The sequence below is a fragment of the Papio anubis genome, chromosome 13, assembly GCF_008728515.1.
Source record: "Papio anubis isolate 15944 chromosome 13, Panubis1.0, whole genome shotgun sequence".
Lineage (NCBI taxonomy): Eukaryota > Metazoa > Chordata > Mammalia > Primates > Cercopithecidae > Papio > Papio anubis.
In genome coordinates, this window is record NC_044988.1 from 51,246,228 (window position 1) to 51,318,316 (window position 72,089).

Genomic DNA, 72,089 nt, shown 5'->3' on the forward strand with positions numbered 1-72,089 from the left:
ACACACTCTGCCCAAATATTGCTATGCTATTTTGGTAATGGCACTAGTAATGTTCTCCACTGAATAGTAAAATATTTCAGAGTCTCTATGAGCTTAATATTTCAAGCCTTTAAAAACTAAAGGAAAAAGAAATAACTGTAAATAGTTTTATTAATACAACGACATGAACACGTTTTGTAATTATGATTAAGTGTTTTAGAAAATGTTTCATGGGAGATGAGTACCTTGAATATGAGATGACTACCTTGAATACCTATGTTCCGGGTTTGATCAGGTTTTTATAAAACCTTAAAAAGCATATAACTATGTTTTATTGTAGTGGATTAACTGTCAAGGAAATCACTTGATATGCTTTGATGTTTTATATAGACCACTATACTGTCTCTTGGGCAGCAATACTAACAACAGAAAATATGCAGAAAAAGAGATTTGTTAAGAATACATATATGCTTCTTGAATTAATCGGGTTTTAAAATGATGCTCCAAGCATACCATTTTCAATACTCTGCAGTGTGTTCTGTTGACATTTGCTAAAATTTTGTCATGTATATTTTTTCATTTTATAAAAATAAGTGAATATTCAACTTTTCCTTATTTATATTATTTTTGTGAGAAGTGAGAGCCTTTATGGTGAGACTGTATCACTTCTTGTATTATATTTCACTCACTGAACATAATTTTTCTCATCTAAATAATGAAGATTAGAGTTAATAAAAATGCTCAATATTATGTCAAAAATAAGCTATATGTATGTATATATGTAAAACATTAGTTTCTTCCATCTTTCCTCTACATGATAAAATATAACAAACCAGTTTTTGCACTATAATCTTCCTGCACCATAATCTACATTATCTCCCAAAGAGCAAGTCTTTGTTTTTGTGCAGATAGGCATTTGCATTTTTTAGACATTTGATTATAACCAGTACTCTCTTTATTCTTTATTCTTACTATATAACATTAGGTGCTTCTACAGACATGTTCACTTCCTTTGAACTTAATCAGAGAAGGGGTAATTTTATCAATCAAAGGGTACATCTTAATTTTCTGATTTGTACATCGCAAATTGATCTATCAAAAACAAGTTTTAAATTTGGCAAAGAAGAAGAAGGAATTATTGTTGCAGATGCTGAGAAACTATATTTTAGAACGTAATCTTCTGTCCTAAAAAAGATGCAAATATTGTGACTCTATAAATACGTCTTTCACATGCCAGGCGTGGCTTATGCCTGTAATCCTAGCATTTTGGGAGGCCAAGGCGGGCGGATCATTTGAAATCAGGAGTTTGAGACCAGCTAGACCAACATGATGAAACCGCACCTTTATTAAATATAAAAAAAATTAAAAAAAACTAATTTTCTTTATAAATTTACCTTTTTTATATAGTTGTTATAAATAGATGCAACAATACAATGTTTAGTCTCTTACGTTTGACTTCTTTCATGTAGCACATTTCTGAGTTTTACCCATGACGCAGCAAGTGTTAGTATTTGCTTCATTTTTATCACTAAATAATATTCCATTGTACAGATATACCACATATTGTTTATCCATTTATCAGTTGATAGGCATTAGATTCTTTCCAGTTTTTGTTTTTCAATATTCCACTTGGTAGAACTCTCTTAGCGTACAGAATTTTTACATCTTATTTCTGTCTTCCTTTCTTCCTTCCTACCTTCCTGCCTCCTTTCCTTCCTTTCTATATTATAGCTTTCCAACACAAATTATGAAATCAGCACCAATAAATATCTAAGTCATCGATGTTGCTAATTGGATCCAAACGGGTTATCCACTATTTGTAATAAGTAAAACTTTACGTCCTTGGAGTTTATTATAACAAATAAAGAAGGGAAATAAATGCTACCGGGAAAAAAAAAATAGTAATAGAATCCAGAAAGCTAAGTTTATTAAATATTCATTTGCTTATGAAAATAATTTAACTAACAATTATTAGCCTTAAACAGATTAAGCTAATTTTGAGGGCTAAATATCTACCACATATGTATGAACATTTTTATTTTGACAATTTTGATTCTATACAAAGCAACACACAATGTATTATTGAACAATGTCAAATTTCTAAACTGCAATATCATATAACATGTTTCACAGAAAATGCCATAAAACTAAATTGCATCATTTCTTAAGTAAAGACAGATGAAGACTAATTGCTTTAGAAGGGCTATGAAGGCCAACATAGATAATATAATTGGATTTCTAATTAATTTAATTTGTTTTACAATTACCATAGATAAATTGCTATTACCACAATTCTTTTTTTGTTGTTAAAAATTTACAGTGACATAATTTATCTCTAATAAATGAGAGATAAAGTAATTGACTTTTATAAAATACATTTCTATCTATTCCCCCTAGAGACATGTATAAAAACAAGTGAAGTTTTAGATACTCTTGTACAAATTTGCTTGGGTTATGTAGAATTTTAGTGAACTTTCAGGGAATTCCAGATGAAGATCATAGGTCAGTATCCTTATCAGGATAGACAGTACTCATGCTCTTTTTCTAATTCAGAAAGTTGATACTAATATTTATAATCGTTGTCAGAGATTGAGGGAAATTTGTTTGGGTGAGAGGGTGTGGCCTTAACAGGAGGCTGAGAAATGATTGTAGTGATCAGAAATGAGATCTACAGAATCCCTATGCAACAGTCAATCGATTGGCAGAGAGAGAACAATTGCTGTTAGGATGTATTAGTTATATAACTCACGACTGCTGAACACTGTGATTTTAATTCATTAAAAGAATTTAAGTTCGATTAATTTTCTACAGAGTTATCTTAGCACTTATAGGGCTTTTAAGATTAGATGTTCAATTTTCTAATTTATTATAATAAAGATTTGACTTTTCTGGGTATTTTGGCTTTTTAGTCAAAAACACAGATGATAAATGTGTCAAATAGCCATTTTTGGTATCAATTGTATAAAGGCCAATAATGAGAAACATCTTACAAATGCTCTTTAAAAAAACACCTCTGAATCTCACGTATTCTCTTTGCAATTAGAAATTTTTGTCTAACACTTTAGTACCTAAAGAGAGTTAAAGGGTTTATGAAGAATTTAAAAGAGTGAAGAGTGAAACATTCATTATTTCAACAACCTTAGACATTTGAAAATATTTCAGGAGCCTAAAGCTGATGTAATTACTATTAGAGATCTATAAAAAGAAACTACAGCTGTTTAAAAATGTGAATGTCAGTAAAAATGCCTCTGAGTGCTTAAACTATTTCAATTTTCAGTCTACAAAACAGAGATAATATTTGCCACCCACGTATCTCAGAGGAATGACAGGAAGAAAGTGTTTTGTGCTTTTGTCATATTTAGCCTTCATTCTAATCATCCTATTAACTTGCTTCTTAGTCATTACAGAGACATCCCTGACAAAGCGACATGCCATTGTTAAAACACATTCCTTTAACTCTCATACTGAACCTCTTTGCTCCCGGGAAGAATTTGTGCCCAAGGATGGTGCTTGACATTTGATTTAAAGGGACTTTTATTTAGGTTTCTGCTACCAAGTATTTGAGCCATTTTAACTATTTTACTCACACATACTCTGAATCAGGCAACTAACAATAAAGTAAATTTTCTTTAAGAACTTAAATACTTACAGAAGAAATTTCTGTAATGCATCTATTCAGAACCTTTACTCTGAGCTAAAAGATAAACATCATTCAACAACCATAGATATAATACATAAGTTATATATACTAAATTTACTATTCAGGTATTACCTAGGAAGAAATCTAAGTATCATAAAGAACACTTATTTTTTACTCAACTACACTTTATTTCCTAAAAATTAATGTGTATTGTAAATTAATTTTAACTTTAGGTAGAAAATGGTTTAGTGCTGTTTCAGATGTTGATGTAAAAGATAATTTTGCTTTAATGCAAGATAATATTGCTCATTTTTGCTTTGGCAGAAAATACCACTTGTCTCAAAATGTCCAATTTCTTTTCTTCTCATATATACAGGCAGGCTAAAATTCTCAGATTCCTGTGCAGTTGAGTTTTGCCATATGACTGGGTTCCAACCAAAGAAATATGAGTAGAAGGTGGTATAAGCATCATTTTTGACCCAAGGGCTTTAAGAAGCAGGTATGTCCACTATTATTTCTTTCTCTTCCACTGCTCGTATATGAACACACCTGTAAGAGATGCTAAAACCACAGATAGTTGACTAGCTAGTTGAATCAGACTCAGGCTAGGAAAACTCATGTTGAATGGTGTAATATGAGTATGAAATAAACCTCTATTTTGTTTTAGACATAATACACATTTGGTGCTAATTGTAATGCAGCTTAGTCTAATATAACAGTGTAATGTTTCTTTTTTATTTGGACTTTAAGATAATTGAATAATGAATGCAAACTTAGCATTGATATTCACTTATTAATATTACTGTTACTTCAATAAACATAAGACAATGATTATTACTAATGACAATGTAGCAAAATCTGAGTCATGAAGACAGCAAACATAAAGGCACATAAGTTTAACCATCAAGTTAGTAACATTCTTATAATGTGGGCAGGAGCATATCCATGGTTCTCCTTATTTTATAAACAGAAATCAAGTATAAAGTATGTGGTTGCTTGTAAGTCTTTGAAAGGAATGAGATTTTATCCAGCTTCTTAGAAATAAGCACATGAGCACAGACTTGATTCTCTGAAGCTCTCACAGATGATAAAAAATAAATGTTTCTCATTCTAAAACTCTGGAACTTTGTATTAGATCATAATCCCTCTTTTAATTAATATGCAAATATATTGCAGCACTATGATATATGTTTTCATATGCACCATCTCATTTGATAGTCCATAACAGCTCATATGACACATCAATGTACCCTGTTTTCAAGAAATACCCAATGAAAATCAGATAATTATATCAATAACCTTAATTCACAGCACGGGAAAGCATCAGAAAAAAAAGATTTGGTGGGAGATCTCCTCGCTTTACGCTGACAATTCTTTCTATATTAATATTTTGGCTGTAGCTTGGAATCATAAACCCTCTGGAATAGAAGAATTGTGTTTCCAGCATATTAAGTGTATCTCTTGAAGAAAACAAAAAGAAAGGTAAAATTTATTTTAATCTTTTTAAACATTAGTCCCTGGTTTTATAATTAATAACACATCTACAAAGATTTTTTATTTTTTATTTTTAAACAAGCAAAAATGTGAATCCTGGGATAGAAACAAGTACCAGAATCAGAATGTTTCTTGTGATAATCTACCAAGACTGATAACATTGAGATTCCATTTTGACAGTCGTACAAATTGTGGGAAATAATAATTCCTGGAGCCAGCCTGGAAAGAGAATAGCAGACTCCCACATAAATCTGGGGCCTTGAAAGTGCTACTCTTCTGAGAAAATGTTAGTGAAAGAAAAGTTGAATTTCCCAACGTAGTACATGGTAGGATAAAAAAAATCTATTGAGAATTTATAAACATAAATGGTTGTCCACAAAGTTGTGTTGCCTAAATTCATCCAAACTTTTTAGTTATAAAACACCAAGCAGATAGCTTTCTTTAAAGCCATCCTGGGATTGTATTGCTTCCAGGCAACCAGCAAAGAAAATACAAACCATTTCTGGAGAAATGTAAGTTTTCTTATATAATAACTTAACAGATAAAGTCCAATGAATGTGAATTCATAGCAAAGTAAGAAAATGCCATCAATTCTTACTATTTGCAGTAGTTACGCTGCATAAAGTTGCTGTGAACACTGGATTAGCAAATATTGAACCATTGCTCCTAAGGGAAATGTGGGGTTAGGTTCCTACGAGCTTGTGGTCATAATGTTTTCATTAACTGATAAATACATAATTTTTATTATGTATGTTTCTGTTTAAAGACACCTTAACTAATACATATTGCTAGTTCATTAACATTGAACTCATAGCCAGTAAGATGCCTTTTCTCCAGAAGGCACACTAAAACTTTCATTTGTTTAGAAGCACTAAAAAACACTTTAGCACTATGCTTGTGGGCCATTTTAAAATGTAAAAAAGCACCTAAATGTGAAAAATATGTCCCTAAATAGACCGCAAAAAAAGGTCACTTGTTTTATAGTAGGAGATCTGAAACAAGAGGCAAACTTCACTTTGTTTGACCTCAGCTGGGACTCTATCAGCTGACTCAAAATTTTTTTGCTACATTGTGTATATACACGTATGACCGCAGAAGTGCCATGAGTATTGATTTTAGGGTTACAAATATATTTTAGCAAGTAGATAAATTCACAATTACAGGACCCATGAAAAATGAAGATCAACTGTACCACCTAGCCCGGTATGCCTGAGCTAATAAAAAAATAAGCAAAGAGCAGAACCGGCTATGTAAAAACTTTTTGTATTAGAATTATCTAAAAAACATACAATAAATACATTTCATATTCTAAAAGAAATAAGAATTCTTGAATGAGCATAGATTAGGGAGCTGTAAACATGACCAAGCAGATTTCCTAAAGAACCACTGTAGAAATGAGAAAATATGAAGGTTTTTTAAAAGAAAAGATAAATCAAATGGCAGAGTAGTCAAAATTAAAAAGAGCATCAACAAACTGAAATTGTTGTCTGAGGAAATTATCTAGGGTTAGCCAGAAAAAAAAGGAAAAACATGAGAGAGAGGTTAAAACATATAGATTATAGAGTGAGAAAGATTAACATTTGTCTACTCAAAGTTTAGGATAATAGAAAGAAAGAAAGAAAATCAAAAACAAGATATGAATAGCTGAGATTTTTTTCCAGGATTGTTGTAAGACATTAACCACAATCCCAGAAAACCCAATGTGTTTGCATCAGAGTAAATAAAAATAAATCTATACCTAGACACATCACAGTGAACTGACAGACATGAAAGATAAAGAGAACCTACATTGTATACATATTATATTGATAATTGATTTCTTTTTAGCCTAATAGAATAATATCTTACATGTGTTGAGGAAAGATTACTGTCAACATTAGAATCCTATGCCCAGTATATCTCAAAGAATATGAACAAAATTAAGACATTTTATTGAAATACGAAAACTTCTACTTTTGAGTATCTAATAAGTTACATATTCATTAATAACAATTATTAAAAATAAGTTTAAGGCAGAAGAAAAATGATCTCAGATTGAACTTATAAGATGCAAAGGGAAATAGTAAGCAATGATACTGATAAACATTTTGGTGAATCTAAACAAACTGATTGCATAAGACTATAATAATAATATTTTTCATAATTATTATGTGTGAGTGAAAAATTAAAATACCTGACAACAGTGTCATTAAATGGACAAAGGGACAGTCAGCTTTAAAAATTCTAATGTCTTTGTAATTTTATAGGCACTCTGTGGAAAGTAAAGATATAAAATATCTTTATTTAGTATCGAGTTAAGTATACATGGAAAATTACCTAAGGTAAACCCCGAATAACTATAATAGAGAAGATGTCTTCAAAAGTGCAATTTAAAAATTCAAGAGAAGGCAACAAAGAAAAAACAATGACATAAGCCAAAAGCCCAGAATAGAATAGTAGAAATTTGTGCAGATATATTAGTTGCAATGATGGGCCTAAGCTCTCCAATGCAAAAGGTATTTTTCAGACAGTTTAAAAAGGAAATCTGCCAACATACTCTTTACATTAGGTACACTTGAAATATAAAGACCCAAAAATAGATTTTTAAAATAAAATTTGGTATAGCTGTATTAATTTTAGACAAAGAGAACTTAAAATCTATTACTAGATAAGCACAAAACTCATTTCATTGGGTTTTATAAATATTTAAACTTGAATTCATATCTAACATGGCTTGAAAACATATGCAAAATCAATTATAAATGGGCAATTCTTCTTTTATTCACAGAGATGTTAAAACACTATATTCAGTAATTGATAGATCAGACTGACAAAAGGATGATAGGTGTATGAGTGTTCATTTTATAACCTTTTCCTTTATTGAAAGCAGAAGTTTAAGAGCATATTTACTAACAAAAATCTCTGAAATATTAACATATGCAGCACATTTCATTAAAAAGCTAGCTGCCAACAATGCAGATATAGTGTCTGGTTGAAACTATGTTCTTCCTTCTACTTGGAATACTTTATCTTTTCCTCTTCACCTAGCTAAGTTTTACTCATCTGAGTTCTCAGTTGCCTCAGAGAAGCCTTTTTGAGCTCTTGGACTTGGTTTAGTACCCAAGTACTTGCTTTCATTACACCTTGTAATACTCCAATAATGACACTCAGTGAACTTGTAGTTGTTTAATGTATTTTTCCCTGATAAATCAAAAACATGAAGCCAGAAGCACATCATTGTTTTTCTCTCTTCAGTTCTAACACAATGCTAACCTCACCATCTAGTGATGGATTATTAATTGCATATGTAAAGAAGGGAAGAAAAGGAGGGATGTATTCTCTATTAGCTTTGCTGCGTGGGGACTCCAGAGAATATCCTCGCATTACTTGGAGACCTGTGGGGATTCTAGTGTATTGGAAGAGTAGGAGTGTTGCTGGAAATGAGGATGCCTAATGCTCCTTCAGGAAGCCGACACCAGAGAGAAGAAATGATGCCTGCCATATAATCACAGGACTTACTCAAGAGCCACTATGGGATGCCACTTACAGACTTCCATAAATGATTGGGTTAAGGGAGGCCACGTTGCAGGGGCCAGAGTCCCTGAAATAAATACGAGTATATAAAATAGTAAAAAATAACGGTTATTACTGTCCCATTCATCCAAATTCTTAAACCCAGGCTGATATGGCATAAGCAAACGTAGACTACAATATAAAACACAACAGTGATTTATAATACTCGGGGCATAAGGTATTTGCCATCCAGATTACTACGATTTTTTTTTTATTCATGACATGAAAAGAGCCTTTGTATATACAGAAACTAACTTCAGAATTGGCTATGTCACAAGTAGTTAGAAAGTAAGGCCACAAACAAAAAATTGCTGAACTTAATAAAAACACAGAAACTACAGAAGATGGGGAGAGGCACATCTGCTCCAGAAGGAATTTTCAATGAACAGCAGGAAAAGGAAAAAAGCTTTACCCTGAAGATTTTTAAGCCTGGCAGAGAATAAACACAACCATTACCCAAGTTCACAGCTGTAACCTTGGGGAGCTGAACTGGAACATGGAACAGTTGCCACCTGCACAGCTGAAGAAAGACTAATAGCAGGAACTTAACATCAGATCGGTGATTTCTTGGCTGCAGAAAAGGTGGCATCTTTCATAAAGCAAGCTGTTTTCCTGCTTTTAGTGACTCCAATTCTACTGAAGATTGTTGTTTTATAATGGAGAAAAACCCTTGCTGGCAACATTGCCTATATACTGATCTGTCATAAAAGACTCTAACAGATGCTTGTGCCCAGTCTCCCCTGTGACAGAACATTCATTGTGGGTAATGTTTGCGGCACATTCTGCCCACGAGAAGCTACCAGTGATGCATTTCTCCCAGACAACAAGCATTTTGTGCCAAATATCCAGCACTTCTCTGAAGATTGTTAATCTACCACCTTTCATAAAGTAAAATTCACATGCAACAGTTTACAGAATAAGGAAGAAAAATGGGAAAATAAATTGTACATTCCTTGTCCTTGGCAAGCAACCAGATTGCAGTATTGCAATTAGAATTTTCCCCAATATTAATTTTTTTTAAGAAAGCAGATAGTTGTCTTGTAGAAGTTCCCATATTCTATTCTTGAAAACTTATTTCCTCATGATTAAGTTATGATTATACATTTTTGGTAAGAAACTATTGGTGAACTGTCTTGTATTGCATTGTGTCATGAGACATGTGACATCAGGTTACCCCACTATTGTTGAGGTCACCTTTAATCACTTAAAGTGGGGAGTGCGAGATTTACATATCTCTTCATTGTAAAGATACATTTCTCTTTATAATAAGTAGGTAGGAGGAAGGGTGCCGTGAAAGGCACAATTTAAACAATTGAGTGTTGGGGTTGAGACTGAGGCAGAGAGACAAATTAGGCAATTGTTATAATAATCCATGCAAAAAATTATCAGAGTCTAAAAGAGTGGTGCCACGGTGGAATTGGGCAGAGAGAAAGAATTCCAGAGTTAAAGTGGCTGAATCAACAGGACCTGTAGAGTGACTAGATACATGGGATAAAGCAAGATTTAAAGAATGTGGAAAGGAGTGTAAGCTAAGTACTAGGTTGGGGGTTGCAAGATGAAAATAGCGGATTTCTTTTTGGATCTTCTGAGTATGAGATTCTCTGAGGAATTTCCAATGTAAATATCAGTTAGATATCTCAAAGTAAAGGTGACTAAAATTTAAGAGGTTACTGTATACACTGTATATTTGCTTAACTTCCTTCTCTATCTTTCCTGATGGATTCCATTTCATGTTAATGGGTGATAATATTTTAATAACAATGCATAAAAGTGATTTAGTCTGTGTTTGCAGCTCATGTTTATATGTATTTAGAAAGTTTATATTAAATAGCTATGAAGAGATCTCACCAATTTCTTTCCTTTGACGACCCATTGAACCAGCTCTATTTATTATAAAATTACCATTATAATGGAAATAGACTTTCAGTACCTAACGCTTCTTTTAAACTTTAAGTTCAGGGTTACACGGACAGGTTTATTACAGAGGTAAACTTGTGTCTTGGGGGTTAGTTGTACAGGTTATTTTATCACTCGGGTATTAAGCCTAGTACCCGTTAGTTATTTTTACTCATCCTCTCCCTCCTCCCAATCTCCACCCTCTGCTAAGCCCCAGTGTGTGTTATTCCCCCACTTTGAGTCCATGTATTCTCATCAATTAGCTCCCACATATGAGAACATGCAGTACTTGTTGTTTTGTTCCTGTGATGGTTTGCTAAGGATAATGGCCTCCAGCTCCATCTATGTTCCTGCAAAGGGCATGATCTCATTGTTTTTATGGCTGCATAATATTCCATGGTGTATATGTACCACAGATTCTTCATCCAGTCTATCACTGATGAGTTGATTCCATGCCTTTGCTATTGTGAATAGTGCTAAAATGAACATATGCGTTTATGTTACCTGACACTTTAAATGTTTGTTTGTGTTTCTGCCACTTCATTGTCTTCTTAGATAAATCTATGCATACATGTTTATCACATTTTACATAAATAGAAGAATGTGCTATTCTTATTGATATCTGTAATGCAAGAATCAACAACAAATGGACATGTTATCTATTGTCTTATATCTCTTATTCTGTGGATGTTTCACACAGTTAATTCTAACAAAATGGCAAAACTTCCAAAATATGTGATTCATTTAATGTAAACAAAGCTTGGAAAACACAACTGAGGAAAGAGGTTTGTTTTCTGATGACAGAAGTAGTTCAAACAAGGTGTTAATTATTATAAATTTTGGGACTTAAATTGCAGCCTAATCCATGAACTATTAAAACTCAGAACTTGTGTACTCAGTAACTTGAAATGGAATAAGGAGGGGTCCTTATGTCTTATTTGTACAATTTTCATCTCAATCATTTTATTCTAGTGTCCTGTGGTTTAATATTCACCTAATTTCAGAATTAAGTGTTCTGTGATGTTCAACAAATTTGTAATCTCGCTGAAGGTATAAATCTGGAATTTTACTGTTTCTAGAAAACAGTTTAATCACACTGTATATGTTGAAGTAGTCTAGAGTACATATTGACCACTTAACATTATCTTATTTAATAGTCATTACAGTTTTTTTGAGGTAAGCAGTGTAATCCTATATCAAAGACAAATAGAGACTTAGGAGGTCTCAATAATTTACTGTATAACCAGTCAATCAGTAAAAAACAAACAAAACGAAACAAACCTTGGTAGGTCTGCCTCACTCCCAAGGCTGGACTCTTCCCATTCTACCAGCTATCTTCAGTATGCCGTGCCTTAAGAAATTTACTTAACTATATCAAATGGGTCCTATGATATGTGTTTGGACACATATCCAATAGCCAACTCCCCTCAGAAATCTCCAAGACAGTCCTACTTGTAGGGTAATGTCATATTCAGTCCCTCACTAATAGTTAAACTCTTAGTCTTATGCTTTGTCATTAATGTTCCCCTGATTTTTACATTCTGCATTAGGCTAAGCATCAAAAGAATATGTAGAGTTTTTTAAAAAATAGATGTTCCTTTCTCACTCCTATTCTTTATCAGTAAGATATTTTTCTTATACTAAAACATATCACACTTGTTTTAATGTAAGGATAATGTCTTGAAGTATTCAGTAATAAAATTACTTAATTTCTCAAATTTTAGCGATATTTTCCTAAATTTGGGCAATATTTGTGCTTCAGGAAGATATACCCTGTTTGGCTCATTATCTGGATTGTATGTTCCTCTTTGTAGTTTTCATCTGTGAAATCTCCAGTTGCAGGGACTGTGCATACTTCTTGTAATCCCCAATGTCTGCTGCTACCATGGAGCCTATGAACTTCCGGTATCAGATGAGTCAGAGGCAGATTAAGACTGAAAGGTAGAGGGTCTTAAAACCAGTAGACTAAGATCATAAATTTGATCATTCATCCCCAAGTTTAAGCAACTATCTTAAGTAGCTGGCTTATGCTAGAGTCAATGGGTATAATGTATACCATATTTGGAGTTAATTATTAGTATTTATACAATCCTATAAGAAATAGGAAAGAATGAAAAGAAAAAGAAGACCATATCTATCAATAATTTATTGATGATCTGAACAGAAGTTGATAAAAACTCCACTGTCAGGTGGGAAGAGGTTTGTTAGGAAATTCAGAGAAATGCAGGGGCCTAGTTAAGATACTTGTGAAGGTATAATTTCTTTTGGCAAATACACAATTTATAAATGTCAGTTTCACTCTGTATTATCAAGAACATAATTAATATTTTTATTAATATTCATTTAAGTAACACCCTGTATCTCTGTATCTTAGTTAAGTTAGAAAAGTGACTTTTTCCTCACATAATCCAGAATAATTTCAGTTTGTAGATATTAGTAGCTACTAAATTATGTTCTTATTGTAAAATAATAATATATAAGGGGCATGCATGAGAAAAAGTAAAGGAAGAATAAGGAAGCCAGGATAAGAGTTTCTTAAGTTAATTCTCATCATTTTGGTTTGGAATGTAAATATAAATGCTTCAAAATCTGACAGCTACCCTCAGCTCTACGATTAGCCGCTCTGTTTTCCTGCTAAGTCGGCAGATGCTTGTGTCTCAAACATGAGGCTCCTACTTGTAAGAAGTGCCAGAAAAGAGAAAACACTAGGTTGTCCATGTTCCCTAGCTAAACAGAGCTTTCATTTTGCTTGTTCCCAGAATGAGGCAAACTGGGAAGAAACTACGGAATAATGGATTGGATTTATGGGCATACATTAGTGGTCTGTAAATCATTATAAATCACTTGTCTCTTCATAAAGCCAATATGTTATGTAGAAATGAGCTATGGACAGGGGTTATATAGGAATATCTTTCACATCACCCGCAGTAAGAAAGTCAAGCAGTTGATCTTTCACAGTGGCATGTAATTCTGGCTGAAAGAAATGAGGGCCTATTTTTTGCCTCAATATTTTCTTGCAAAGTAGGGACATACCATTCCAATTTGTTGCAGTAGGCAAAATTAAATTGGTAAGAGTTATTTCTTGGACTCTGTTTCTATTTTATCTGCCACTGAATCATTTAATTGTAGAAAGTTTATTTTATACTTAATCAGATTTTAGCTCCTAGATTATTGGGCTTTAAACTTTTAAGAGTTCTTATTTTTTCTCCTTATTAAAAACCTTGGCATGTTACCAGCACACTACATAAAAGAGGGCCACAGCAGCACTTGCTCTCCCTGGAAAATTTTATTTGAAGCAAGTGGTAGGCATAATAAAATGTTCCTACAAGCTTAGAAAAGTTTAAACAATACACAGAACAAGTTTATTGTAGGTTTGCTTCCTAGGTTCAAGTTATGGTACCCTCCAACTACAGGCATTCTCTCCACCTTTAAGCATTCATAAATTTCATGAGAAAAACTATACTTCAGTGACTATTGCTCAGTTACCATACAAATAGAGATGATAGGTGCTTTTTCTTCCCATCTGCCATTATGGAATTAGTTAATGAATGCTGTAATACCATAGCATTTAGCAAATTTGAAGGATTTTTTTTTTCATGTTTACTACAGTTCCCTGTTTTATTCTCCAAGTAGAATCTACTCAGTTACAACTCTTTTAATCCTATTCATTACTGACAATCAGATTTCGGGCTGGCATCATACTCAATGATGCTGTCCCTCTCATTGTTATTACAATGGAAAGCCTGTGGCTAGGTGATAGAGGGAGTCGCCTGTGAAATGTAACCCAGTACAGTACATTTTAGTTTGTTAGATGTGCTGCTTTGGTCTTTTGACAGTTGTTCTGGGAGTAAATAACATCTGCCATACAATTGGCTGGCAAAACTCATTTGTAGTATAATTAAACAGCCATCATTTTGTTAGAGCGTAAACATGAAGATAAATAGTCCATGAATTAGCAAGTGCAACATCGTTTGACAGCTCACAGCTAGACAGGCATAATATAGATTTTACATATATGCAGAGTGTCGTTGCCAAGACAGCTAACAAAATCAAAAGCACAATCAGTATCAAGAATTTTCAAACTGGAGGTGAGAGTGTTTGTACAGCCTTAGCAATCTCACTTTTGCCATATTTTGGCCTCTTCCTTGATCTAGCATGGTGACCAGTCCAGGTGGTCTTCTTCACCTTTAAGTTATATTTTAAAGGTTTTCATCTTTGGCAATTTCTTTTCTGGAATTGTCACCACCATTTCTTCGTTAGAGCTAGAACAGAAACCAGAAGTCAACCCTATTTAGGTATTAGCCAAAGGTATTTATCTTCCTCCGAGGTGTCTGGTAAAATAGTTTAATTTATGTAGAAAGGTCAGAAAGGAAGAAAAAACTTGTGGAAATTTATACTTTATTTTTGTGCTCTCTCCCAAATGGCTGAGAGGATTGCCTCTGAATAACAGGTAATTTAATGAAGGTTCTCAATTCACATCAGTTCTGTTTTATAAAGAACTGATTGTACAGTGGAGTAGTGCTATCCTTTGCTGCTGTCCTTTCCTCCCTTGGCTCATTGCCTTTGGACTGGTTTGCTGGACATTAGGAGTGCTGCTTTTAGAAGGGCAAATGAATAAAATGGATACAATCTTCAGAGTATGGTTAGGAAGGAATGGTGAAGCCAATTGTCAGTGAATTTTGTATCCATATTGTCTCTACATGATTACTGAGCTCCATTTAAATGTAGATACGGGAATCTTTATTTCACTGTTTCTTAAATGAGAAAAGGATCTATTTTATTCTTAGAATAGAATATAGTCCGTAGTCAATAAAATATATGTTGAGTAAAATAACAAATAAGTAACTTATTTCAAGTTGCTTGAAATACTATTACTGCATTGAAGATGAGACCTATGAAATTTAATGATTGTTAGCTATTAAATATAACTATTTTATTTCCATTGTTATGCTTTCCATCTTGTGTGTCGCTACTGTTGATACTTACTGAGTGAGCACCTCTACTGGATGTGTTATATAAATACTCCATTAATCTCTGCAAACATTTATTGTTTTAATTTTGTTTATGATAAAAATGTTATATTCCCAATTTCCATGATTAGTATTGATCAGATTGAGCTGCTCTATGCTGCAGTAACCAGTAACCTTAAAGATTCAGTGGCTTCATGGTATTAAGTTTATTTTCTGTTTATGATCAGTTTATATTGTAAAACATTTGAGGGTCTGGTCCACATAGACTTTGGGAAAGTGAGCTGAGAATGACACCTTGGCACTGTATCATCTGGTGCATGAAAACCCCATAACCACAGTTTGCAGGGGAGGGGTGAGTGAGCTGGAGTGTTATGCACCAGGTCTTTTATGCTTTGGCTTCAAAATGGCCCAGGTGACTTCCACTCACAGCCCATTGACCAAAAACCTGCCATACAGCCCTGACTAATTTCAGGGGTGGGGAAGGTGGTGAGGGAACAGATGGAATGTGATGAGCACCACTCCCTCTGATAAGCAAAGTTATGTGCCCTCTAGAACCAGATTAGACGACACAGTTGACATTGCTTAACAAAAATTGAAATTCTAAATCCAGAAATTCACATTGCAATAGAACTTGAAACACTCTGAAAGACACTACAGAAGAAAAAATAACATACATTAACCCAAAGTAGAATTTATCAAGAGCAGGAAGATTGAGTCAACATTTGAAATTGATCAATATAATCTACCAAAGAATAGAATAACATAGAATAATCATATGGCCATACTAATAAATCTGTAAAAAGCTTTTGATAAAATTTTAACAGTACCTTCATGATTAAAAATTGTTAGGTAACAACCCCATCAAAAAGTGGGCAAAGGATATGAACAGACACTTCTCAAAAGGAGACATTTATGTGGCCGAAAAAAAACTGATTAGCACTGGTCATTAGAGAAATGCAAATCAAAACCACAATGAGATACCATCTCACACCAGTTAGAATGGCGATCATTAAAAAGTCAGGAAACAACAGATGCTGGAGAGGATGTGGAGAAATAGGAACGCTTTTACACTGTTGGTGGGAGTGTAAATTAGTTCAACCATTTTGGAAGACAGTCTGGCAATTCCTCAAGGATCTAGAACCACAAATACGATTTGACCCAGCAATCCCATTACTGGCTATATACCCAAAGGATCATAAATCATTCTACTATAAAGACACATGCATACATATGTTTATCATGGCACTGTTCCTAATAGCAAAGACTTGGAACCAACCCAAATGTCCATCAATGACAGACTGAATAAAGAAAATGTTACATATACATCATGGAATACTATGCAGCCATAAAAAGGATTAGTTCATGTCCTTTTCAGGGACATGGATAAAGCTGGAAATCATCATTCTCAGAAAGCTAGCACAGGAACAGAAATCCAAACACCACATGTTCTCACTCGTAAGTGGGAGCTGAACAATGGGAACACATGGACACAGGGAGGGGAACATTACACACCGGACCTGTCAGGGGGTGGGGGGCTAGGGGAGGGATAGCATTAGGAGAAATAGCTAATGTAGAGAACGGGTTGATGGGTGCAGCAAACCACCACGGCACATGTATACCAATGTAACAAACCTGCACGTTCTGCACATGTATCCCAGAACTTAGAGTATAAGAAAAAAAATTTTTTTTTAATTGTTAGCAAACTAAAACTAGAAGGCAACCTCCTCAATTTGATGAAGGGTATCTACAAAAATAAACAGCTGATGTCACATTTAATAATGAAATATTAAATGCTTTAACCCAAGATTGGAAAAAAGATAAATTGCTCTCTTTTACTACTTATATTTAACACTGTGCTATAATAAGGGTCATACTCAGCAGATGGAGGCAGTAAAAAATTACAAAAGAAATACAGTTTGGAACATAAAAGCAAAAATGTTTTTATTTACAGACAATATGATTGTTTGTGTGAAAAATTCTAGATGCTAACAAATCCTAAAACATAAATTTGGTAAGGTCCCAAGATATGAAATCAATGTACAAAAGTCATTTGCATTCCTGCATACTAGCAAAAAATAGTTGGAACATAAAATCTTAAAAATATGCCATCAAGAACATGAAACACTGTGCTTAGGCATAATATTTAAAATATCTATAAAATCTATACAATGAACACTACAATAAAATGTTAAGGGCAATTAAAGATCTAACAATGAGATATACCAAGGTCATGAATTACAAGACTTGATTTTGTGAAGATTTGTCTATCATTGAATTTACCCGTAGACTCAAGGCAATTTGACTTGAAATCCTAACATTATTTTGAAAATTGTTTCTAAAATTTATAGAAATACAAAAAACCTAGAATAGCCAAAACAGACTTGAATAACAGAACAAAGTTGCATTATTTTAGCTGCCTAAATTTTAAGTCTGAAGTAACAATACGTGATATACTTGTGAATAGACAAATAGATCAATAGAACAGAACAGAGATTCTGTACATAGGCAAGAAACCAAGGTAATTCAATGGAGAAAGGAGAATAGTTTCAATAACTAGTGTTGGAATAACCGGTATCCATATATAAAGGCCAAAACTGTCTTTCTAAAACAAAACCTAAGAATAGTTTCGTGAATTTGGAGTAGGTAAAGACATTTTAGAAAGAATATAAAAAATATAGAAAAGTGATAATATGGATTCCACTCAAAATAAATACTTCTGTTCATCAAACATTTTGTTAAAACAGTGAAAAGGCAAGACACAAGTTTGAAGAAATATTCGCAATATGTATTTTGAAGGATTTGTTATCAATATATGAAAATTACTTTTCTATATCAATAGTGACTTAGATAATCCCAAATAAATTTACAAGAAATTTTATAAAGGAAGGTATACAAATCCCAGTAAGTTCATAAATATAAATAGTATGAAGAAAATGCAATTTACTCCCTACTACAATATACTTTCTCACACCGAATACAGTGTCTCAGATTCAAAAGATTGACAACCATAAATTATGATTATGGTGTATAACAAACGGGGACCATACTATAATGGTGGTGGTAAGATAAAATAGACCAACCACTCTGGACAATTCTTCATCAGTTTCTCAAGATAAACATACATGTAGATTGTGAGCCAGAAATTTCACATCTTGATATTTATCTGGGAAAAAGGAACACATATGCTGCACAAAAAGAATTGTACAAAAATGTTTATCACAACTTTGTATCAATAGTCTATTAGTTATTGCTGAGTAGATTTTCTCCTTAATGAACTTTTGATTGTTGATTTGCAAAAATACTATTTTGAGTGAATGAAGCCAGACAGAATAGAGTACATTCCCTATGACTCCATTCAGGTGCAGTTCAAAAGAACGTAAAACATATGTATTGATTGAAATCAGTACAATGGTTGCCTGCCTGTCATATTTTGATTGGGAGTAACTATAGAAGTGAATCCATTCTTTAAAGCTCACTGAATTGAACTCTTAAGATCTATGTGTTTCAGTGTATATAAATTTTACCCAAATAAAGAGACTAATTCAGGAAATGTGTATATCTATACCTATGTATCTATACATATCTCAAATACTGTTTGAGTTTATTTTTATTTTAAGCAAAATGTAATAGAATAAATGGTTTGCTGGCAAACAGAAAAACAAAACAAGCAAACAAACGAAACCCAAAAACCTCTCTGGATATTTTGTGAGATTTATGACAAGCACAATAAACTATTAAAACAACAATAGCACATGACATGAAGGTTAAAAGTAATATTACATCACAATCTACTGGTGCAACTGTCAACATGAGAACCATTTCTTATGTATAGAATCATTTATGTATCCATTTCCAAAACACTTGGTGAGAAATTGAATGATTAAAATTTTAGAACTGGTGAGAGAAAAAAAGCTATGGCCTAAAAAATATATATGATTTCTGGTTTAGGGCTTCAATTAAAAAACAAAAAACAAAACAAAAACATGCGAAGTGCTATTCCTCAACATGGCTGTAGAAAAATTTAACTCAAGCAAGTGCAATGAGTGAGATCAGGCAAAACTGCAGTAAATACACACGCACCATAACTATAACTTAGTCCAAGAGGAGTGAACAATCATCTATACAAGGTAAATGAGGTGAAATGAGAAAGTTGATGACCTGTGTTTTATAATATATATATATATATAAAGTATATATATTTTTATATATTTATTTATATTTATATAATATATATGTATATATTATATATAAAGTAAAAAATTTACTTGATATTTTGACAAACCCACCCTTCATTCCTTAGGTTAATTTCTGTGTTAATTTTTACATTACTAATCATTGTACTGCTATAGCTAAATCAACTGAATATCAGTTTATGTAGTGTTGCTCAAAAGATGTATAAATAGCAAGCTCTATGATTACCTAAAAACAAGCTTTTTAAAATAAAGGAAGAAAGCAACAATGTTCCAAATGAATGGCACAGGGCAAAACACATATAACAAAACATATTTACACAGAGTATCAGGTGCCCTTCAGTTTCTCTTATAGAGACAAAATGCTTGAGGAAGATCTTGAGAAAACCCTCCCTCCCTCTAAACGATTAGCTCCTACATAGTGTCAGATGTTACAATTGATATGAAGGATAAATGCTTTTAGGCAAAAGTAAAAATCTTATCTACAAAGCAATATAGCAAAATCTGTAGTGACTTTTGTAGAAAACTCTCTTCTCTGATGGTAATATTCTTTAGTATATATCCAGGATAGACTAAATTGAAACAATATTTCTGATACAATAGCAATCCTTTCATATAATCTTACTAAATATTAAAAAATTCCAAAAAATACATAAATATCCCTTGTACCGTGCATTATGCACCAGTTTGGGGCTGCCTGATAAAGTCATGGCTACCATTTTAACAATTAAACATTGCACCTCACAAGTTCCACCATCTATACACAGTGAATGCACACAATGGTGAGGGCTCCTGAGAGATGGCAAGCCAACTCTAAATTGAAAAGTTTGTGGTGGAGTGTCTCCAAATTAAAGAGAGGGGAACATAACTTTCAACAGTGAAGTCAAAACAGATGTAAATAAGATTGAGGCATTTATTGAAGAAGTCTTAAGCCCTCCCACATACTTCAAGCCTTCACCAAAACATCCAGAATCAAATTCTGCTGGAATGGATATCTTTGCCAAATTCTCTGCATATATCAAGAATTCCAGGCCAGAGGCTAATGAAGTACTGGAGAGGGGTCTCCTGAAAACCCTGCAGAAGACTGGATGAATATCTGAATTCTCCTCTCTCTGATGAAATTGATGAAAATACTATGGAGGACGTTAAGTTTTCTAGACATAAATTTCTAGAAAATGAAATGACATTAGCAGATTGCAACCTGCTGCCAAAACTGCATAGTGTCAAGGTAGTGGCCAAAAAAAATCACAACTTTGATATTCCAGAAGAAATAACTGATACCTAACTAATACATACAGTGGGGACGAGTTCACCAATACCTGTCCCAGTGATAAAGAGGTTGAAATACCATATAGTGTTGTAGCCAAAAGACTAGCCAAGCAAAGTCGCGTTTATGAAAGAGATGTGTTCATGTCTTGCTCTAAGAATTTGCTTTTCCTAACAGGCTACTCCTCTTCCTATAGAGTAAAAATTGTATTTTGCATGAACATGCAGTTATTGAAGATTAGGATCAAAGATAGACAAGGTATAGTAGTTATCTGAAAATATACACTCCTAAGCAGTATTATTTTAAAATCATTTTATCCCTCTAAATGTTCGAGGAAAGCATGTCTCTTGTGATTTTGATGAAGACAGAATTATTTTACTCTGTAGAAAGACAGATACTACTTTATCAGGGAAGTTAGTCAAATGAAATGGAAATTGGTAAATGGTCAAAAGCTAACTAGTAAAAAGGATGATCCAACAACATGCTTTAACCCCATTGTATGTTTGTGGAAAGACCATAGCCTAAAATCCTGAGAAATTTGGGACATAAAAGTTTTCATGGTAGACAGTTCATGGAGTATATGAATTGACATTATGGAAATAATCTGATTTTATTTTTACAGCTAACAATCCATTCCCCTTCATTTAAACACCTGTTGTGTTTTACTTCAGTGAAGATATTATAGTCTGAATGGAAAGTCTGTTTTCCAAGGGATTCTGAGAAATTTTTGTATTCAAGAGTTGGAAAGCTGTCTTCCATTCTAGTTGATAAAACTTCCCCTTTTTGATGTAGATGCAGATTTTCTATACAGTTCTGTTGTCTTCTTTTACTAGTACTGTTAACTTTTGTGATAAACTTCAAATAAGATTTTATTTCTTGATAATTTTGGCTTTCACAATTTATCTTTAAAGCCTTGGGCAATCTGTATACAATTAAGAGATTTCTGACATTTATTCTTACCCTAAGTGGATCAACTCTAGGATTTAGGCATGTTAACTTACTTCTGCTGTGTTTTGAATCTCTCCAGAGTTGCATGTAGGTAGCTTTTATTTCTGTGCACTTAAACCCATTTAGAAAATATCTACAAAGTAGGCTGGGCGTGGTGGCTCATGCCTGTAATCCCAGCACTTTGGGAGGCCGAGGCAGGTGGATCACGAGGTCAGGAGATCGAGACTATCCTAGCCAATATGGTGAAACCCTGTCCCTACTAAAAATACAAAAATTAGCCAGGCGTGGTGGCATGCACCTGTAGTCCTAGCTACTTAGGAGGCTGAGGCAGGAGAATCACCTGAACCTGGGAGGCAGAGGCTGCAGTGAGTCAAGATCGCACCATGGCACTACAGCCTGGGTGACAGAGCGAGCCCCTGTCTCAAAAAAACTAAAAATAAAAATAATCTGCAAAGTAAAAATGGAACAGAAATACAAATGTATTTTTATGAACATTTTGATACAAATTTCATCATTTAATGATTCACCAATTTCTTACATTAATTTGAATTAAGCATTTAATTCAAAGAGACGGGAGCATTCATTGATATATATGGGCTTTTAAAAACTTCATCCTTTATAAATAGACAAAGTTTGGGCTACACAAATTATATTTTTATCATGGAAAAATTTCAACTCCTCAAGTCATAATGTTGAATAGAATTGGAGTATTTTCTTTAGAATTTCTTCAGCAGGCAAATGAAAACTTATTATAGAATGCATGTATTTTCTTTTCTCTTTGGAACATCAACACCAGTATATTGCTGGCAGCTATTGTATTAAAAAATATATTTTCACTATCATAGAGGATTCTTTTTCCCCCCTCATGAAAATAAATGACAACTTGGGGTAAATATATATATATAATTTCTGAAGTAAAAAGAAAGATCCTCCTTTCCAAGCAAATATGATGATATTTTATTCTACTTGTGATAAAGGCAGTGAGGCATTTGTTTTGGGGAATGTCCAAAATATCTATGATTTTACTTTTCCAGCCAAAACAATTTTGCTTTTCTGGCATATATTAATCAATATGCAAAACATTTTGAAATTTTAAATATTATTCCACATCACACTAATTTATTCTAGTTCAGAAAGATTTGGAGTGCCAGTATTTCTAGCATAATCATATTTTTAATGGATGAACATAAAGTATTTTTCATAAGAACATAAAATAGCAGAAAACATATTTGTTGAAGAAATAGAAATAAATACTATAAAGTTACCAACAAACGGAAAACAAAATGACATAAGTACCAGGAACTTCTGACTAGTATAGAAGTAATTTAATATGTATATTTGGACATATACTGGATAGACTAATTATTGATAAAGTAGTCATTGCCCATCTGCAAAATCAAACAACCATAAAATAACATTTTGAATTGTCTGCCATGGGGCTCAATGTCCTTTATGTATCATCCTTTGATTTGACACATTAGAGTATTACCATAGTATAATGAAAAATCTAAAAGCTTTTGAATCAAATAATTTTATAACACCGTGTGTTCATCTTTTGGTGTCTGTGTCATCTTGAAATTTATATATATTTCTGAATCTTGTTTTTCTCATGTTTATAACAACTGGGGATAATAAATTTACCTCATTTCAAAACATTTAGCTTTAGTATAAAAATAAAAATAAATTCTCAATATAAAAATACCATGCTTGATACTTAGGCTCTAAAATATTAGACAAATTTCCTGGCATCATAGAGCTTACAAGTAGTTGAGGTAAAGGCGGAGAACAAACACAGGAACTAGTTAGCTAGTTCTTACCTTGAAAATTAAGTGCAGAACTCTGGGAGAATGATTCATTCAACAAACAAGTTTTGAAATTGCGAAAAAAAGAGAATGGGCAGAATTAAAATTCTCAGCAGAGACAGTCAGGAAGGGCAGGCCAGGGTAGCAGGTCATTGGAGAAAATGGTTGTTAAACACGGAGGTAATACACAGCAATAGAAAATAGTAAAATGGGCCAAAACTAGAAGGGCAGAGGTTGAGGCCAGAAAAACTGGACGTCTTTTATAATTTTGCCTAGGGTTGACTTTGTATCCTGGGTTTCAAAACAAATAATTTCTGTCTATACTACTATACAGATGTAAATGAAATACATGCTTACTAAGCCAGTGGTATAGATTGTTCAGCATTGACCTAGTGTATAATTTTGAAAATAGATAAGGTTTTTATAAACATGCAAAAACTGAGTGCTACTTAGTTCTGCTTTCTGACTTTTTGATAATCCAAGGAAGCAGGCTCATTAAGATTGAAGTATCCAGGAAGATATATTTTCCAAAGGACAAAACCTACTTAGATGGAGGGTAGATTTTAGGCTATCACTTAATTTCCTCCTGTTAATTTTTGGCTAATAATTTTATTTTAAAGAGTGAATTTTACTACTTAAATTATTTGTACACTACACAAAGATGGACCATAAAACACAATGCCTTATTTAGGCAGACTTCACCATACCAACAGCGTTGTAATTCAGTCCATCCATTTGTAAAGCTGTAACCACTGCTGACAGAATGCGGGGTGGGAGAGGGGAAGAAAGTTAAAGAGTATTCAGATGGTAGAATAATACTAACATAAGTAGTTATAATAGTTACAAATCATTCAACCAACCACTAATGCTATTAGATGGCATGATTTATTGAATACCTACATATGTCGAACATTGTGCTCAGTTCTTCATATTTATATCACACAATTTTCACCATATTTCTGTAAGATAAGCATCATTTCCATTTTGCCCCTCCTGCAGTTAATGCTCAGACAGCATAAACAAAATACCCAGATCCACACAGATGGAGTTTGAATTCAGTTTTTTCTAACTCCAAGCTGAATATTCAAAGGCATCCTTTGATTTTATAATTTAAGATTTCTCCTTTTTCAAAAACCATTTGGTGAGATAGAAAGCATTAGAGATAAAAAAAATACTATATTACTCTATGTGGTGACTCTTTCTTCCGCTTAAAGCCATTCCCTGTAATCCTCAGAGAGATCTAACTCCCCCACTCCAGCATTTCCTGTGTTTCTTTAGTTCCCCATTATTTCCTATTTGTGCAGTAACCCACATCCTCAGGGTGTTATAAAAGGTTGCAAATTAATGAACATGTGCTGCCTTTGTTCAGGGATTTTATATTATAAATTTGTTTTTATTTATTCTACACATGGTTGTTTGTAGTTTGTCCTCCAAAATGAAATGAAATTGATATTATTACAGAAGATGACTGAGTCATATTATGATAGAGACTAATTTCTTTGACCTAGTAGACTAAAAGTTTTCTGTAGTCTCTTAATGAGACAACTCCTTTTATAGCATTTGTATCTTTGTGCTTAATTGTTCGTAGTAGAAATATTTAGAAATTGATGCGTCATTTTACTTCTATGGCATGTCATAAAGCTATTTTTTCAAAAACAATTGTTTTGTTTATAATGTCATGAGTAACAATTCTTAAAATGATTTAAAAGATTTAGATCCCCCTCCCAAAATATCAACAAAATCAATTTTCCAAGGTAATAAGAAAATGAATAAAATCCCCAGCAGTAGCAAATAATTGGACAAGGAATAAAATCTGGGTTTGGAGGCAGAGCTGAGGAATACAGCATGACTTGGTTCACAGAGCTTACCCTCTCCCTTGAAGTTGAATTGATAAGAACAACATCTTGAACCTTCTCAGAAATATTCCAAAACTGCAAGGAAGGGAACAGAATTTATTTTTCTAATTTATCTCTACCCTTGTTTCACTAAAGAGTGATGGAAATCATTACTATGGAGAAATGCATGAAACATGGCAAGAAAATAGGGAGAGAAGTAAATATCCAGTGCCCTCCGGTTCCAGGAGAAAAGCCAAACCAATAGTTATCCACCTCCTCCTATCATCGGAATAGGATAAGAGCTCTCTCCTTCCCCAGTGCAGTGAGTATTGCGGTATTTAACAGTACCTCAGAACTGATAGTACATCTCATGTGCAGCACAAAATCTTTAACTCTCAGATAAACATCTACCTGCCTCATGCCCTCAAGCTAGGGGAAAAGGAATGGAAAGCAGCCATATTTGTCTTCAAACTGAAGTTAAAAAAAAAAAAAAAAGTCCAAAACAGTCATCAGATGTAGTAGAAAGTCAAGAATGTACTTACACAAAATCAGGAAATATAGCTTTACAAGCATGAGAAAGATGAATGAAAATGCCATAGTACATAGAAATGTTATATTAATTATAACAAGAACATTGATAAAGTAAAAGAAAATAAATAAGAAGTTAGGGACATACCATTATAAGAAAAAAAAAACAAAACTGAGTCCAGTCTAGAAGAAAATATAACTTAGGCAAAAGGAAAACTCATTTTATGTACATTAAAAGTATCATTCAAGAATAAAATGATACTTGAATGATACTTCAAGTATCATTCAAGTATCATTTTATTTTCAAGAAAAAGAAAAGATTTGAGGTACATATAAACATATAATTAGATTATAGAGGATTGATTGCCTAAAGAAACAAATATTAGGAAAAATTATTATTAAGGAACTTAACATCAAGAAACTATAAGTTGAATTATTTAGGAAGAAGTTTTGAGATAAGCCTACCTAGTGCATATTTTAAAAACATGAACCTAAAAGAATGCTAATTGAAGATATATTTCAGTATTCCATACTTTGTGTCCCTGGATCGCAATTTACCATAGAAGGAAAATTATAGTTGGTAAAAATGCTAAATAAAATAATAAGTAACCCCTGAAATAATTAATTACTAGATTTTAAAATTAAAAAATCCCACCACCATCCAGAAAAATTTGACAGTGTATGTTGAAAATCACAACATTTTCTCTTTCCATTATTGAATCTTTAAGAAATGTTTTTAAGAAGAATTATTATTCAGATATTCAGGAAGAAAGGTGAACTGAGCTAGGGTGAGAGGTGTTAGAAGTCTAGTCTGTTACCTTCTATTTCTCTACAGCAATATTTTAGACAATGGGTTAAAATCTACAGATTTTAAAAAGAAAATTATGGCCCACTCTTTACAGCCAGTTGAGATATCATCTGCATATCTGTCTCACTATCTGTATATGCGCGCGCGCGCGCGCGCGCACACACACACACACACACACACACACACACACGACTCCAGGAAAACATCAATGACTTTTTTCTTTCCCAGTTTCCTGAGTTTGTGATTTGAGGCTGTTTTTATTTACTTCCTTCCTTGTATTTGTCTGTCTCATTTACATTTCTTATCTGTCTACCTTCATTATTAAGAACACTTCATTTTTTGATAAAAACAAATGATGTGACTTTTTTCTCTTAAACAAAAATCTTCACTGTTTGATAGTAAGTGATTTCACTATACTTTTCTATTATAGGGTCCTCTTATAGCATGTTTTGTTAATAAAACAAATCTATTTAAATGTATGTAACATGTCAACTATATTCTTTTAAGGTAGATGGCATTTATTAGTCCTCTTTGTGTTACTTATAATGCCTGGCACATAGATGTACTTGACATATTATTTTTTAGTAAATAAATACATGAATGAATGAATGAATTGAATGAAAGAAACAATAACAAACTTCAGCAACAAAGAAACAATAACAAACCTGTGATACAGGTTTTAACAAAACACAAACTTTAAAATAAAACAAATAATGAAGTTTTGAATTTTAAAAACCGTAACACCAGTCTTTAAGAAATTGATCATCACAAAATTTTCTTCATATTCCTGGGTATACCCATTCAAATATGGAGGCTGAGACAGTATCATTTTCTTTCGTCCAAAGATATTTGGCTACAGTTTTATATAACTGCCCTTCTGATAACAGGTTAAAGAATTAGGCCTATCTATCTTTTATGTGTTTATCATACAATATAATATAAATTTATTTTGGCTAATACTAATTTATTGGTTGTCATTTTTCGCAGGCTTTCATGTATTCTAACTTGCACAATTTGTGGTCTTGCAAAAGTTAGCTGTACATGCACATTCTCCTCTAATCAGCACAACGTCATCATGTGTCTTTTCTAGCACTTATACTGAAGAAAAAGGACCTGGTTTGACTACAATAGAGACAATAACAGGGCTCAAAGGTTGAAGACAAAAGATTCTGCAGAAATTAAAGGAAAATCTGCTAAAGAGCATGACAGCTCTTTTTGTTACTTTCTGGGCTGTAATTTTTGAAATCAGTTTTCATTTTGAAAGTTCCTTAATTTTTTCCCACTTCAGTCTAAGATACAGCACACATGAGTATTGAAGACAGACAGCCCCACAAAATGGTTCAATCAGGTGGTATTTGTAATGAAGCTGCAGGCTATTGCTTGGATTTCTTAGTATCCGTCTTCATAATCTTCTATATTTAGCTGCAGAAAACTATTGGTAACAGTTCCCTAAGCTCACTTCACTAAAATGAATGCAACAGATTGTTTTTGGAATTAGATATTCTCTCTGATTCCTAGTTATAAATGACTTGCTTATAGCAAATTTCCAATCCTCTATGCTTCAGTTCCTATATAGCTCTCTGGATAGATAACTCTCTTTGCAGGCTCAAGTGTCCTTTGAAAGGGATAGAAACCATCATCTTTTATTTTTGATATTAAAACAAATGCTTTTAAACTTTTTTTATTATTAAATGTGGGAATAGCTCCAAGGGAAAAGAAGAGAGGGAAAGGAGAAAGGAGAGAACAGGAGAGAAAGATTATGTTAAGGCAATTATCTAATGTAATTTACAAAGCCTAGTTGACAGTATTTACTGTCAACTGTAATATACAGTTTCCTTCATCATTATATTAACTACTATATTAATATATTTTATTCGAGCAAACTGCGCTTGTATATCTTTATCACTATCAGTATAAAATTATTTTGAAGTATTGATTTTAACTCGCTTCCATTTGATGATGTATATATTTTAAGTGCAATTATCCTGTAGTTTTATTTCAGGGGGTTCTCCTTGTTAGATTTTGGTGTTCTGTCATCATGAGTTATATCGTGTAGCTTGACACAATTTTTTATATTCTGAATCAGTGTGTTTGGCCTGGGAATTAAATGTTTCTTAAATTTAAGAAAATTCACAATTAAAAGAGCCTCAACCAAAGTATCTTTAGGAATTTTTTAAAATATTTTTTCCCAATTTCTTCCATGAGATTATCAGGTTATATTCTCGAGTCTATTCAGACTTTTTCAGTTTTATCCTTTAGTCTAGTCTTTATTTTTGAGTAATATCTGTTTCCCCAAAAACAGACCACTTCATTTATAATATCAAATGTGTTTTTAGAGAGTTGTTCTTTATTACCTAATATTTTTGTGGGTTGTTCTCTATCAATTTTAACAACATACTCTTAGTCCCAATTTTAGCTTATTTGATTATGAGAAGTTTGAATTATTTTAAGCACTGATATAACTATTAATGTTCCATAAGTACTAGAAATACATACTAAAAGAGGCTTAGAAACAAGGTATTGTTGTAAGAGGTGGAAGGTCAATGGTCACATCAAAGATACAGCCTGCTTTAAGAACCTCTTTCCATCTCTTCCGTTTGCCATCATTATTCACTTGTTTGCCTTCTCAAAATCAAAAGAAGGCCGCTTTTTCTTTGAAAATAATTTCTGAAGAAAGGGGATGTAGATAAAGTAAAAGTACTGTATCTCATTGGTCAGCTTGTGGCTTGCCTATTCATACCCATTATATAGTTTTAAAATTTTATTTTGAGAAAAAAATCTGAAATTTATAAAGTCGCAAACCACTACAGATAATTTTTCTTAAGAGTAAATTTCTAACCTAATTTTACATAACTTTCTAGTAGAGTATATTTTCTACAAATAAGTTATCCTCCTATGAAATCCAGTATAACAAACAACAGCATGAAGTTAATACTGAACTATTAATAACATCTAATCCTCAGGTCTCATTCAGATTTCACCAGTTATCTTGCTTTTTCTTGTTTTTATAACTGAAGAGGTGGTCTCTTGCTGATATGTGAATGGATTCAGTTGCTGCTAGTTTGCTTAAAATTCTTATATTAAATTAGATAGGCCTATAATTTTCTTGTCTTCTGAAAGTCTGTGGTTTTTATATTATTGTAATGCTTATAAAGTGTATTTAAGGTATTTTCTGCTGGAAGTTATATAGCATTGGTATAAGTTATTATGAAAGTATTTTGAAAAACAAACTGGTTTAGGTTTATGGTTTCTTGGTGGGTAAATATTTCTATTCAAGTCTTAAAGTTTCTAATTTATGAAGTCTAAATATCAGTTAAATTTTCTCATTTATATATCTATTGGTTTTTATTGGTTACATTGTTTTAGATATTTTTTCATTTTATATGCATTTTAAAATTTGCTTTAAATTGTTCATACACTTTGCTTAATATATTTGTTTGCAGTGTCTTTGCTGATACTCTTGGCATCTGACATTTTTCTTGTTCAATCTTTTTTTTTTTTTTTTTTTTTTTTTTTTGTTTTTTTTTTTTTTTTTTTTTTGAGACGGAGTCTCGCGCTGTGTCACCCAGGCTGGAGTGCAGTGGCGCGATCTCGGCTCCCTGCAAGCTCCGCCTCCCAGGTTCAGGCCATTCTCCTGCCTCAGCCTCCGAGTAGCTGGGACTACAGGCGCCCGCCACCTCGCCCGGCTAGTTTTTCGTATTTTTAGTAGAGACGGGGTTTCACCATGTTAGCCAGGATGGTCTCGATCTCCTGACCTCGTGATCCGCCCGCCTCGGCCTCCCAAAGTGCTGGGATTACAGGCTTGAGCCACCGCGCCCGGCCTCTTGTTCAATCTTTACAAAATTATTTATTATATCAGTCTTTTAAAGAACTTCCTTTTTGATCTTTTCTCTAGCACTTTGCTCTATTTTGAATTAATTTATGTTTCTGTTATATATTTTCCTGTCTCTATTTTTCTGAGTTACTGTCCCTCTCTCAGTAAATAGCAACTGTCCTCTGTCAAATGTTCAAACTCAAGACTTGAAATCATTTTTTTTATTCTCTCAAAACTCACATCTAATCCAGCAGAAATCCTGTCAGCTTTGTGTTCAAAATATTATAGGTGGGATAACTTTACTTATATGAATGATGGGATTTTGAAAGTCAGTCCTCCATTGAGAATAACTAAAAACAACCCTGATAAATGACCAAAGATATAAATATTTAAAAGCATCAGTGACTTGAACCCTGTTTTGTTGGAAATAATAAAACTACATCTCTTCTTTGGTTTAGATTTGTAGGAATCTTTTTCCATCCCTTCACTTTCAGCCTATGTATATTCTTAAAGTTACAGTGAGTCTCTTGTAAGCAGGATATACTTAGGTCTTTTTTTTTTTCTAATCCACTTAGCCTCTCTAAGATCCATTTATGTTTAATTATTGATATGTAAGGACTTACTAATGTCATTTTGCTAATTGTTTTCTGACTCATTTGTATTTCCCTTATTCCTTTCTTTGACCCAGTATTTTCCATTGTGATTTGATGATCTGCAGTGGTGTGTTTCAATTTCTTTCTCTATGTTTATTTACTTTGTGTGTGTGTATCTACTATAGGTTTTTACTTTGTGTTTACCAAGAGGTTTACAACACCTTGCAGTTATACCAGTCTATTTTACGCTATAAATAACTTAACTTCAATTGCATGCAAAAACTTGACATTTTTGCTTCTTCTTCCACCTTCAAAGGTTATGGTTTTAATATCGCAATATATATCTTTTTTGTGTGTTTATTAATAAAATATTAATGTTATTTTTAGCACTCTTATAAACTTTATATTGAAATTAAAAATGATTTATAAACCAACTTTGCAGTGTTAGAGTATTCTGAATTGACCCATATATTTACCTTTGCCAGGATATTTTACACTTTTACATGTTTTAATATTAGTAATTAGGCTATCTACATATTCAATGACTTTCCATCAAAATTCCAATCACATTTTTCACATAAATAGAAAAAGCAATCCTAAATTCATATAGAACCACAAACAACCTCAAATAGCCAAAGCAAAATTAGATAAGATGTACAAAGCTGGAGACTTCATACTACCTGGTTTTAAAGTATATTATAAGGCTAGTAATCAAAACAGTATAGTACTGGCATAAATACAGACACACAGACCAATGAAACATAACAGAAATCCCAGAACAGAATAAATTCACACAGTTGTGGTCAACTAATCTTCAACAAGGCACCAAGAATACAAAATAAGCAAACAATGGTCTGTTTTAAAAATGGTGGTGGAAAAACTATATTCACGTGCAAAATAATGAAATTGTACCTTTAAAGGATACAAAAAAATTAGAAAAAAGGAGACTGTAAAAAAACAAACAAACAAAAAAAAACTAGACAAAAACAGGAGAAAAGCTTCTTAACATTGGTATTGGTAATATTTTTAAAAATATAACACCAAAAGCACAGGCAACAAAAACAAAAATCAAGTGGAATTATATCAAACTAAAAAGTTTCCTTTTTTTTTTTTTTCTTTTTTGAGATGGAGTCTGACTCTGTCACCCAGGCTAAAGAGCAGTGGTGCAATCTCAGCTCACTGCAACTTCCACCTTCCAGGGTCAAGTAATTCTCATATCTCAGCCTCCCGAGTAGCTGGGATTACAGATGCATGCCATGATGGCTGGCTAATTTTTGTATTTTTAGTACAGACAGGGTTTCACCATGTTGGCCAGGTTGGCCTTGAACTCCTGGCCTCAGGTGATCCACCCGCCTCAGCCTTCCAAAGTGCTGGGATTACAGGCATGAACCACCACATCTGGCCCAAACTAAAATGTTGCTACAAAGTAAAGGAAATGATCAACTAAATGAAAAAGCAACCTATGGAATGGGAAAAATATTTGCAAACTATATATCTGGTAGGGAAATAGTGCCCAAAATATATAGTAAATTTATACAAATTAATAGTAAAAAAGCAAGTAACCAAATTTTAAAAATACACAAAATACCCGATTAGACATTTTTTCCAAAGAAGACACACAGATGGCCAAGAGGTACAAGAAAATGTGCTCAACATCACTAATCATCAGGGAAATGCAAATCAAAACCACAATGACATATTGCCTTACACCTGTTAGGATGGGTGTTATCAAAAAGTCAAATGATAACAAGTGTTGGCAATGGTGTGAAATAAAGGGAAGAGTTGTACACTGTTGGTAGGAATGTAAATTGGTACAACTGTAATGGAAAACATTATGGAGGTTCCTCAAAAAACTGAAAATAAAACTGGCATATGATCCACCAATTCCACTTCTGGGTATATATCCAAAAGAAATGGAAATCAGTAGCTTGAAGACATAGCTGCACTCCCATGTTCATTGCAGCATTATTCATAATGGCCAATATATGAAAACAACCTAAGTGTTGCTCTGTAGTTGACTGTATAAAGAATATGTGGTGCATATATACAATGAAATATTACTTGCCATAAGAGAAAAGGAAATTCTGTTGTTTGGGACAATATGGTGAACCTAAAGGACATTATGCTAAATGAAATAGGCCAGACACAGAAAGATAAGCACTGCATGATCTCACTTGATATGGAATAGAAAGAAGTTAACTCACAGAAACAGAGAGTAAAATGGTGGTCTTCAATGGCTAGAAATTAAGGGAAATGAAGGAATTTTGTTCCAAGGGTACTAATTTTAGTTATAAGATGAATGAGTTCTGGAGATTTGATAGACAGCATAATGATTATAGTTAATAACAATGCACTGTAAACTTGAAATTTACTAAGAGAATAGATCTTAAGTGTTCTCACCACACACACAAAAGGTAACTATATGAGGTAATGAGCTTAAGTGTGGTCGTCACTTCACAATGTATACATGTATCAAAACATCACATGATACATCTTAAATATAAACAGTTTTTACTTGTCGATATATATTTGATAGGGAAAAATAAAAATAAAAAGATTCAGTGAACTGTGGAAGCAATGAGGACTATAGAGAAAGGAAATAAGTTTTTAGTTGTGAGCTGGGAATGTGCATCACCTTGGGGTCATTCTAAACCCGAGTGCAGTTCTGGAATCTGAAATAGGACAAACCTACTGACAGAGAGGATCCTTATGAAAGACAGAGAAACAAGAGGAATTTTTGATGGTCCCACAATGAGGAGTCCCAAAATTGGAGCAGTGGAGAATCATTCACAGAGACAATTTATCCTTCCATATTTTTTGTTAAATTTTGAAGCTGTGATAGATAGGAGGTAAAAACAACTAGCCAAAGCTTCAGAAAAGTAGAGCTGAATTTCTTGCAGTCTCACAGGCTTAAGGAACAAAAGACCCATTTAAAGAAGAATCAATCCATGGAAAAAACAGGGAGGAGAGTAAAGTTCTCCAAGGAGGGGTGAAGCAGCTGAAGATTTCTTACCATTTTTCCATGAGGATAGTTGCCAATCTGGACCTTAATAGAGGCTGAGAATCAGGGTCAGGACTTGCTAGATGGCTATTTACCAGGAACAAGAATTTATAAGAATTTGGATTCCCTGTATAAGATTAGGATGACAAACTACAATTAGGTTATTTTGCCCTGACTTTCGAATTCATGGAGTTGTAATAATAAAATATATATTCATTTGTGCCTAGCTTCTTTTGTGCAACCTAGTGTTTTAGAGATTTATTACGTTATTTACTGTATCAGCAGTTTGTTCTTTTTAATATCATTGTGCCGTGTTACTTTGTATGAATATACCACAATTTGTTTATCTATTATGCTGTTGGACATTTGCATTGTATCTAGGTGTTAGCTATTATGAATTAAGCTCTATTAGGGTATTGTACATGTGCTTTGTGTTTATATGCACAGATTTATCTGAGTATGCACTGAGATGAATTACTGTGTGACACAGTAGTCTATGTTTTATTTCAGTAGATAATGTCAAAGAGTTTTCTAAAATGATTGTAAAAATGTTCCCTCCCACCAGCAAAATTCTCCACATTTTCACTGACACTTAGTATTCATTATTTTTTACTTAAGCATTCTGGCGAATGTGTAATTATAATCTTAGTTTGAATTTAATTTTCATTTTCCTGATGAGTAATGAGAGTAATGTAGTTGAGTTCCTTTTCATATACCTTTGGTTTGAATATGCTACTTTGTGAATTGCCTGATCATCTCTGCTATTTTAAAATTTGGATTGTTTGCCTTTTCCTGATTGTTTTGTAGGAGTGTATTATGCGTTCTGGATATAAGCCTTTTACCAGATTCTTGTATTGTAAATATTTTTTCCAGTCTTTGGCTTGCTTATTCAATTCTTAATCATGATTTTGAGAAACAGAAGTTTTTAATTTTAATGTAATTCGGTTGATTTTTATATTTGTTGTCATTGCTTTTCCTGTTTAAGAAATCTTTGCCTAAACCTAAGTCAGGAATATATTCTGGTTTTTTTTTTCCACACAAGTTTGACTGCTTTAATTTTAGATTTAGATCTAAGATCAAATTCACATTTATATTTAAGAATGGTATGAAGTAAGTCTCAAGGTTCATAATTTTTCCATATAGAAAACCGGACATTCTAGTGTCACTTATAGAAAATTCTATCCTCTTTTGCACTAATTAGGTGACTATATTGGAGTGACTGTAAATATGTGGGTATATTTCTAGGTTTTCTTTTCTGTCCATTGGTCTATTTGTCTAACATTGCCCAATTAACTCCTCAATTGATGTAACTTTATCCTGTCTTGAAATTGGGAATATAAGACCTCTAATGTTGTTTTTGTTATTTAAGATTATCTTAGCTTTTTTGGGAAGTTTTGTTTCTGTATAAGTTTTATGATCAGCTCATCAATCTACACCAAAAAAATTGCTGACATGTTGATTGCAACTATATTAAATTTATAGATCAATATTTAGTAATTTGGCATCTTAATATTGAACTTTCATAAGCTTTCTAATGGTTTAATTATTCTTTAGTTTCTCCAAATAACGTTTCAAAAATTTTAGAAAAGTCTTGTATGTCTTTTACTGCATCATTGCTATGTGAATTTTTATGCAATTAGTCATATTTTAAATTTTTATTTATAATTGTTTATTATTGGTATATACAAACACAAATAAATGTTCTGTGTTAGCCTTGGATCCAACCAACTTCCTTAATCCATTTTTGAATTATAATGGTTTATAGATTATCTTGAATTTTCTACATACAATTATATTATATCATCTTAGAATAAAAATTTACTCTTTCTTTCTGTATTATCACAATAATCCTTTACAGAAAGTTGACTTTAAAACTCACTGTTCTAATAATAAATTATTCAGATTGTGAATTTGAAATCAGAGCCTTAGGTTTGGTGGGATTTTTGTTTGGTTTATATTTTGTTTGTTTGTTTGTTTTTGTCTTCCTGAGATACATTTTATGTCTACAGTTGGCTGGCTATTTGCAGTGAAGCTCCATACGTCCCACATTCATTCTTCAGAACAACTTGGGCAAGTTCTCATGGTGAAAGTAGAGGTGCAAAGGTAAACAAGTCCAATTATGTAAGTATGTGCGAAGTCTCTGTGTCCTGTTCACTAATAACACATGGTCAAACCTTATTGCGTAGTGAATCACAACATTAAGGGCTGAGTAAAATTTCCTGCCCAGACTTGGACAGTACTTGAAAGTTATATACGAAAAGAACAGATATAAAGAGGGGGAAAGAATTTGGGCTGAAATTCAATCTATCACACTTTTCAAACCTAATAGCTCATATTTCTTTTTGTTTGATGAGTTAGTTCATCAGTACAATGCTGATAGAAAGATTGATAGTAAACATTTATGTCTTGTTTCTATATGTAATATGAGGGATCTGGAGAACATTTTTGATGAATATAAAATTCTAAGTTTACAGTTTTCTTCTTTTAGCTCTTCAAGCATTTTTTCCTACTGTCTAATGAACAATCTGTATTAATTTTAGTTTCATTCCTGTCTTCATAAGTGTACCTATTCTCTGTTTTTCAAAATAAACTCTTAATTTTAGAGCCATTTTAGATTTACAGAAAAATTATGAAGAGAGTACGGAGTTGCCATTACCCCCATAAATGCAGGTTTTCCTATTATAACATTTTACATTAGTGTGGTATATTTGTTACAATTCATTAAGCAATATTTATACATTACTATTAAATATGTGCATATTCTATTCCGATTTTGTTCATAATGTTCTTTTTTGTTCCAGGATTTCATCTGAATACCAAATTACTTTTGGTCATCATGTCTTCTTAAGCTCCTCTTGGCTGTGACACTCTCAGACAAGAATTTTGATAATCTTGTTTTTATAACTTTAACAGCTTTCTAGAGTACAGTCAGATATTTTCAAGGATGTCCCGCAATGAGAGTTGTGTGATGCTTTCCCATAATTAGACTGGGATGATGGGGATACATGGAGGGAAGGCACAGAAGTAAGGCGTGGAGGTAAAGCATTGTGAAAAAACTATTTTATCACAGTATGCCAAGTGTACATAACATTGTAGATGTAAACTGTGATTAGCTGGCTGAGGTAGCAATTGTCGGATTTCTTTACTGTTAAGTTATTCTTTTTTCTCCCTTTTCATACAGCACCATTTGGAAGCAAGTCACTATGCATAATTCACAATTGAGTAATAAAGATTTATGCTTCACCTCTTTGAAGGTAGAGTATCTACATATATCATTTGACATTCTTCTCTATTTATTCACTCAGTCATTTATTCATATCAATACGGATTCATGGATAATAACATGGTAGTTTATACTTTGGCTTATAATACAATACCACTTTTTATTTTATTGTTCAGACGGTTCCAGCTTTGGACAATGGGAGCTCTTTCAGGTGACTCTTAGTCTCTTTGACATAATATGTCATTGTGTTTAGTATGTTTGTTTCACTTTTTAAACTTTTCTTCATTTTCAAACACTATAAGATGCTAAAAACTCATCTTGCATATTAACTGTCCAAATCTTAGAATTAGGTATTTCTCTAAGAAGCCCTGATTCCTTTTGTTGGTAGTGTGAGTCTTCCAACTTTGTTCTTCTCCATTATTAGGTTGACTATTTATTTTAGGTCTTGTATTTTCTCATATAAACTTTAGAACAAATTTTCTACTTTTTCCATTAAAGCCTTTAATATATTAATTATAGTTAATTTTAATTCCCACTCTGATAATTCCATTATCAACTTTATATACTGCATCTGGTTTTGATACTTTTTTTCTCTTCAGAATCTGTTCTTGCCTTTTGCCATGTTTAAAGTCAGACATGATATATCAGGTAATAAAAACTGAGGTACACGTTTAGTGTAAAGTTTTTTGTTAATCTGGGTGCTTTAAACTGTATTTAATGTTTGATGGGTTATGCTTAATGTGTATGTGTCTGCAGGTGTCAGAGGTTTCAGATTCCTCCAGTGTCCTTATTTTTGTCTCACTGGTTGACCTGGGCTTCCCTCAGTATTCCTCCTCAAAGAATCTTTGTCTCACAATTCTTTTAGCTGAAATACAATGTTATTATTTTAGAGCCCTGCTTTTTTGGTGGTAAGTTGTGAAGGAGAGGAAGCATTCTAAAATATTAATATTAAATTTTGCTATTTTATTGGGCCAGTGCTCCTGGGCTCTGACCTTCACAAGTGTTTCTTAGATCCCTTCTTTCACTGTGCATGAAACAGGAAGGCTAAAGAGGGTTGGAGTGAGAGTAAGCCCATTCCTCCAAGTAGGATAAAGCTATGGCAAAGCTTTATCTTGTGGACAGTAGGCATTTGTAATAGAAGAATGCTGTTAGCTTATTTCTTTTCCTTTCTTCTGCTAGTGCCACAGAAGGATCTTTTTCAGCTCTTCACTGTGAGGTCCTGGTAGGGTTCCCGGAGGTAAAACACACAATGTTCCACCTGCCCTTCCACACCCCCTGCCCATTGCAGCCTCAGCAGTTTCTCACTCTTCAACTCATCTGCAATCAGTCATCAACATTTCCTCAAAATGATCAATTAAGTGTATTTATCAATTTGTGGCTCCAGTGGCTTTCACTCCAGGTAAGATTTGCACTGTGACTCTTGATTCACCTGTCTCTCTACAGTTTGTGGTGATAAATTATCCTGCAAACTTGCTTCTCTAATGAGTCTGAGAAAACTCATTGATTTTCAAGTCATTCAGGTTTTTCTTAGGTGTAGGTATGAGAGTCACAACTTGCAAACTTCATGTAGGAGCTGAAGTCAGAAGTCTTTATTGCTCTAAAGATTTTGTAGCACTGTTTTCTAGCAATTTGATTATGGCACGACTTAATGTGGTTTTCACTGTGTTTATCCTCCTTGGAGTTTAGTAAAATTATTGAATAAGTAAGGTTGGAGTTTTATTTAAACTTGGAAACCATAGATGTTATTTTCTTCAAAAATTTTATGCTTCTCTTCCCTTTTTCTTGTATTCTAAAGACCCATATGTTAGACCACCTGATATTACACACACTTGAAGCTCCGTACAATTTTTTCAGTCTTTTTTTCTTATATTTGCAGTATCTATTCAAATGTTAAATGTATCCAGTAAATTTTTTATTTTGCTTTTTTTTCCACTCTAGAAGTTCTACTTTGTCCTTTTAAAATAATTTTTATTTTCCTTTATTATTTTCTTGTATAATTTTACAGTTTGAGCACATTAAACATATAATATTTGTTTTAAAGTCTGTCTGTGATAATTTCATTGTTTGATTTTCTACTGGATAAGGCTCACATATTTCTGCTTCTTTTCATCATTATACCTATTTTACGGGAATCGCAATATTTTGAATGTATGTTGCTGTGTGTTAGGTCTGTTGTCTTCCTTTAAAATGTTGGATTTTGTACAGGCATGCAGCTGTTACTTGTGGATCAATTTGATTACTTCCAGGCTTATTTTAAAGCCTTTTCGAAGAGCTCATTTGGAATAGTTCTTACTCTGGGGATGGGTAATCCCTATTACCATACCATAGTTCTTTTCTGGTTTCTACTGAATGTATTGAGTGATCAGCAAATGTTCACTCTGGCTTTCCAGAGCTCAGATGGCTCACAGCACTATGCAAGCTCAGAAGTTTTTAGCTTTCTGCTTACTAAGGGTCATTTTATTACTCTTAAAGTTCCACCTCATCAATGCATAGATTAGTATTCAAGGGGATCCCTATACAGATTTCTAGGGCTTGTTTCCTTAGTAATTCCCTCTTCTCTACAGCATCTCCCCAGTTTTTAGTCATTTCACGCTCCCTCAAATCTGATCCCTGTTTTCTCAACTCAACAAATCCACTGTGCTCTATCTGTCGTCCATTTAATATAATGGTTAAGCATGGTTAAGAATTTGCCTCCAGATATAAAGCTAGTGGGATCCTGGGGCTCACCCTGCTTGTGTGGCTTCTCTCAGTGACTACAGTCTTCTGCTGCTTGCTGTCCAAATTCTAAAAAAAAAAAAAAAATTTGTCCTATATTTGTTCAGCTTTTTAATTGTTTTGGTGGGAAGGTAAATTCAACCATTTTACTTCATAATGCCCACAAACTAATTTTTACTTTATGTGCTGCTGAAGTGAACACTCTAGAAGCTAATTTTAAAATCAAGCTTAAGTAAAAATAAAGTAATTGTTGACCATCAGCTAAGTATTTCTTCACTATATGAGGTTCTATCTTAAAGGCGATTTTCTCCCTAAGGTAAGAAATGAGATTATGAAGAAAAGTGAGTGGTTGTAATCTCTTTTCTTTTTCCTTTTTAAATATGGTCTCTCAAATTTAAACAGTATCTCTTCACTTTGATATGAAAAATAAGGACATTAGATCCTTTACCTCATGCCCTTATTTATTCCATTTTATATGTTTTATAACATTAACTTTGATTATGTAGCCACAACTTAAGAAATTATCTTGTATCTGTTCTCTATTTAAATGGAATCACATGTCATCTACAATAATTTTATCATGGCTTTCCGTTCCACTATTATTTTGACTTCTTATTTACCTTTTATTTAGCTCAAATTTGTCAGTCCTAGGGTTTTGTTTTGTTGTTTATAAGAAGGATTCATGCTGTATTACTCATTATTCATTGTTTTATATATATGTATATAAAACATTGATGGTTTCTATGGTGATGCCAATCTTATTTATCTCTTGGTTAATTAATTTCTTTTTAACAGCAGCTTAACTAAACCTCTTGATGTTGTGTGTCTGATTTTACTTTTTTTTTTTGAAATACTGTACTTTTGATTTACAGATATAGTTCTTCACTGTAGGAGAACTTATCATTAGTATTTAAATGTATCTCTGATTTCATTTGATGACTTTTCTACTTTAAACATAACTGTTTTCATTAGGCTTATCTAATTCTGGATTTATCAGGCTCTCTCTGAATGGCCTAATTGATTTGCCTTCTTTATCTACATTGGTTAGAGTTACTCCAATCTTTTTCTCTATGATGAGTTCCCAATTTCAGAAGTAACTAAAGTTTTGGCTGTGTTTATTGGTCAGTTTGAGATTATTGTTCTTTAGTGATTTTCTATGTTTTTGCAAGTCTGCAATCTCAATTAAGTGTACCTTTCAATCCTATGCTTAAAGTCTAAGCTTACTAAATTAGTCATACCAAATTGTTCTACATTTTGAAGTGATTGGGTATAACTCTTGATTCGTGAACATTTTCTTCAGTGCTGTGCACTTTGTCTACCTTTTGCATACTATGCTCTATTGTTCTTTTTTGATACTTACGAAGCAGAATTACCACACCATTTTTTTTCTTATATTGCTCACTTTTGGGCAGTAGTTTTCACATTCTCTCTTCTCTGAGGCAGTATTGTTGAATTTCTACCTTTGTTCACACTTTTTTTTACATCTCTCAAGAGAGAGATAAAAACATTTCCTTGAAATAAACATTAAATTTTAGGTTGTTATTTTGTGCAATATTCCCCCTTCTATAGCCTAATGGTGGTGGACTGTGGAAAGACTTTACCGAGAAAACATGAGTTGAAATGTAAGCATTTATTTTTAGAACGTCTTAAATCCATTCTAATTGTTTTTGTTTGTTTTGTTTATTAATGTCCTGTACCAGGATTTAGTTCATCTAGTCTGGGGGGAACATCCCATAACTGTGAGAGAACATTTTCAAGTCATCAGTTATTTCTGTAGCTTTGTGTGTTAAGTCTAAGACTACAGTTTTGTCAAGGAAACATAGTCTCATGGTTTACTTCTCCCCCTTCTCTAACTCTCTCCAGCTTTCAGAACTATTCCTTTATATAATTATGTTAAACATATAAAAAGATTGGTTTTCTGAAAATGGCACTTGATTGTGAAACAAGAGTTCTAATTTGAAAACCTGCTTTTGACACTAGCTATGCGACCTGCAGCAAATTTCATTCTCGTCTGGAAAATTTTTGCACAGGAAGGTGGTGAGAGTAAAGTGATTTGAACAATATGCTTTCCACAGTTTAATTTAGCTGTAGTATTCCATAACTGTGAATTTCTGGACCTCCTGAGCAATGGCTAAATATAAAGTTGGCTCTATAAAAATTTATGTGGGTAAAAAATTTGCAAAGAAGTAAATATAATATTCATATGTATTATCTGCACGTATAGGTGTCTGAGTACGTTCAGATACCCTGTAGCAGCCTTAAATATTGGAGTTTTTATTCATATAGATATAGAGACAAAATTAAGTGGGAAACTAAGGAATTATCTGATAATTTAGTCTCGCTAATAGTTTTACCTTAAATGTAAGCAAATGGGCTTTGGAGAATATTACTATGTAAAAAAGCCACTTGAGTTTCCATGTTTACACAAAGTTGATGACTACAAATAAGCTAATAGACAATGTTTGGTTAGGATAAGGAGCAAGCCAAACTACTTCATAGTCAGATAATTTTTGCCTTGATTGACATCTGTATACCTCTTTCTCGGCATTTTGCTTCAGGTTTTAAAATGGATTTCTCTTTTTACTAGCCTACTGCTTTAGAGTGATGGACACTATGTTGTAAATGAATCCTTTGTGTGGGTTCTTTTCAGTTACCTTGAAAAAAGCTGCACTTTACTTTGCATTTAGGAATAATAAAAAGAGGGATTTGGGAACTTGCTTTTATCATTTGGTAGTGGCATCATACAATATTCCCAGTCTGATCATGCATGAGTGACTTAAGTGGAAGATTTATTATGGGGAATATTTTCCTTACTTAAAACACTCTATTCTTACAGCAAAAGAGTAAGATATGGTTCTATTTATAAACAACTGAAGCATAATATCTGCAATACATCATGTAAAGGTATAATCACTGTCAAAGTGCCAAGGTACCATCACAGAAAGTGACTGCTGTAATTGACAGAGATGGTGATCAGGCTCCAGAACCATTTGCCGATTGCATATTCATGATTCCACTTTGTAATATGCTACAGTTCCTCTGTGAGTTATTCTAAATGGATGTTTAAACATCACTAGACTGACACTATGTATTTTGAAATTTGCAAGTCTAATCTTTAACACCTTTCTTTCTGCTTTGTCTCAGAATGTCTAACTCATGAAATTGGAACTTAGCTAAGGGCCTGAATAGGAGGTTTGTATGTATCTGCCATTGTCACAGTACAGTCAGATAAATTCAGCTCTTTTTTTTGAATTCAGTCCTTAAATTCTTTTTGCAACCTTAAAGTAAACATTGGCAGTCAGTTAAAACTAACTTCTAAATGCAATGGTTCTCTTATCAGCCCCTTTACATGGCAAATTTTATTTTCTTTTATTTTTGAGACAGAGTCTCACTCTGTTGCCCAGGCTGCAGTGCAGAGGCACAATATCGACTCACTGCAATCTCCCCCTCCTAGGTTCAAGCTACATGGCAAATTTTTTAGTCTCTCACTGAAAGATGCTTATATAGCTGTGAGTAATAATTTTCTTAAATATCATGTACCTCGTAGAATCATCTCTAGTGTTTTAAACCTATGTGCCATGCGGTGTTTCCCCTCATTTTGACAAATTGATTTTGGAATGTATTGAGAAGATCTATAAATTATCCTCAAATAAATAGAATTTTTACTTCAAAACTTAAACATATCAGCTCTTCCATGGGAATAAAATGCAAATAGTAGACAGAATAAAATATAATATGTCCCAATACTGAACTTTAGGTTTAATTTATTTTCTTCACTATAGTGAGAAAACAGACTGCATTTATAAAGAAGTTCATAAATAATACAAAAAACCTCTTTAGTATGCTGTAGTAGAGGCAAAGAGGAGATGTGGAAAGCCAACAATGCATTTCATGGCATTCAAAGGAAATGGGAATCAAGTTTTGTGTTTTTTCTAAATTAGTGTATATTCAAAAGTTCATTCATGTTACCAATTTAATGTAATACATTGCAGTTCAGGTTGGTTAATAAGTTTCAAAAGTAATATAAATTAAAATAAACACATACTTCTATTAGTTTCAAATTTTGATGTAGTATTTCACAAGTGCTTTAAGTCTCTAAGAATGCACATAAAAATACATTCATTGTTTAAATATATATTTTATTAAAATACGATGTAACTATATAAAAGTATAAAGTATAAAATGATATATACAAAAGAGTATAAATCAAGAAGGCAAAGCTCAGTGAATCTTCATAAAGTGCATAAAACCAATAAAACCATAACACTATGTATTTTTTAATTATTTTATAAAATAGGTTATCTGACTCAAGAAACTAAGGATAAAGGAATATTCTAAGTAGTCTGTTTTTCCAAATTCCTTTCACTTAGCATGACAGTCAAGAAATCAGGTTGAAATCTTCTCCAGGCTAATTTTAGAGTAAAAAATGATACTTCTCTAGGTCATTTGTCTGTGAGAGACCTGGACTTAAACCAAGCCAATAGGCTCTTCTATCTGGCAGTCTGGCAAAGCTATGTTGATAGAAGCAATTACGGGTGAGTCATGTTAACCTTAATGAAACTCGAGGGATAATCCTGAAACCCAAATTATAGTTTAATTTCTACAATTACAATTAATCTCCCCAATTAGGTGGACATTTTAATGTTCATATTTTCCTCCATAGCCGTATGCAGATGCTGCTTTCTCATCTTTATCTTTACATGCCATATGCACCTGAAAACTTCTATAATTATTTCAAAAGCACTGAACTCCATCTTTTGCTGGAAAGACTATTTCCAAATTATTTGAATCAGAAGAAAACATTTGGAAAAATTCGTTTATGAAAGCAAGTTGATACCATCGGGAGGAAACTTCTCTTTCATTTCCTTTCTAGGACCTATTGCTATTTTTTGTTCATTTATTCATCCAAGAAACTTTTATTACATAGCCTTTATTTGCCTAGCATCATATCAGGTATGAATAAAATTTTAATAATGGCAGAGTATTTGATCTTATGGAGCTTGTAGCCTCTGTAAAGGTGTTGTGAAGGTTTCCGTTCATCCATTTACTCAACAAATAATCACTGAGTTTCTGTTATGTGCCACGCAAATTACAGGCATTTTGAATAAGACATTGAACAAAACAGACAAAATTCTTTTTTTAGAGCTTAGATTACAACAAAGGAGACTGATTATAAGCAAAGTATACAAATAAGCATGCAATGTGATACACTGATTATATTTTTGGTTTTAATTAATTATTTCACTAGATCCAAGCCTCTTTTAGTGTGACATTGCACAACAGTTGAATCTGAACTAGTTTTTACAGCTTGTTTTGGAAAATAGAATGTGATGAAAGTGACAGTGTGGTGGTTCCAAAGTAGGCCTCAAGAAGTCTTGTAGAGACTGGAAAGGATAGTGGGGAGGGAGGGAAAAGTCAAGATTGTTGGTGGGTACAAAAATATAGTTAGAAAGAATGAATAAGATTTAGTATTTTATAGCACAACAGAGTGACTATAGTCAACAATAATTTAGTGTATATTTTAACATAACTAGAAGATTGGTATTGAAATGTTCTTAATACAAAAAGTAAATACTTGAGGTGATGAATACCCCAATTAATGTGATGTGATTATTATATATTGTATGCCTATATCAGAACATCATATGTACTCCATGAAAGTATACACCTACTATGTACCTATAGAAATCAAAAATTAAATTAAAAAAATATATATGAATTATTCATACTAAAAAAAAGCTTTGCACATTTCTACTCTTTCTAAATGCTACCTCTGCCGTAAGACCTAGCTGTAAGGTCTTCTGGACAGTTTGGTCATTCTGGACCAAACTGTTCCCACCCAACCCCTCAGTAGACCTCAGATAATGTGAATTTAACTAAGATCACTGAGTTAATACTAATCATTTTTATATACCATTAAGGCTTTGTGATTATTTGTTATGCAGAATTTTTAGGGCAATATATAACTGGACACATATAGAACATAAAACAATGAAGATTTCACAGGAGAAAAAAGTAAATCAAAACATAACAGTCAAAACAATAGTAAAGGAGAAGAATAAAGTTGGAGGACTGACACCACCCAACTGCATGGCTTACTATAAAACCTCAGTAATCAAGACAGTGTTGTATTGGCAAAATAATAGACAAATAAATTAATGGAACAGAATACAGAGCCTAGAAATAAACCCACATATGTACAGATAATTATTCTTTGACAAAGTAACAAAGGCAATGCATTGGAGAAAAGATAGTGTTTTCAAAAATGGTGCCACGGGACATTCACATGCAAAAAAAAAAAAATGAATCTAGACACAGACATTATACCTTTCACGAAAATTAACTCAATTTATCACAGAATTGAAATTAAAACACAAAACTATAAATCTCCTATAAATTAATATAGGAGAAAATCTATATGACCTTGGGTTATGAGATGACTCTTTAGATGTAACACCAAAGGCACAATCCATGAAAGAATTGATAAACTTGATTTCAGTAAAATTAAAAATCTTTGCTCTGTGAAAGATACTGTCAAGAGAATGAAAAGATAATGCACAGACTGGGAGAAAAGATTTGCAAAAGACATATCTGATAAAGGACTGATAAGATATACAAAAAGCTCTGAAACTCAACAATAAGAACATTTTTAAAATGGGCCAAAGACAGATACTTCGCCAAAGAAGATATACAGATGGCAAATAAGCATATAAAAGATGCTCCACATTATGTGTAAGTAAGGAAATGCAAATTATAACAACTGTGAGATGCCTCCACAGACCTATTAAAATGGCCAAAATCCAGAACACTGACAACACCAACTGCTGGCAATGATGTGGAGCAACAAGAACTCTCAATAGTTGGTGAGAATGCAAAATGGTGAGCTACTTTGAAAGCTAGTTTAGCAGTTTCTTCCAAAACTAAACATACTCTTATCATACGATCTAACAATCACACTGCTTGATATTTACCCAAAGAAACTGAAAACTTATGTCCACACAAAAGCTTGCACACAGATGTTTATAGCAGCTTTATTTATAATTGCCAAAACCTAGAAGCAACCCAGATGTCCTTCAGTAGACAAAAAGATAAATAAACTGTGTTACATCCAGACAATAGAATATTATTCAGAGCTAAAAAGAAATGAGCTGTCAAACCATGAAAAGACATAAAGGGAATGAAAATCCATATTACTAAGTGAAAGAAGCCAATTTGAAAAGCTGCACACTGTATGATTTCAACTGTATGACATTCTGGAAAAGGCAAAACTATGGAGACATTAAAAAGATCAGTGGCGTCAAGTAGTTGGGGCAGGGAAGGATGAATAGGCAGAGCACACAGGATTTTTAAGTCAGTGAAAATTCTCAGAATGATATAATAGTGGACACATGTTATTAATACATTTGTTGAAACCCATAGAATGCATAGCATTTTCTCCACAGAGGTGAGACTTTGACTATATTTTTAAAAATAATTACATATTCTTCATGCAAATATGTATTTGAACCGTGCTGAGGGAAAGCATTTCAAACTCCCCTTGGAATACAAATGTAGAACATTCAAAGGGTTACAAATTGTTCTGGATGTTTGAAGTATGCAATTAGGAGGATAGATGGAGATTGGAGGAAATAACAGAACTTAGCCTTGGAGTACAGGTTAGCGAACATCCAAAATCTGAAATGCTCCAAAATCTGAAGCTTCTCTTTTGTTTTACTTGTATTTGAGTTTCAGGGGTACATGTGCAGCTTTGTTATATAGGTAAACTTGTATCATGGGGATTTGATGGACAGATTATTTTGTCACCCAGATACTAAGCCTGGTACCCAGTAGTTACTTTTCCTAATCCTTTCTCTCCTCCCATCCTCCCACTTCTGGTAGGCCCAAAATGTGTGGTGTTCTCTCTGTGTCCATTTAGCTCCCCCTTATAAATGAGAACTTGTGGTATTTGGTTTTCTGTTCCTGTGTTAGTTTGCTAAGGATAATGGCCTCCAGCTTCATCCATGTTCTTGCAAAGGACATGATCTCATTATTTTTATGACTGCATAGTATACCATGACATATATGTGCCACATTTTCTTTAGTCTTCTATTGATGGGCATTTAGGTTGATCCCATGTCTTTGCTATTGTGAATAGTGCTGCAGTGAGCATACACATGTCTTTATGATAGAATGATTTATATTCCTTTGGGTATATACCCAGTAATGGGATTGCTGTGTTGAATGGTAGTTCTGTTTTTAACTTTTCAAGGAATTGCCACACTGCTTTTCACAATGGTTGAACTAATTTACACTCCCACCAACAGTGTATAAGAATTCCCTTTTCTCTGCAACCTTGCCAGTATCTGTAATTTCTTGACTTTTTCATAATAGCCATTCTGACTGGTGTGAGATAGTATTTCATCGTGGTTTTTATTTGCTTTTCTCTAATAATCAGTCATATTGAGATTTTCTCATATGCTTGTTGGCCACATGTATGTCTTCTTTTGAAGGTGTTCACATTCTTTGTCCACTTTTTAATGGGGTTGTTTGTTTTTAGCTTGAATGTTTAAGTTTCTTAAAGATACTGGATATTAGGCCTTTGTCAAATGCATAGGTTGCAAATACTTTCTCCCATTCTATAGGTTATTTGGTTACTCTTTTGGTAGTTTGCTATGCAGAAGCTCTTTAGTTTAATTAGATGCCAAAAGTTTTTGCTTTTGTTGCAATTGCTTTTCACATTTTTGTCATGAAATCTTTGCTCATTCCTGTGTCTAGAATGGTATTGCCTAAGTTGTCTTCCAGGTATTTGATAGTTTTCGGTTTTACATTTAAGTTTTTAATCCATCTTGAGTTGTTTTTTCTATGGTGTAAGGAAGGGATCCGGTTTCCATTTTCTTCATATCAATAGCCAATTATCCCAGCACCATTTATTGACTAGGGAGCCTTTCCCCATTGCTTGTTTTTGTCAGCTTTGTTGAAGATCAGATGGTTTTAGATGTGTGGCCTTATTTCTGGGCTCTCCATTCTGTTCCATTTGTTTATGTTTCTGTTTTTATATCAGTACCATGCTGTTTTGGTTACTGTAGCCCTGTAGTAGAGTTTGAAGTTGGGTAGTTTTATGACTCCTGCTTTGCTCTTCTTTTCTTAGGATTGCCTTGGCTAGGGCTCTCTTTGGGTTCCATATGAATTTTAAAATAGTATTTTTCTGGTTCTGTGAAGCATGTCATTGGTAGTACAATAAAAGTAGCATTGAATCTGTAAATTGCATTGAGCATATAGTCATTTAAATATTAATTCTTCCTATCCATGAGTATGGAATGTTTTTACATCTGTTTGTGTCATCTCTGATTTCCTTGAGCAGTGTTTTGTAGTTCTCATTGTAGAGATCTTTCACCTTTCTGGTTAGCTCTATTCCTAGGTATTTTATTCTTCTTGTCACAATTGTGATGGGATTACATTCCTAGTTTGGCCCTTGTTTGGCTGTTCTTGGTTTATTGGAATGCTAGTGATTTTTGTACACTGATTTTGTATCCTGAAACTTTGCTGAAGTTGTTTTCCAGCTTAAGGAGCTTTGGGGGTGAAACTGTGGGGTTTTCTAGATATAGAATCATGTCATCTGCAAACGGGGATAGTTTGACTTCCTCTCTTCCTATTGGGATGCCCTTTCTTTCTTTTGGCCGATTGCTCTGGTAAGGATTTCCAGTAATATTTTGAAAAGGGGTGGTAAGAGAGAGAATCCTTGTCTTGTAGTTGTGTTCAAGGGGAATGCCTCCAGGTTTTGCCTATTCAGTTTAATGTTTATTTTGAGGTATGCTCCTTTAATACGTAGTGTGTTGAGAGTTTTTAACAAAGGATGGTAAATTTTATTAAAAGTATTCTCTTTAATGAGATGATGATGTGGTTTTTGTCTTTAGTTCTGCTTAAGGGATAGATCACTTTTATTGATTTGTGTATGTTGAACCAATCTTGCATTCCAGGGATAAAGCCTACTTGTTCGTGGTGGATTAGCTTTTTGATATGCTGCTCAGTTTGGTTTGCTAGTATTTTGTCAAGAATTTTTGCATCAATGTTTATTGAGGATATTCGTCTGAAGTTTTGTGTGTGTTGTGTCTCTGCCAGGTTTGGTATCAGGATGATACTGGACTCATAGTATGAGTTGGAGAGAAGTGCCTCCTCCTCAGTTTTTGGAATAGTTTTAGTAGGTATGGTACCAACTCTTCTTTGTACATCTGGTAGAATTCAGCTGTGAATTCATCTGGTTCTGGTCATTTTTTGGTTGGTAGGCTATTTATTATTGATTCAATTTTGGAACTTGTTATTGGTTTGTGTAGGGATTCAATTTCTTCTTGGTTCAGCCTTAGGAGGGTGTAGTATCCAGGAATTTTTTCATTTCTTCTAGAATTCTAGTTTGTGTGAATAGAGGTGTTCATAATAGTCTTTGATGGTTGTTTTTAGTTCTGTGGGGTCAGTAGGAATATCCCTTTTGTCATTTCTGATTGTGTTTACTTGGAAATTCTCTCATTTCTTTTTTATTAGTCTAGCTAGCTGGTCTATCTTACTATTTTTTCAAAAAAACATCTCTTGGATTCATTGATCTTTCTAATTTTTTGTGTGTCTCAGTCTCCTTCAGTTCAGCTCTGCCTTTGGTTATTTCTTGTCTTCTGCTAGCTTTTTGGTTGGTTTTCTCTTTCTTCTGTGGTTATTTTAGTTGTGATGTTAAGTTGTCAATTAGACCTTTCTAACTTTTTGATGTGGGTGTTTAGTGCTACAAATTATCCTCTTTACACTGCTTTAGTTGTGTGTCCCAGAGATTCTGGTATGTTGTATCTTTATTCTCATTAGTTTCAAAAAACTTCTTGGTTTCTGCCTTAATTTCATTATTTACCGAAAACTAATTCAGGAGCAGATTGTTTAATTTTCATGCACTGTATGGTTTTGAGTGATTTTCTTTGTCTTGAATTTTATTTTTATTGTGCTGTGGTCTGAGAGAATGGTTGGTATGATTTTGGTTCTTTTGCATTAATGAGGATTATTTCATGTCTGATTGTGTGACTGATAAAATCTGAAGGTTTTTGAGCACTAACATGATGCTCAAAGGAAATGCTCATTGGAGCATTTTGTGTTTTAGATTTTTGAATTAGGGATGTTGAACCAGTAAGTACAATGCAAATATTCCAAAATTCAAAAGAATCCAAAATCTTAAAAACTTCTTGTTGCAGGCATTTGGAATAAGAGATACTTAACTTGTATCTGTGGTGATACTGAAGTTAGATAATGAAGAACATTGTAAACCATTTTAAAGAATTATAAATATTATAGTACCTAATGGGGAGAAAGAGGAAGATTTTGAACACAAGAGTGACACTCTGAGTTGTATTTAATAGTGTGGAGCGTGGACACAGGAGTAAGTGAAACTTGAGACATGAGACACATTGAGAGGCTATTTCAAGACTCTTAATATGGAATAATGGATATGTAGACATTATCCATAGGAAGGAATATATTTATGCATGAATTTTAAGGCTATATTTGTTTTAACCTCTTACTGAGTATACTTTCCCTAACTCAGCTCTAGACTTATGGGTCTCTCTACTTTTCCTCAATATGGGAGATATGTCTCTAATTCAGAGTCTTTATATAGGCTGTAAATCCTAATAACCATGTGGCCTATACTCTCTCCTCCATTAAAGTATTTCTTACATCTTATCTTCTCATTAAGTCTTACCTTAGGTCTTAAATTAAAGTTGTACACCACCATTTCCTACTATGGTAGTTTCCAGTACTTTTTCAAAACATTCTGTTTTGCAACTTTAAAAAACTATGCACATTCCTCTGTTAGCATGTGACTTCAAGTGCCTCACTGTAAGAGAAACAAATATTCTTGTGCCAGTGATAGTGGATTTGGCGATGTGTCTTACTTTGGACAATGGACTGCAGAAAGACATAATGTATATCATATTCTAGGTTAATCTTTGAATATTCCTCTGAAATATTCAGTTTTTATTTTTTTTAACTCTGCCATTCGTATAGCATGGATGCTAAAATAAAGAAGACATGTAGAGAAGAACAGCAAACTAGAGCTGTTATGATCTAATTAGTTATGAGAGAGAAATAAAACTTTATTCTTATATCCATTTGTTTTACTAAAATATAAAGAGATGTACATTGACTGATGTAGAAGTATGTTTCTTTCATAAGAAAAATCCTACAAAACATGGAATCAAATGTGGTCTTGAGTAAGCTCCTGTTGAACACTCAAATTATGGAAAGTCATGTTATCCTGTGACAGAACATTCAGTAAAACAGTCACCGTAGTATCTAGTACAGAAAATTTAGTAAAACTGTCACTTGTCATATGTCACCTAAGGAAGATAGTAAGTTGATGATTACTGGGCTTCACATAGTTTCTGTCAGCTACATCTGATTGGGTATTTAAAAAACAAAAACTCAGAAAACAATTAACTGGCCAGTAAGCATGCTGAAAGGGAAAAGAGAATCCAAAAATTTCAGTAGCTACAGTATGGAAAGATGCAAGTCTCATAATAAAAAGGTAAGAAGAAGTCAAGAAATGCTTTGAGAAACCATGACAAATTAAGACAACCTTAAAGCAAAAGCCAACTTCAGGGCATGCCAATCTTATTATTTGCTATAGCCTCTGAATAATTTCAGTGGATTCATGATAAATCCTTTCAATGGGCTAAAATGTCTTAGTGAAAATAAAGCAATGGTGAGGTTCTTTCACATTATCCTTATAAATTAAACATAATGAGAATGAAATTTATAGAACATATCTTTAAAATACTCTATATTTTTTGATGTGTCTATTGACATGTGGAAGAAATTGCCATCAAGTAGGTAAAAAGCCAAAAAAAAATCTTTTTCTAGTGAATTGCACTGCCAAATGAACCATCAGCTAAAAATGAAAGACTGTTATTATCAAATTTTAAAATAACTCTTGGATTCCTAACCTTCTACAGGCAAAAACAGGTTGAGACATTTACTTCTCCCAATGGAGGATATATTCTCCTTTCCAGATGTGGCCGAGAACGATACTGAAATTAAAGGGAAGAGGTAAGATTCAAAGAGAATGGATGGAGGTGCTCGTCCTACAGAGGAGAAGTTTTACTTTGAAGAAAATACTTTTCATCCAGTATACAAAACTCTTGTATTTCTTGGTTTCAGAATTTTTACGTAGTAGTAATGGCAATGTTCCCCCTATTTCCTTTTCTCAAAGAAAGTATCTATTGTCATAAATATGTCCTTGTTTCTCCATTATATCTTGAGAATAGAGACATAACTTTCCATTTTATTCATATATCTTTAAGGAAAGCGATATGTAAAACATAGAAACTATATTAAAATTGTGGACATTAAGTGAATATTAAGATTGATACTGTAGTTAGGTGACATTTTGAGGCATCTTTCTTAGGGATGGGGTGAATAATGTTGAATAAAAAGGGAAACTTAATATGCATTACCAAGACAGTAGATTCTAGTATATTAGAGTATTAGATAAGACTATGCATGAGAGTGTTGCTCCCATTATATATACTCACCTTACCTCACTGTAGGAATACTGTATTTGTGTTTCTTCCTTTTCTTAAAAAATGGCATTCTTTCTATCTGGATACTGAAATTAACCAGACATGTGGAGCAGAGCCAGAGCTGACTTCCCACTGCTGCAGATCATTTCAAGTGAGAGTGAGAAGTATTTTTTTTTCTGTTGTAAATCATTGAGTTTGTTAAAGTTGTTTGTTACCACAGTAAGAACTAACACACCCACCCAATTCCAAACTCCATTTCTCACAATTCCTTTTAATTTGATGTTTATTTTATTTTTTATTAATGTGATTTTTTCTCCTAGTACTTATTACTTTTGACATGCAATATAAATTACACATTTATAATGGTTATTGTGAACTGTATGCCCATGTTATTAGCATATAAGCTATAAGAAGTCAGAGATTCTTCCCCATTTTGTTTGGTAATATATCTGGAGTACAAAAAGCAAAATATGGACTTAATTAATATTTGTAGAATGAATGAATCATGCTGTCATAAAAACTGTGGCAGATAAATGCAAGGGAAAAAAATTGGAATTACTCAAGCTCATCCTGTAGAGGTAACCTATATTAAAAATTTGAAAATTCTAATACATAGCAACAGTTATCTCGAAAGTTTGGTGTTGGTAGAGGGATAGACAAATAGATCAATGAAACAGAATAAAGAAACAAAAAATAGATTCATACTGTATGCTTAACTGATTTTTGAAAACAGGTACAAAGGTAATTAAATAGTAGAAGCATGGACTTTTCAAGAAATGGTGCTAGAAAAAACATACGTCTAGAGGCAAAAAAGAAAAAAAATGATATATTTGACATAATATTCACAATTTATTTTTAAAAACTCAGTGAATTGTGGATTTAAATGTAAAACATATTCTGAGACTTTGCTGAAGTTGCTTATCAGCTTAAGGAGATTTTGGGCTAAGACGATGGGGCTTTCTAAATATACAACAATGTCATCTGCAAAGAGAGACAATTTGACTTCCTCTCTTCCTATTTGAATACCCTTTATTTTTTTCTCTTGCCTGATTGCCCTGGCCAGAAATTTCAATACTATGTTGAATAGGAGTGGCAAGAGGGGGCATCCTTGTCTTGTGCCAGTTGTCAAAGGGAATGTTTCCAGCTTTTGCCCATTCAGTATGATATTGGCTATGGGTTTGACATAAACAGCTCTTTTATTTTGAGATATGTTCCATCAATACCTAGTTTATTGAGAGTTTTTAGCACAAAGGGGTGTTGAATTTTATCGAAGGCCTTTTCTGCATCTATTGAGATAATTATGTGGTTTTTGTCATTGGTTCTGTTTATGTGATGATTACATTTATTGATTTGTGTATGTTGAACCAGTCTTGCATCCCAGGGATGAAGCTGACTTGATCATGGTAGATAAGCTTTTTGATGTGCTGCTGGATTCGGTTTGCCAGTACTTTATTGAGGATTTTTGCATCGATGTTCATCAGGGATATTGGCCTGAAATTTTCTTTTTTTGTTGTGTCTCTGCCAGATTTTGGTATCAGGATGATGCTGGCCTCATAAAATGAGTTAGGGAGGAGTCCCTCTTTTTCTATTGTTTGGAGTAGTTTCAGAAGGAATAGTACCAGCTCCTCCTTATACCCCTGGTAGACTATGACTGTCAATCCATCCAGTTCTGGGCTTTTTTTGGTTGGTAGGCTATTAATTATTGCCTCAATTTCAGAATTTGTTTTTGGTCTTTTCAGAGATTCAACTGCTTCTTGGTTTAGTCTTGGGAGGGTGTATGTGTCCAGGAATTTATCCATTTCTTCTAGATTTTCTAGTTGATTTGCGTAGAGGTTTTTATAGTATTCTGATGGCAGTTTGTATTTCTGTGGGATCAGAGGTGATCTTCCCTTTATCAAAAATTTTTTATTGTGTCTCTTTGATTCTTCTCTCCTTTCTTCTTTATTAATCTTTTCAAAAAATCAGCTCCTGGATTCATTGAGTTTTGAAGGGTTTTTCATGTCTCTATCTCCAATGGTTCTGCTCTGATCTTAGTTATTTCTGTCTTCTGCTAGCTTTTGAATTTGTTTGCTCTTACTTCTCTAGTTACTTTAATTGTGATATACTGTGTTGATTTTAGGTCTTTCCTGCTTTCTTCAGTGGGCATTTAGTGCTATAAATTTCCCTCTAAACACTGCTTTAGCTGTGTCCCAGAGATTCTGATATGTTGTGTCTTTGTTCTCATTGGTTTCAAAGAACATCTTTATTTCTGCCTTCATTTTGTTATTTACCCAGTTGTCATTCAGGAGCAGGTTGTCCATGTAGTTGGGCAGTTTTGAGTGAGTTTCTTAGTCCTGAATTCTAATTTGATTGCACTGTGGCCTGAGATACTGTCTGTTATGATTTCCGTTCTTTTGCATTTGCTGAGGAGTGTTTTACTTCCAACTATGTGGTCAATTCTAGAATAAGTGCTATGTGGTGCTGAGGAGAATGTATATTCTGTTGATTTGGGATGAAGAGTTCTGTTTGGTCCAGAGCTGACTTCAGGGCCTGAATATCCTTGTTAACTTTCTGTCTCAGTGATCTAATATTGACAGTGGGGTGTTAAAGTCTACCACTATTATTGTGTGGGAGTCTAAGTCTCTTTGTAGGTCTCTAAGAACTTGCTTTATGAATCTTGGTGCTCCTGTATTGGGTGCATATATATTTAGGATAGTTATCTCTTCTTGTTGCATTGATCCCTTTACCATTATATAATGCCGTTCTTTGTCTTTTTTGATCTTTGTTGGTTTAAAGTCAGTTTTATCAGAGACTAGGATTGCACCCCCACTTTTTTTTTTTTTTTTTTTTTTGCTTTCCATTTGCTTAGTAAATCTTTCTCCATCCCTTTATTTTGAGCCTATGTGTGTTTTTGCATGTGAGATGGGGTCTGCTGAATACAGCAACTGATGTGTCCTGAATCTTTATCCAATTAGCCAGTCTGTGTCTTTTAATTGCGGCACTTAGCCTGTTTACATTTAAGATTAATATTGTTATGTGTGAATTTGATCCTGTCATTATGATACCAGCAGGTTATTTTGCACTCTTCAAGGGGAACTATAAACCACTACTCAAGGAAATGAGGAAACAAACAAATGAAAAAAATTCCATGCTCATGGATAGGAAGAATCAATATTGTGAAAATGGCGATATTGCCCAAAGTAATTGATAGATTCAATGCTATCCCCATTAAGCTACCATTGACTTTCTTCAAAAAATTAGAAAAACTACTTTAAATTTCATGTGGAATCAAAAAGAGCCCATATAGCCAAGACAATCCTAAGCAAAAAGAACAAAGTTGGAGGCATCATGCTACCTGAATTAAGGCTACAGTAACCAAAACACCATGGTACTGGTACCAAAACGATATATCGACCAATGGAATAGAACAGAGCCCTCAGAAATAACTCCACACATTTACAAACATCTAATCTTTGACAAACCTGACAAAAACAAGCAATTGGGAAAGGACTTCCTATTTAATAAATGGTTCAGGGAAAACTGGCTAGCCATATGCAGAAAACCAAAACTGGACCCTTCCTTACACCTTATAAAAAAATTAACTCAAGATGGAATAAAGACTTAAATGTTGGACCTAAAACCATAAAAAACCCTAGAAGAAATCCTAGGTAGTACCATTCGGGATATAGACATGGGCAAAGACTTCATGACTAAAACAACAAAAGCAATGGCAACAAAAGCCCAAATTGACAAATGGGATCTAATTAAACTAAAGAACTTCTGCACAGCAAAAGAAACTACCATCACAGTGAACAGGCAACCTACAGAATGGGAGAAAATTTTTGCAATCTACCCATCGGACAAAGGGATAATGTCCAGGATCTACAAGGAAGTTCAACAAATGTACAAGAAAAAAACAACCCCATCAAAAAGTGGGCGAAGGATATGAACAGACACTACTCAAAAGAAGACATTTATGCAGCCAACAAACATATGAAAAAAAGCTCATCATCACTGGTCATTAGAGAAATGCAAATCAAAACCACAATGAGATACCATCTCACACCAGTTACAATGGCAATCACTAAAAAGTCAGGAAACAACAGATGCTGGAGAGTATGTGGAGAAACAGGAATGCTTTTACACTGTTGGTGGGAGCATAAATTAGTTCAACCAATGTGGAAGACAGAAATTAGTTCAACCAGTGTGGAAGACAGTGTGGCAATTCCTCAAGGATCTAGAACCAGAAATACCATTTGACCCAGCAATCCTATTACTGGGTATATAACCAAAGGATGATAAATCATTCCACTATAAGGACACAGCACACATATGTTTATTGAAGCACTATTCACAATAGCAAAGACTTGGAACCAATCCAAATGCCCATCAATGATAGACTGGATGAAGAAAATGTGGCACATATACACCATGGAATACTATGCAGCCATGAAAAGGATGAGTTCATATTCTTTGCAGGGACATGGATAAAGCTGGATACCATAATTCTCAGAAAACTAACATAGGAACAGAAAACCGAACACTACATGTTCTCACTTATAAGCAGGAGTTGAACAATGAGAACAAATGGACACAGGGAGGGGAACATCACACACCAGGCCTGTCAGAGGGTGGGGGGCTAGGAGAGGAATAGCATTGGGAGAAATACCTAATGCAGAGATGGGTTGATGGGGGCAGCGAACCACCATGGCACGTGGATACCAATATAACAAACCTGCATGTTCTGCACATGTATCCCAGGACTTACAGTATAATAAAATAAATAGATAAATTAAAAAACAAATAAATAAATGTAAAACAAAAACTATAAAAGTTTTAGGGAACAAAATGAAGAAAATCTTCAAGTTTTAGGGCTTGGCAATGAGTTCTGAGACTGGACACCAGAAGCATCATCCATAAATTGAAGAACTGATTATCTGAATCTCATCAAAATTTAAAACATTTGCTCTGCCAAAGACTCTATTAAGAGGGTGGAAAGAATAAATTAGGGACCAGGAAAAAAAAACACACATTACCAAAAAAAGGACTGTTACCTAGAATATGTAAGACCTCTCAAAAATCAACCTTAAAATAATCAAACACTCCAAATAGAAAATGTGCTGATATTTTATCGATATACAGATGGCAAATAAGCAAAGGAAGTGATGTTCAACATTACCTTTAGGCAAATGCAAATTAACACAACAACCAGATATAGTAGCTTACCCGCATGAATGGCTAAATTAAAAACTAAATGCTGGAGAGGATATAGAGAAATTGAATTACTCATATACTACCTATATGAATGCAATATTGTAAGGCCAATATTGAAAAAAAAACAATTTGGCATTTCTTATAAAACTAAACACTCAATTACTATGTGATTAAACAATTGTACCCTTAGGCATCTGTCCCGCAGAAGTGAAAACTGTGTACACATGATAACAGTCACAGCAGGCCAGGTGCGGTGCCTCACGCCTGTAATCCCAGCGCTTTGGGAGGCCAAGGCAGGCGAATCATGAGGTCAGGAGTTCAAGACCAGCCTGGTCAATGTGGTGAAACCCCATCTCTAGTAAAAACACAAAATAGTAGCCGGGTGTGTTGGCGGGCACCTGTAATCCCAGCTACTCGAGAGACTGAGGCAGAAGAATCACTTGAACCCAGGAGGCAGAGGTTGCAGTGAGCTAAGACTGCACCCCAGCATGGGCAATAGAGCGAGAGTTCGTCTCAAAAAAGAGTAAATAAATAAAAAGAATTATAGCAGTTTTACTTATAACAGCCAAAAATTGGAAACAACTCAGATGTCCTTGTACAGGTGAATGGTTAAACAAATTGTGGTATTCCCATACAATGGAATGCTAATTAGCAATAACAGGGAACAAACTATTGACACAAGCAATAACTTGGATGAATCTTTAGGGAATTATACAGAGGAAAAAGGCGATATCAATAATATATATATACTTCATGAATTTATGTAACATTCTTGAACATGTTATTTAGATGAATAACATATTAGTGGTTGTTAGGGATCAGATAAGGGTTGGTGTTGGGGAAGGGAGGTGGCTGTGGCTGTAAAAGGATAAAAAAGGATCTTTGTGGTGATGGAACTGTTTTTTATCTTGACTGTAGTGGTAGATTACAGAGAAGTAAACATACACACACACACACACACGACTGTAGTGGTAGATTACAAAGAAGTACACACACACACACACAGAATACTTTAAAGCAGGTTAAATCTGAATAAAATTAATGCATTGTATTAATGTCAATTTCACAGTTGTAATATTGTTCTTCTGTAGTTGTTTTGCAAAATGTTAACACTGGAAAAACTGGCTAAATAGAGTACATGGGGTATCTCTGCAGTATTTCTTACAACTGTATATAAATCTACTACTACCTCAAAATAAATAGCTTCTTTAAAAATGGTTAAATATAGAATTATTATATAAATCATCAATTTTACTTCTACATATTTACCCATGAGAAATGATAATATATAGATATGTCCACAAAATAACCTGTACATAAATGTTCATAACAGTATTATTCATAATAGTGAAAATCTAAAAATAATCAAATAACTATCTGGAAATAAGTGAGTGTGAGAAAATATCTTGGTGAAGAATATTCTACCCAGCAAGAATAGAAAATATATATAACCTAACATGAGATCCAGATTGGTATATTCAAGGAATACCCATGAGGTCAGTGTGGCTGGGGTGAGAACGTAAGTGACTGGTAGCAAACAAGAGCAGATAGACACACAATGGATGTGAGAAGTGTGGGCAGACATCATTCAAAGTCATTTAGACTCTTACTCTCAATAAAGGGTCAGCCACTGGGGGTTTGGGCACAAGAATATGACCTAACTTATGTTTTAATGGGAATTTTTTTTTACATATTGTGTGAAAATAATGTATGATACCATATGGGAAATTTTTCATTATTTTAAGATCTTTAAATTCAGGTTTTGTTTCTTTAAAAATGGTATTTTTTCAAGTTCCAGGAATTACCTTGACACTCAAGATGTTCTCCTGTGAGCACATTTAAGAGACTATCCATTTATCCACTAAAATGAAATGCTCACTTAAACTTTCTATTATCATGACATTCTAGAGATAAGAATTTAGTTTTACAGATTCTGAAACTAATAAAATAATTACAAAATAAACAGTATAAAAAGACAAAATCAGAATAACTGCAACATAGTTGTAAATGTATATAATCCCCCAAATGACTTGGAAATGATGATCTATGTTACACATTTGAAGGAATTTGACTGATGTTTTTATCTTTTTTGTTTTGTATGTGAATAAAAATAGCGCAGACCCAAGAACAGCCACATGGTGCCATGAGAGAACATAAGTCACAAAGCACACAATTAACAAAACAGTGTCAAGTCAATACAAATCAGTTAATTTTGCTAATGACTGTCATGCATGGTAAAAATAGACAAGCTCCCTTCTGGCAGAATTAACAAGCACACTACCTAATATGGAGCATAGAAATGATAGTAAACAGGAGATAAGAAAAGAACAAGAAGAGAAGTAATGAGGAGGAGGTGGAGGAGAGAACTCATTTACCATAGCTTATACACAGACCCCATCGTTTAGTCCATCAGTAACATCGAGACTGCGATGTGATGGAAGAAAACTGCAAAAATAACTGCTTAACACACACATCCCAGCAGGGTCCAAAATTAGGTCACAGCAATCCCAAACACCTTACGGGGGGGGGGGGGGGGGGGGGAAGGTAAACCTATTGACAACTGTTCTATAAAACTGTTATCCAGGTAGTTATTAGGGAGTCAGTCTATATTTTCAAGTCTTGTCTTGACAGCCCTAGTTTTACTTCTTTCACTTTTATGAACTACTTGGATTCCTTCCCTTTAAAAATATCAAAACAAATATCTTCGGTGTTTTCAAGCAGAAAAGAAAAAAAAAAGTGCTCTTCCAAATGAAGAGTACTTTTTTATTCCTTTTAAAAAATGTATTGACTTTCATATAATTGTATTTTTGGTTATTCTGGGGGAAAATTCTAATTATTTCCATCAGCTTTTCTCTCACCGGTAGCAGAAAAACCCATAGCTATTTCACATCAGGTTAAGGCAGTAATGTTCAGCTAAAAATTAACATTTATCCACCTCCTCCATGACTGCCCCCCAAATTGCCCCTACTATGGACTGCAGATCCAGGGACAGATACAACCAAGTTTCTGCCATCAGCTTTGTAAGCCATTGTGGGAGACAAGCATATAAATACATATAAAAATGCCTAATTCAGTTTAACATTTACTGACCCAAAACACCCTCCAGAACCCTCGGATTAGGTGGTTTCTCTTATTTAACATGACTAACTGATTTTATGGAATTGAAAGTCATTCACTCATTCATACAATAAATAATTTTGGGGTGCTACTTAGTGTATGCCAGGCATTTTTGTAGTTACTGGGGGTGCCTAAGATAAAAAACAAATCTGCCTTCATTGAGCTTACCTTCTGTTGCTGGGGGGAGAAAAGCAATAAACTGATTATATAATCTCAGATATACTAGTTGTTAGGAAGAAAAACAAATGGGGCAAGGGAATAGAGAGTCATTGGTGATTGCTGTAGATAGATAAATTACAAAAACGCTATTTACAAAAGTGACGTTATTCAGAGATCTGAAAAAAAATTATATTAGTTTTCTAATGTCACTATAACAAATTGCCACACGGTGACTTAAAACAACAGAAAGTTATTATCTTACAGGTCACAAGTCTGACATGGGTATCACTGGACTAAAAGTAAGATATCGGCAGGGCTGTATTGAGGTCCTCGAGGAAAAATAGGTCTCTTTGCCTTTTCCACCTCTAGGGGTTGTCCACATTCTTTGGTGCATGGTGTCTGTTATCTATCTTTAAAGCCAATGAGTCAAGTCTCTTCTCACATTTCTCTTATTCTATTTCCAACATCACATCTTTATATGCTATTCTCCCCTTTTCAAAATCCTTAATGTTAATCACATCTCCAAAATTCCTTTTTCCATGTATAGTAAAATATTCACAGGGTCCAGGAATTAGACCCTGAGCATCTTTGGTGTGGGCTGTATTATTATGTCTACCACAGAAATAAAGTGATACATACATATATAAATCTAGGGGCAAATAGTCAAGTCAGAATAGTAGACAAATGCAAAGACAGTGAAGGAAACATTTATGTATTATCAGACTTAGTTCCTGATTCTAAGGCCACAATGAACATTATTTGGTCAATAAATAAATGAATGAGATGTGTTGCCCACAGTAGTAACCAATGCATTTTCCGTTGTCTCATTTCCGCCCTTTTTCTGTGTTCTCATCCTTCCTCTCTTTTCTCTCTCCCTCTCTCCCTCCCACTCTATTAGAAACAAGGATGCTATAAACACTTAAAATCTAATGCTTGGGGAATGCCAGTGATGTCCTTGGGATAGAGGCACAGTTGTTTGAAAATATTACAAGATTCATTTTAATGTCAAGAAACCAGCTCTAGTCTAATGATTCTTCACGATGCATGTCTTGCCAGTTTTTAGGTTATGATTTGGCCAGGAGAAGCACTGTAAAAAACATATAGAAGATTATGTGCTATTCTTTTGATCTACTTCCATATGGTTTGTAAAATTCACAGTTGGATTGATTGGTTCCCCAAGAATTTTCAATTTTATCAGATGAAGCTATACCCTGTAGCCCTTGTCACGCTTGTCAAGACCACACACCAAATATGAAGACAAGGTTACTACTTATCCCTTCTAATTTCACATAAGAATGTCAAAAATCTTACTTCATATTCAGCTTTTACTAACAGTCACTAAATTACTATTAAATCCGGTTTCTGCAAGTTATTTTATCTAATGCCTACATCTACCTATTAATAGGAGTTAAATTCTTTTTTATGTACTGTAGAAAATCAAGTATAGAAGGGTCAACAAAACAAGATACACCAGGTGGATATAATAAGCTACTGTTTACAAAAGGCAAGATTACAAATATGTGTCTTGTGTGGGGTAGGCATTGCTTATTTGTTTTTAAAGTAGGAAAAATTAAAGTCAAAAATTGAAATGGTTTTCTATTGAGGAGAAACTAGTTGCTTATAGAGGAGAACAGATAGCTGGATTTTGAAAAGAATTTAGACTTCTCTAAATTGAATTATTTGTAGATTTGACTCTGGAACCATATAAACCTTTCAAATAATTTTAAAACAAAGCTAAGTATATAAAGTAAATCTGCAAAATAATAGCACAGTTAAATAAATAAACCTATCTTTCAAGTTACTGGCATAGCTACATAGAATGAAGTTATTTCAAATGATTTTAAGCCATGGTAATTTGACTGTACATTCTGAGAATGAAAATAATAGAATAAAAACTATTAAACTATTTTTAGTATTTATATTATAGATAGTAGTGTTAGCATTATTATTCTGAAAATGTTATGTGTGCAAAGTGAAATAAAATGAATGAATAATTATGAAGCGTTGCTGGGTTCTTGGATTTCTCACTCTGGAAGAAAGATGTACGGAATTGGGGAGATTAAATGGAAGTCCATGATCCTGAATTTGAATGGGAATTACCCGTATGAGCTCATGTCATTTTTTTTCTTTAAAAACAACAAGAAAGCTTACATTAGCTCTGTCTAGAGAAGATCAGTGGAACACAAGTCACTTTTGGTTTCTAGCAAATGCTTAATAAATGCAAGCTATTATTCTCTCAGTTTTGAGTTGTATTGCTAAAATATCTTACTGAGAAAGAGGAGCTAAAATTCAAGCATAACCAGCTGCTGTGAAAACGTCATTTATGCTTGAACTCCTTGATTAAGAGCACTTTAATTCATAATATGTTAATACTAAGCAGAAACAATAATCTTCATGAAAAGAATGAATTCTCCTTCGTCCGTAGCAGGTGCTGGGGCTGGACAGTGAGGTTTTATCAGGAAATCCAATTTTAGCCAATAAAATTTTTACATCCTATATGTAGGCATTTTCTAAGAACTATGAACAAGTAGTCAACTTATTTTTACTTTCATCTTTTTTTTTTTTCTTTTTTTTAATGACAGGGTCTTACTCTGTTGCTCAGGCTGGAGTGCAGTGGCATGATCTCAGCTCACTGTAGCCTTGATCTCCTAGGCTCAAGGAACTCTCCCACCTCAGCCTCCTGAGTAAATGGGTCTACAGGCATGTGCTACCATGGACATCTAATTTTTGTATTTTTTTAGAGATGGGGTTTCACCCTATTGCCCAGGCTGGTCTCAAACTCCTCAACTCAAGTGATCCATTCACCTCAGTCTCGAAAAGTGATGGCATTACTGGTGTAAGTCAACATGTCTGACCTTACTTTCCTCTTTAATTCTCTTTCCCACTGTCTAATAGAAATGATCATGAAATTTCCAAGTACAAATAGAGGTCTGCATGAGAGAGAAAAATAATTGCCTACCAGTAAGGCTGTCCAAACTAGTTTAACAGCATTTCTTGTCAGACCACAAGATGAGTATTAAAATAATCACCGTGTCTTAGGATCACTTCTTTTTTGTTCTAATTTTCTTTTACCCTGATCTCATTCTTACTGTCTTTATTTTCTCGTCTCTGAAATCTTAAACCAAAACTTTCCACTGTCCCACTGGAAATTACATAGCACATGAAGCCATGTATGAGCTACATTGATAGCTTGATTCTTAGTTATTTCAGAAGATTTGGCTGGATTTTGTTTAAATTAGTAGTCTTTCATGTTTCTTATGGAACTATGTTTACTTCTCACCACAGCCAATATGGTGAGTAGTTCATTAAAATATGTTCAATGTCTATTTTTCTGGAGAAAGTTCTAAAGTACGTGCCTTAAACTTTTGGAAAGTATATACAGCATTTCTGTGTGACTATATATGCATATATATGTAGGCACAGTGTATAGGAAACAGGCAGAGGGATGAGTGCACGTTAGAAGTATGTAGACATGAATTCTAGCTTTGATGCTATTCATAACTTTGCAATGTAGTTTTGGGCAAGCATTGCATCTCATTTTCCTTGCTTTTTAAATGCTTACTACATGGTAGGAGCAGAGTGGGAACTGTTAACAGAATGACTAACATATACTCTTTGCCCTTAAAGAACTCCTAATCTACATAGTCTAGTGAGAAAACAAACAGGTAAATTCATAGTCATGGGGAAAATTAGCACATATGCATCTGTGCCCTGCATTCATAATATAATTCAAATACAATAACAACTTAATGACATATGTACCATTACTATTTGCATATTGTAAACAAAATGACTAAAACATAGATTTTAATGACTTTTCCAAAGTCCACTAGTTAATAAATGCAGTGATTCAAAGTTAGGACTGTTTGACACTAGAGCACCATTTTTAAACATCATGCCATACTGCCTCCTTTATCCATAACTACAATATTATAGCAACAATAGAGGTAAGAAAGAGTGCTAGAGTTTTCTTTTTGGTTCCTTTGGTCCAGAAACTGAAGAGAATAGTTCTTTTAGATTAAATTGAAGTGACATTTGAACTTGGCATAAAAATGTAGATTGCCACTTGAGGAAGGAATTGATAATAAGACCTAGGCAAAGAAAAGGGAAAAGTTCAGAGAAAGATGGTATTACTGTGGCTGGGCTTTAGAATATTCAGGCTAGTCTGGTGAACATGATGAAAGAATCCTAGATATAAGGAAAGAAGTATCAGATTGGGGGAACATTCTAAAGAATCACATATAGTAGTGCTTCTCAAATTTTAATGTCCGTGAAAGTTACTTGAGGTGTTTATTCCAATGAAAATTCTGACTAGAAAAGTCTGGGGAAGAGCCTGATAGTCCGCATTTCTAACAAGCTCACAAGTAATGATGTTCATATTTTGAGCATCAAAATTATATACCATATAAAGAAACATGGATTTTATCAAATATTGGATATGCAATTGAATTTTTATGGGCAAGGGAGAAATATGGTCAGGTTTCTATTTCAAAAATAAACAGTAATTTTTGCATCACTGTTCAGGGTGACTTTCCTACCTTCTATACAGAAATGCATAGGGCCAAGTAAGATATCTTAGGTTTTGAAATTATTTATTGCCAAAATATACTAGACATTATTAGTTAGGATGTTCATCCATCATTGATATATAATCTTTTCAATATATACTAAAAGATAAATGAGATAGGCATTCAATGATTTGAAGTGAAATACAAGATACTAAATTGATTCACACCCTTCTATAATTTTTTAGTTGCCAATAACCATGATTGGATGATTTTATGCATTGATGGAGGTCTACTATTTGTTTGCCAAATGGGACAAATTTAGGCTTGTGAAGGAAAAGAAGATTGTTGTGCCTGCCAAATGGTTTAGACACAGCAAGCAGAGACTTAACCACTCAGCAGGGTCTCCATCCAATATCTACGCCTGCTGTGTGTGTGTGTATGTCCTGCACTTCAAAGAAGCCAGATTTGAACAAGAGCCCTTGAGATTCATAATCAGTAACTCCTACAGGCTTTACAAAGATATGCACCATTTGGTTTAAAGGCATAGCAGTAACATAGCTGTAATAGGACAGGATATTTCTTTTCCCCAAAGGGTGGTGAGTCAAGGAAATATGTATTAATTATTATTGGCACACATACAAAACCTCTCATTAAGATCTAAAAGGGTATTCAAAAATGTATTACTGCTGCCATTTGCAAATTAGTCACTTGATGCACACAAAATATTTCCTCCAAATCACAGATTTTAACATGGAGGGTTGGGTATAAAAGACTGCTCTTTACATTTCTAGGAATTTAGCTTCCTTGAGGATAGAAGTAACACTGTGATTTCTCCTGTGATATAGATTTTTAATTCCAAATGCTTAATGGATATTTCCTCTTTGATGTCTCTTCTGAACTCATGTTCTCGTGCTTTCCTGTCCTGAATTTAACTTGTTAGACTTCTCATTACACAAAACCAAACATGTTCTCTTTCTTTTATATTCTTTCTCTGATTGCAACATAAAACACATCCAGCTGCCCAAAGCCAAAAAACTCAAAGTAAGCCCTGACCTACAAATGCATGAATCTGATCCTAATTGGCATACAAATTAGAGAATTGAGCTAATGTGCATACGCCACACAGTTTCCAGGCTGAACTCTGGGTGCCACACATGGGGGGACCAATGTATATAGCAGGGCAAACTTTAACCATTGAGCTAACATTTGAACATAGCCCATGTAGTTGAGTTGGACATTCTGGCCTCAACCAAAACATGACAAGTGCCTGCAAAAATATCAACGTTATCCACAGGATTTAAAAAGAACCCAGAGACTCATAATATAATATTCAAAACGTCTAAGATATAATTCAAAATTACTCAGCAGAATATAAAGAATCATGAAAATCTCAACTTACACACCAAAAGATAACCAACACATGCCAATGATGAAGTGATACAGATGTTGGAGTTATGTAATAAAGACTTTAAGGCAGCTTTTAAAGAAATGCTGAGTGAGCAACTTTGGAACAAACTTAAAATAGAATGTCATAGCAAAAATATAATATAAAGAAAGCTCAAATGGTAAGTCACCAACTGAAAAATACACTAACCAAAATAGAAAATTCACTGGAAGAACACAATAGCAAAATGAAGATAATATGTGAATCTGAAGATATATCAATAAACCTTATTGAATCTGAACAAAGAAAATAACGATTTTAAGAAATAAACAGAACATCAGGAAACAATTGAATAATATGGTCTAAAATATGTGTCATTAGGGTTCCAGAAAGAGGGGAATAAAAAGAGCATAGTGTTAAAAAAAAACTTTTGAAGAAATGATGGCTGAAAACCTACTAATTTCAGCAAATGCATAAACTTATATGTCCAATTGGTTCAGAGAACTGTAAACAGAATAGCCTCAAGGAAAGTAATGCATAGACACATCATAATAAAAGTAGTGAAACAAAAAAAAACAACAAAATCTTGAAAGCATCCAGAAAAATGACATATTACCAATAGGAAAATAAGGATTCAACTAACGGGATATTTCTCATGGAGACTAGAAGGAAATGGCACAATATTTTGAAAGTGTTGAAAGAAAATAATTGTCACCTCAAAATTCTTTATCCTGAAAATATCCTTCAGGGTGAAAGTGAAATAACATTCTCAGGTAGAGTAAAACTAAAATAATTTGTGGCTATCACACCTATTTTAAGAGAATTGCCAAAGAAAATTATTTAGAGAATAAGGAAAGTATACAGAAAGACACTTGGAAAATCAGGAATAAACAGCAACAGAATTAGGAAATGCCTGGGTAAATTTAATAGACTGTTTTTGTCTTGAGTTCTCTAACATACATTTGACAGTTGAAAGCAAGATGTTGAGCGTTAGCTGATGGAGTTATAGAGATGGAATATATAAGACAATTACAGGCTTTTGACATCAGCAAGGTGAAATAGGAAGCCCTCATCTTGTATCCTCATGTAGTAACCATAATTTGACAGACATCAAGGGACAAAAGTGCCTTTGTAGGAGCTTTAGGATCCAGGTAGGAGGTTGCAAAATCCCAGTGGAGCCCAAGACTGAGGAAGGTCATTTTGAGAAGGCAGCCGAAGCCTAAGTGACAGGCTTATTGACTATGTCCTGGAAACAGACCCAGAAATAGTCCTGTCCTCCTGTGGACTCTGTGGTTTCATTTGACATTGATGCTTCCACCAGTGCATTCCACTAAGGACACTGAGAGAAGTCACACCCATTGTACCTCAGATAACAGAAGGTCCTTACTGTGGACCTTGAGGTGGCCCAGTAATTTGGCTTCAGGTCCAGGAACAGTCCTGCCTGTCCAGGGAGCCCAAGGAGGCATCTTGGGATCTGACTGCAGATCCTAAAGCAGCCCCCTGTGATTCAGTATTAGCCCCTTTTAGTCATGGTCCAGGGTCAATGCTGCCTGCCCAGGAATATTCCCAATGAATTGGCAGGAACCCTCCCAGGGATCTGGCAGTAGCCACACTATCTGTACATGTGGTAACAGGCCGGCTATCTGTGGACTTAACTGCAGACCCTGAAGTGTACATATCAAGTGTTACATATCATTTCTACTGACCAAGGTGCAAAAGGCAGGCTGGCCTTTCCAGAAATAAGACATAATTGACACTCGCCCAAGCCCCTGGTCACAACCACAGACCCCTCTGCCTACCCTGCAATAGCCACATAATCAGTTGTAACCCTATTTGACTACAGTCCGTACAGTAATCCCGTCAACCCACTCACTCAACCTGAGAAGGCCTTTACTTGCCAAAAGCAAGCTATAAAATCTGGAATATGGGTTATCTCCTCCACATGCAAAATTAAAACACCATTGCAAGGCTACATGGATCACAAAGAGACTGGCAAAACTGACACTACCAAAGAAAACAAAGACCCAGTAACCAACCCCAAAGAAATAAAGATGTATGAATTAACTGAGAAATAATTCAGAATAATTATCTTACAGAAGCTGAGTGCAATACAAGAGACACAGATAAAACAACTAAACCAAATCTAGAAAACAATGAATGAACAAAATGAGAAATTTAATAATGAAATAGAAACCGTAGAAAGGAAGTAAACAGAAATCCGTGAGAGGGAGAATACCTTGCCAGAACTAAAAACATTTAATAGTGAACTGACAGCTGACTTTAACATGCAAAAGAATGAATATGCAAACTCAAAGACAGGTCATTGAAAATACCCAGTTAGAGGAACAAAAAGGAAAAAATAATTAAAAGCAGTGAAGAAAGCACATAGGACCTTTGGGACATCCTCAAAAAATATATATACATTATGAAAGTTAAAGAGAAGAGGGAAATAAAGGTAAGGAAAGCTTATTTTTTAAAAAATAAAAAAAATAATAATGGCTGAAAACTTCTCAAATCTTGAAAGGAACAGGCATATCCAGATTTTCGAAGCTCAAAGGACTGCAAGCAACATTATCCGAGGACACATTATAATCAAATTGTCAAAAGGCAGAGAACATTGTGAAAGCCGCAAGAGCAAAGCAATTTGTTACACACAAGGGAACACCCTTAAGTCTATGAGTGGATTTCTCTGTAGAAGTCTTGTAGGTCAGGAGGGAATGAGATGATATTTTCACAGTGCTGAAAGAAGAAAAAATGCCCGCCAATAATAATGTTGGCTTTTTGTATAAAATTGTGTTTCAGATATGAAGGAAAGATAAGTTCATTCCCAGAAAAACAAAAGCTAAGGAAGTTTATCACCAATAGGGCTACCTTACAAAATATATTAAAAGGCAGTCTTCAATTTGAAACCAAAAAATGCTAAGTGATAACATAAAAATATATGACAATATAAAACTCATTGGTAAAGTTAAATATGTTGTTAAATTCAGAATACTTTAATAGCATAATGGTGGGTCTTATTAAATCCAGTAAAAAACATTAAAGGCAAAATTATTAAAAATAATAGCTACATGTCACACTCTGAATATGTCCCCAAAACTTCATTATGTTAAAATTTAATCATCTATGTGACAGTATTAACAAGTTGGACATTTTAGGATAGCTCTGCCCTCATGAATGAGATTAATGCCTTTATAAAAGAGGCAGAAGAAATGTGTGCCCCATTAAACATGTGAGCACATACAGAAGGCACCATCTATGAGGAGCAGGCCCTTACCAGACACCAAATATGCTACCATCTTAATCTTGAAATTCCTAGCCTCCACAGCTTTCAGCAATAAATTTCTGTTGCTTATAACTTATCCTGTGTAAGGTATTTTGTTATAGCAACCCAAAGAGACTAAGACACTATAATTTGTTAATGGATTCTCTTAGTACATTTGGGCTTCCATAGCAGAATATTATCCCAGACTGGGTAATTTATAAAGAATAGAAGTTTATTGCTCACAGTTTTGGAGTCTGGAAAGCTCAAGATCAAGATTACTGCATTTAGTGAAGGCTGCTCTCCGCTTTCAAGATAGTATATTGTGTGTCCTCTGGAGGTGAACACTGTTACCTCACAAGGTGGAAGGCAGAAGGGCAAAAAGGGGCAAACTAACTCTGTAACTCTGTCAAGTTATTTTACGAGAGCACCTAATCCCTAATTCCTCAATCTACTACCAAAGGCCACAACTCCCGATACTGATACATCAAGGATTGAATTGCAATATAAATTTTAGAAAGGGAAAAAAATCCTTCAAGTCATAGTATTCTGTCACTGCCCCCACCCCCAAAATTAATTTTCTTCTCACATACAAAATACATTAAATTCCATCCAAACAGCCCCAAGTCTTCACTCATTCCAGCACTAAATTTAAATTCTATTGTCTCATCTAAATCATACAGGAGTG

General features: G+C 33.8%; 1 long non-coding RNA gene and 1 pseudogene across 1 annotated transcript; both read left to right on the forward strand.

The window, feature by feature from the left end:
- Positions 1-12,446: 12,446 nt before the first annotated feature.
- Positions 12,447-21,263, forward strand: LOC101013766 (annotated as a pseudogene).
- Positions 21,264-35,930: 14,667 nt separating this feature from the next.
- On the forward strand, positions 35,931-54,593 carry LOC108582386. Its single transcript, XR_002517556.2, has 3 exons — positions 35,931-37,354; positions 37,499-37,571; positions 53,212-54,593. It is a non-coding gene; the product is annotated as an uncharacterized LOC108582386 (long non-coding RNA).
- Positions 54,594-72,089: the final 17,496 nt, after the last annotated feature.